This window comes from Poecile atricapillus, chromosome 2, assembly GCF_030490865.1.
Source record: "Poecile atricapillus isolate bPoeAtr1 chromosome 2, bPoeAtr1.hap1, whole genome shotgun sequence".
Lineage (NCBI taxonomy): Eukaryota > Metazoa > Chordata > Aves > Passeriformes > Paridae > Poecile > Poecile atricapillus.
Window position 1 is genome coordinate 114,534,224 of NC_081250.1, and position 72,089 is coordinate 114,606,312.

General features: G+C 40.0%; 2 protein-coding genes across 3 annotated transcripts; one reads left to right on the forward strand and one right to left on the reverse strand.

The window, feature by feature from the left end:
• Window positions 1–1,152: 1,152 nt before the first annotated feature.
• Window positions 1,153–14,440, reverse strand: LYPLA1 (lysophospholipase 1). Of its 2 annotated transcripts, XM_058831640.1 has the most exons (9): window positions 14,298–14,440; window positions 13,856–13,887; window positions 10,763–10,828; window positions 9,227–9,274; window positions 8,314–8,384; window positions 7,660–7,733; window positions 6,832–6,933; window positions 6,054–6,230; window positions 1,153–4,639 (listed from the first exon to the last, which is right to left on the reverse strand). In XM_058831640.1, exons 1-9 carry the CDS (start codon window positions 14,364–14,366, stop codon window positions 4,586–4,588), a joined length of 693 nt encoding a protein of 230 aa, XP_058687623.1. In that variant the 5' UTR covers window positions 14,367–14,440; the 3' UTR covers window positions 1,153–4,585. The 2 variants fall into 2 exon arrangements, with proteins under 2 accessions (XP_058687623.1, XP_058687624.1); XM_058831641.1 differs by lacking the exons at window positions 13,856–13,887; window positions 14,298–14,440 and adding an exon at window positions 13,961–14,104.
• Window positions 14,441–17,196: 2,756 nt separating this feature from the next.
• MRPL15 (mitochondrial ribosomal protein L15) lies at window positions 17,197–25,448 on the forward strand. Its single transcript, XM_058831808.1, has 6 exons — window positions 17,197–17,355; window positions 18,273–18,430; window positions 20,762–20,927; window positions 21,403–21,526; window positions 22,760–23,140; window positions 24,567–25,448. Exons 1-5 carry the CDS (start codon window positions 17,257–17,259, stop codon window positions 23,095–23,097), a joined length of 885 nt encoding a protein of 294 aa, XP_058687791.1. The 5' UTR covers window positions 17,197–17,256; the 3' UTR covers window positions 23,098–23,140; window positions 24,567–25,448.
• Window positions 25,449–72,089: the final 46,641 nt, after the last annotated feature.

Genomic DNA, 72,089 nt, shown 5'->3' on the forward strand with positions numbered 1-72,089 from the left:
ATACTATATTAGCAGATAACTCTGTGTGATATTGCATTTTTACTGTTACTAGTTGTTCTTAGACTCTTGATTTGCCACAACAAATTCACATAGAGTACTGCATCTACCATGCATTCTCATACATTCATGAAGCTCCTCACTGTACTCCACACTGACTTTTGGCCATTGCAGTCTGTGGAGACAAGCAGCCTTTTAGCTGCTTTAAACTGCTTTAAGGGGGAAATCTGCCTTTACCACACATACACCCCATTCCCTCGCTTCCCAGATAATCCCACATTTTCTCTAGAGTGCCCTGCACAGTGTATGGCACTGAGTGCCCTCAAATGTTAAACTAAATAGCACATGTGACCTGAAAGTTGTTGCTTTAACAAATCTGTTAAGTGGTGCATATGCCAAACCTTAATCAACTTCAAAGCCTTTCCAACAACACAAAATACCTAGAGAAAGATGCAAAAATGCAGAGTGAGAAGACTTTGGCTCTTCGGTGTCCTAGAGTAACTCTATTAGAAAAATACCTTCATTTCTTTTATCTTTAAAAATTATTGCTAATTCCAAGAAAACAAGTAAAAATTAAATTAACCCAGAATATGAAAACCACCCTCCAGTCATACTTAGCATTCTTTCAACAAAGTAGCAAAACCTAACTTCGTAAGTTATTTTCAGTAACTACAAAACTTGTTTTTTCTGTATTACAGGAGGCATACATTACCATGCAATACATTTCCAAGGAGGCTCTAGAGTGCCTGTTTCACAGCATGAGTAAAAGCTCAACTTCCTTCAGGTAAGTATGGGAAAAAATCTTAAGTACTTGTCCAAATACTGATTGAAATTTGTTTCATAATGATTAAAAATAGAAAGCTTCTACGTTTTCCCTACTACAGAAATAATTTCTGAAGTTAAGATTTATTATCATAAATAAAATTAGTAAAATAAATTACATTTTAGATGTTTTTAATAAATATAAATTACTTATATTTCTTAACACAAGGAGTGTTCAGTATTTGTTTATAAAATTTAAGAGACACAGGCCTTGTACATATGGGTTCATTAGCAACTTACAGTTTGCCTTCAGTCATCATATGCAACAACCCAAACAGCACCTCTACATACAAGATGCATCCAAACGATTTCAATGAAGTGAAGTATACTCCATTAGAGAGAACATGTTTTAATTAACAGTTCTAATACCAGTTACAGTGTACAGTACTTTTACCAATCTACTGTGTTGTAATTATACAAGATAGGACAAAGAGACCACATCATACAGCCCTCACCACAGTACAGACCCCAGTAAAGTTTTATCTCAAGAAGAGCTGGGAAAATTGGCTTATAATATGCAATTCAACATGTTTATTCAAAAGTGGGCAACATATTCCAACAAGAAGTCAGACCTTTGACAGCACAAAACTGCAGTCCAATTTAAGTACCATTTTGTAATTAAGAACACACTAAGGAGTTAGATACCCATTGAAACAAACTGATCTGCAAGAAAGGTGTTTTCTTATCAATGCTTTCACAGGTTTGATAGACATCATCTCCTTTGGTGGAAAGTCTAACATTACAAAAAAAAAAAAAATAAACATTATTGGACAGTTTAAAATTGTAGTTTTACAAGGATAGTACATTCATATTAAGAACACTGACAGTCCAACTTCTCCATTTTAATAGAATACTATGAAAACTCCTCCATCAGACTGAGCTATTATTCAGCCCCAAGTACAGGCATTATAACAACAATCCCAGCATCAAATCACTGCAGGTAGTGAAGAAGTTCAGCTACAAGATCATACACAAAGCTTTCAAAGCAGGAGCTCAACACACAGTGTAATAAACACGGGAGGCCACATAGACTTGAAGTTTTCTCTAGATTCTGGGCTCTTTAAGAACTGCCGACTACAATATAAACATATGCTCCTGAATAAAAAAAAATTAGGAGAATTCTTCCTAGAATACAGAAATTCAAAGCAAGTCAAAACATTTATTTATATTGACTTTGGTAACACAGGTTTGTAGATAAAGCAAGCAGCAAAATAATAAGAAAAATAATTTTGTTATGATAGCTGAATGTTTGAACAAAGTTAACACATAAAAAGCTTTTGTAGAAAAACATCTGAGAGCATCATAACAGTGACAATTGAAGGTGATATGTATTACAGTGTCTAAGTACTCAAATTTGACCACAAACTGTAAACACAGTTCACCAAGTTGAAGTGTTATGAAGATAATACAGAAGTAAGCTAGGGCAGATCTTAATTTAAACATCTTAGAAATACTTTTCTAAACCAGTTCTTGAAGAAGGAAAAATATGTGAAATGAACACAGTCAATTAGAAGTTAAGACAGATGAACAGAGTTATCAACAAATCTACAAGCAGAACATGAAAATAATGAAAAATTAGAAGCTTGTGCAAGAACTTTGGAAACACACCAATACTCAGGGAATTATTTAGACAACAGGGGAATGAAAATAAATCTAAAAGCTAGGAGAAATAACATATAGTTTGCTTACCAACACTGCAATTCAGTAGAATTGCAAAATCAGCTAATGCAATTTGGGAATGACTCCAAGCTAGGACATAATGTTTTCTCAAGAGAACTTTGGCACAACTACAGTAAGAATATTATGGTTTCTTCTGTGAACTAAATTAACTGAAAGACAAATTGGCAGATCTATAGAAGAGAGTGACTGAAAGAAATTACTAATTAAACTTCAAAGTTAATAAAAATTCCCTCTTAACTACACAGATGGAATATCTAAAACTGTTTCATTACCATTTAGGAAAAAAAAAAAACTCCTTTTCAATTTTACATATAAAGAGATGTTTAATAATCCAGAGAAACTGGATTAGAAAATAAGCAGCTTCCTAAAAATGAAGTGCAACATTAAAAACAAAAGCACTGAAAACTGGTAACTTAGACTAGGTAAACAGGTCAGATCTCTGGCAGCAGCAATGTTAAAGGAGAGATATAAAGGTGCAATTCCTCACATATGTATTTGTACTGGCAGATACCTCATGTAAATCCACATACACTCTAAGAGGACCCCGGGAGAGGAAAAGTACCTTAAATGCAGGTGAGAAGCACAATGCTGACATGACAGATACATTCAAAATAGAAATATTCTTTGACTGAAAGCATATTACAGGATAGAACATCGTTATGCAGCAAATTATGCAGTAAAAAGTGTAGTGCATTGTTTTAAACATTCCTAGTGTGGTGACAGCCTCTGAATGTTACATAACAGCTTTTTCCAACAGTAAATTATGGCTCTTAACTGAAAAAAGCTATTGAGTGTGCATCAACTCCTGTAAACCAGTGCATTCTACAATTTTAAGGTTCTGAAAGAAGAAACATTCTGTATCTTGTAAATTCACTCTTTTTTTTCCAGGGTAGGTCTTCACATTCCTAGGCTATACTGATCTGGGGAAATGCAGAAGGATAGATTCAAAAAGAAAATGCTTTGTTCCTACTCAGAAAACAAAAAATCAAGTATCAACATGTAATAAGAGAAAGTATTATATGGTATCATCTAAAAGTATCACTTTAAAGTTTAGGTAAATTATATCCCAATTGCACTTATATTTCTAGTAAAAAATAATTCAAAGAAGTGTGTCTTACAGATGAGAGTTCAACAATACACAGAACTACGCAGCTCCATTATTTTTAGTTATTTACTCCAAAGCACAGAGAAAAAAAACCAAAACAATATTCTGTAATTGTTCATGTGAAATACTACACAAATGAAAACTACAACAACTAAAGCATCAGATGAATATTCAGTATGAAAACAAGATTTTTTTTTTTAATGAAATTCAAATTAATCCTATGCACTTCTTCAGAATTCTGTTCCAAGTCAACATTTGCAATGAGTTTAAAAGAAAAAAGAATAAGTGACAAACAATTGTCTAATAAGAAACGAGTCCCTTTAGAATTTCCACACTATTTATCTATGTGAACCTTTTAAAACTGAGGTGGTTTAAAGATAAGAAATACCTATGCAGACTTCTAGCCACTATAGAACAACCCTCCTTATCTGTTAAACAATTAACATATAATCCTTAAAACTTTATCCTTGGTAGCATTTATTCTACCATCATATGCCCACTATGTTACATGTTCTGTACTTTACGCCCACTGTGTTTTATGTTGTATTCTTTATGCATTCATTACATAAAATAAATGTCTTATTTTTTCAATGAGTATTAAGAACAAATCATGTCTCAGATAAAACTAAACTGGTCACATCTATGATGCTCACTTAAATTTAGCTTTTTATTACTTGTACAAAGTTTGAAATTCTGCAATCAAGAGAAAAAATAATCAGACATCTTAAAACAGTTACATTCTGTCATTGTTACCTAGTTCCCTCATTCACATCCTTTCCACCACTGGGTGATAAATACTAAAAAGATTATAATTTCTTTTACAGGTGTATTATTTAATCTTCATTGTAAGTATAAATTTGCAACACAGTAGTAACACTGCAGGTATAGAAACAATGTTTCCTATCAGGCATATGAAAAGATTTAACACTCTACCACAGTTGATGCTGGTGTATTTATATAGAAGGCTTCTTACAGATCAGTTCAGTCTATGGGAGGTAGATGTTTGTCTATGAACTGTTTTACATCCATCATCTCCTGTTTAAAGATAAAAATATGTATTAGTTGAAGTCCTTTGCTACTACATAATCAGTTACACTAAATCATGCTTTAACATTTGACTTATAATGAGCACCTGGGACAGAAATATTGAGCAATTAGTTACTTGATTACCACTCTACACACAAGTCAAGGCTGATAACTTCATGGCACAATGCACTCAGAAGAGGCTAAAATACAAGGAAAAAACCAAAGACTACTTTTTCTCTCACTCTTCAGTTAAACAGGCAAGCTACACATTAATCATCAAGTGATCTTGATAGCACCAGCCTGACTATGTATAGAATTTCAGTGTAGTTAAGGCCATCGCCTCCTGTGTACTTTAAACTTTTACAAGTTAACAGCAGCATGAAAAGCCAACAACTCCTCCTCCTAACCATCCAGAATCATTTTCACCATGCTTCCTTCCTTAAGGAAAAGCAATACAGCAAACTAGACTGAGAAACCAATCCATGGTAATCTTTTTTTTTAATTAAGTCAATGTTGAAAGAAAGAACACATTACTAACATATTTGTGTAACAACTCAGCAATATTGCACTCTAAATACAATACTACTTCGTAAATGTTACAAAGAGGTTTTTCAAAGGAACAGTTCCCACAAGATGCAACAATCTAATTTAACAATGTTACTGCTGCTGACAAATGGCAAATCTATTCTTACCTCCACTTTGATTTCTTGCTCCTATCACTTACTTTGTGTGAGTTCTGATGCTCAACCTCCCTATAGCTGCAAACACTGCAGGCTGCAGGTTTTTTGTCATTTTAGCAAATTCAAATGATTCAGGGGAGTTTCTGATCTGCCCCAGAGCCAGTACAAGGAGGAAGTGAGAGCCACAAGGTCACGAGCAGAGGGAGTCCACCCCTTTCTGGCAGCAGGAAGTTATTGCATCAGCTCAGCTGTCTGCTGAGCCAGAACCATAAACACAGATTCTGAGACTGCCTCTTTCATAGCTTCAGCCCTCCCTGCCTATTCCTTCAGTGTCTTCCTCTACAAAACTACCAGGATTCTTCTCTCCAAAATACTATCTTGGATTTATGCTATGAGAATTTTTCTTTTAATGAGTTTTTTAAACAAAGCAAATAATAAAATTTTGGGAAAAAATAGTATTTTATAGATCAAGTTACCTAGAACCCAAAATACAATCTTATGAGGAAATTGTCACTAGTCATAAATTTTTGCTTTGGGTGTTTTTTTAGTTCAGAATTCAGTTACTCATCAAAATAAGTAGCATGAAGCACTTGTTAATAAAAAAAGGAAAAAGAAAAAAAAAAAGAAACAAAACCAACCGAACAAACAAAAACTACCACCCCCCAAAAAAGCCTATAAATATTAGTTTTGAGGGAAAATAATTAACTATACCCAGCTAAAACAGGATGTATTAAGAAAATTACCTCAAGAGATGAACTATGCATCATGCCAGAGTAAGTCTTGAAGGTTACATTGGCTGGATTTATCATAGTCTTTAGTTTCTCAACAGTAAGGGAACCGAACATTATAGGAACCAGTGGGTCACAGTCCCCATGGCACTGAAGAACAGCAATGTCCTTGTTGACACCACTGATAGGGCCCTGGGAGGGGTGGAATTAGACAGGAGAAGAAAGAGACACTAAGTGGAAATAAGGCTAACACCTTTGAAATAAAATATCCCCATGGCACTATAGCCTGTGGCATGACAAGCAAACTGAATTCTGAGGGGAAATAGTACAATGTATAGTCTGCAAGCAGCTCCTTATGAAGTAAGCTCTGTACCTGACAGCATATTAAGCTCAAAGACCTGCAAATAAAATTCTGGCAAAAAGTTTTATAAGAAAGTCATAATTTCTGGCCAAGTAAAAAACCTGAAACTTTGCTCAAACACGTAATCTCTAGTAAGATAGTGCCTTGCAGACAGAACAAATGGCAGACAGAAAAGAAACTGTCAAGGAAAATTTGTTATATCCTTTGAATTTTCTAGTAGTGCCATTTTAAGCAAAAATAGCTAGTGAGTGTTTCTTCACTTTCCTTACTTGACAAAATTTAAAATTTTAGGGCCCTGTTTTAAAAATTTCCAAATAATCAAACAACAGTCATCATCCGGTAATATTGATGACCACTAATTCCTGCACAAGATTCAATCTTCAGATATACTCATTGCCCAAGTGCAAATCATCTTAGGAAAGAAACAAATACCTGAGGAAAAGAGGCCCGTAGAGGAAGCCAACAGCTGAGGGCTACAACACCTGCTAATTTTTGATGTGTTGTAAGAGCTGTATACAATGATAAAGCACCTCCCTAAAATAAAGAGAAGTATTAGAATAATGACAGTAAAGTTCCTTTAATGTTTGCTTCAAAATCTCTGATTTCTCCTTCAAAAGTCTTTTCCTATTGCAATTTATTCTTCTTTAGAGCCAACAACTAAAACCAGTATTTATGTACAACATTTGTTTTGCTATTTCTCCTCTCCTCCAAGTCCATGTGGTCAATTCAGAAGTAAGCCGGTAAATTTACTGTAACTAACAGTTGTCAAAAAAAATACAAAACCAAAGACTATTACTCACAACAGCATTATCACTACTTTAATATTTATTTATTTGCATGTGGACTGAAGGATTTGACATATGGACCAATTAATCTACTAACCTACCAACCACAGATGCCTTACAAGTATGAAGGAAAAGATTTCCCAAATAAATCCAGACCTCCAAATATCTACCAAATTCAATTAAAAATACTACCAAAATTTTCAAGCAAAACTATGTAGGTTATGTGCATAAAGATTTTAAACAGACTATTTATTTTAGCACCTTCTTTACACATGCATGTTCATTTTCCAGTGAACAGTAATTATTTCCATTAAACTGAAAAGCTTCTTTTGTTACAGCAAAATTTTGACACCTCAAAATTTTAGAGGCCTCTAACATCAGCTGACTTCAACTGAAGTGTCTGGGTTTCCCAAGTTAATAAAGCTAAGTTACTTCCCTAGAAAAAAGACAATAGTTCTTTCCAACCATATCTTACCTGAGAAAAACCTCCCAGAATAATTCTATTAGAAGGAATTCCATTTTTTACTTCTTGATCTATCAGTGCTTTAACTGCAACATAAATAAAGGCCAGTTGTTAAAATCCACTCCATTCTCTAGGAAGTCCAGAAGAGGAAAGATGCCTTCTCCCTGGCATCAAGAGAAAGCTAATGAAATGAAATTCTAGGCTGCTATATGTTAAAAGTACCAGAAGATCTAGAGCACAGTCAGAAATTTCAGTGCCACTGTATCATTTCCAAAGAGAAAAGCATGCAAATAGGTCTTGCAATAGCACCAGTGGTGGGAAGATGGTATCTTCTTCCAAGAAAAAGCAACACAACTGGATGCTAATACTGCTCTGACCTGCTGCACTACACAAAAGCTCCCAAAAATTACCAAACTACATTTGTTCTCATATTTCAGAGTATGAAGTGCTTATACTGCTGAATTATTCTACTTACTAATAAAGTTTAAAAAACAAACAAATAATAAACAATTAATCTAGCTAAACTTTGGTCAGTGATAATACCATATATTCATATTATTTTCCCTAAAAAATACTGTCTTTGGAAAATCTGTTTCAGATTGATAGCTCATTTTCAAGAATACCTGGAAGTACTTTTAAGACATAAAAAAATACTCCTAAGTATACCATTCTCCGCCGCCTGCTTGATCCCAGCTTCATCTTCCTGTGAATCTGGAGAAAGTCCAATGATATCAAACCTTACAAAAACATCAACAAGAGCATTACTCATTAGAGCATCCATTCCACTTCCTTAATACACAAATAATGAAATTTGGATATTTTCCAGACAAAAATGTTAGCTGTCATATTGTTTAGTACTAACTACCCACAGATCACAAGAAACAGTGCACAATCTGTGAAAGTGGCTTAAAAGACTAGATCTAGTCAACAAGGCTTTTCTGAGTTTTGACATCTTCTGTAATTTACTGTAGATTAAGCAGCACAGTTTTGATATCTGCTCAAAAAATATTAGCAGGAATTTTGCTGCATGTACAAATTAAAATATGGTTTGAAGAACTACAAGAAAAACAAACACAAGTTACTTTGGCGGGGGGTGGGGGGAAGCCCAAAATCCAATAAAACTGAAGACTGTTTTAAGGTCACTGAAATATACCATATTCTTCTTGTTCTCTATTCGGAATGGATGTTCTAAAGAACAGTTTCTATATATCCTACTGACCCACCAAATATAACTTGCTAGTAGCAATAGTGTTTCCATTCCAAATCTCTACCTCTACTGACTCTGAATTCAGACACAATGCATACTACAGACCATACCGGTAAAATAAATTGGGGTTTTGTTCTAAGACATACAGATTAGTCCTGAGGTATAATCACTACCACAAATACAAAAGATAATAATTAGAGTGTACTCATGACAGCCCTTCTATAAGAAAAGAACTAAAGCAAAAATTTTAATCACACTTGCATGTGATTAAAGCCAGATACTCAGTTATTCATGATTTTAAATTAGGAAAGATGAGTTCATAGCCCTAGATATGATTTGATTTGAATCGTCTGCATTTGAACAAATACTTACCATGATGGCATAGACATGTTCATGTTCAAAGAAACAGGCATAACTGGCCTAGAAATGAAAATGAACACTCCTGACATAAGATATATACTGAAATTCAATAATGCAAATGCAGTAACATAATGAAATATATCCTCTAACTCTGTCTTACTTTTAAGCAGTAATTAACATTAGTTACTTTGCAGCATCTGTTGAAGAAACTCTCTTCAACAAAAAAACCCAGAAACCTGCCAGCCCAAACACATTTAATATTCAGGGTTGAATTACCACTCTCTATGGAGAGCAAGCAAAATGTTAATGGGCTGCTTTAAATGTGTGTGTGTGCGTGAGTGCATATATTTCATATACATATTTTTAATATGCACGTATTATTTACTTATTTGTAATTAGGAGTTATTTATGACAGTTCCATTCACATGTTCAGGGGATTAAGGCACCTCATACAGCAGCATCACCAGGAAGCAGCCAAAAGCAGCACGTGGTGGAGCCTGGCCACACATGCTTCTGTCAACAGCTGAATCTGCTTAGGCAGTGCCTGCCTTCACTGCTGGACTCCTTCCCACTCCTGTGCTGCTGTGTGCCATCTTTTCAGCCACAGCAAGACAGCTTCAATGGATATTGCCATGGATCAAATCTGGCTTCAGTTTTAATCTATAGGAATTGAGCAGCATAAGTTCTGTGGGGAAGGACTGAAAGAAGACAAAGGGCAAGCAAAGAAAACAGCAGATATTGCTAAGCTGCTTTTGAATGGTTCAGCAAAGCTTGGCCATGTGGTAAAACAAATGAATAAACCACAGCTCAGTAATACACCAAAACATGGCTTCCTTGTCTCCCTGCACGTCTGCCAAGACCACTGGAGCAAGAGACAATCTGAATTTTGTCTTAAAAATAATTACGATTATACTTTATTAGTTTTTCTACCAAGTCAATAGTAAACAGATCTTACTGCCTTATTTACTGATGCCTGACATACTTAGAAGTATTTCACTTCACAAATTGCACACAAAGGCAGCTCAAATTGCATTGTTTGCTGAAATTATCAATATCTTGTCAATCTTTAAATTTCTTTGCAATCTACATCAAGTTTCAATCTACTATACACACACCTAAGTTTAAGTACATGAGGCTAATGCAAATTAGTAAGGAAAATACAAAAAAAAAAATTCGTTCTCGGAAAAAACTGGTTTTGACAAAAGGCTGTTGGGAAAAAAAAAACAAAAAACCTAACAAACAACTCAATCCACTGAAAAAAAAAGGTCAAAATAATATAACTTTGTACCTAAAACTTTCCAAATATGCCTTTAGTCTGAATAAGTACCAGAACTTTTGCCTCAAAGTAAATCACACAGAATCTCATCAAAACAAAAAACATTCAATAGCATTAACACTACTTTAGAATGGGTTTTTATATAAAAAAATGGAACACAGAGATAGCCAGACACCATCTCACTTTTGAGATGTCTCTCTGACATCTGTGCAAGTGTCTTAGCAGATGATGTCTCTACAGAAAAAGGTAGAACAAGAAAGTTACAAACTTACGCATGTGGGCAAATGTATTTCACATGGGGGCTTTTGATACCAGCAAGTGCTTCTGACCATCCGTGCCTGTTAACAAAAACATGTTCAATTGCATTTATGTTTTGGCTTAGCTCTTATTTCTGGTGCATCAGCACAGAGCAAGTATGAAACATGATGAATTAGATCAATATAAACACACTTCTGGAAAATGTTTACATCAACCACTGTAAGTTATGAACATAGCACTAGGTTTCTTCAACCCTTGAATGCTTGTGGCATATATAGTCAGGATGATTCGATCTAATTTGGCTGCCATAGTTGTGGCACAGCTACAGAAATACCACTGGCTCCAGGCAAAGCCCACACTATCTTTATTAATTTGTGTGCCACAACAGATGCACACAGGTATCCTGCTTCCAGGCAGCTCAGAGGCTGCTTTGCTGCTCCTGCAGAGTTAAGACAGCTTCTCTGACAGCCAGCTTGGCATTCTGTGAACCACATTTCTTGACTTGGGACAGTAGCAAACTGACACCTAAGCTAACTCCTTAACTAACCTAACCACCACATGGAGCGAACCAAATCAATCAGCCCTATTAACTTTAGCTCAGCTTGAATGCTCTTGGATTCAGGCAATCCTGAACACCACCACAGGTTGCAGTAGCTTTTTAATCTCAAGCAGATAGTGTATATGAATGTCCATAACAAAACAAGATCTGCACAGCAGGTGAGTTAATGAGCTTCCTCCAAACCAGAACACTGGAGAGTGTAAGGTCAAGACTCACTCCAGGCCTCATCTAGAGAGGAACAGACCTTGACCCAAATCTGAACCCATGCACAACCACTGCATGTGCCTGCACTTGGCTTTTGGGAACACTCAATAGCACCTGTATTTCCTGATTTTTTTCATAATTTAGTATTCCTAACTCACCCACGAAATTAGATACTGGAAACTTGGTTCTAAGCAGGAAACACCTCTAACAAATTTGTCACTGATACAGTTGAACTAATCAGACCAACAGCAGACCAGTCATAAAGGCATTTTTGGTTTAGTTTTAATATCATCCTGAGAAGTTAATTAATGTATGCTACCTAAAGTTGAAGGCATTTTGAACACACTGACATCACAGACATATGAAGCACTCACTGTATCTCAGCCTACTTCCAATCAGTACTTTTAGATATATTATTAACAAATTGCAGGAAATATGACTTGCACAATATTTGCAGTATCACAGAAGACCAAATAAGAATCTCAAAGAGAAATACTACTGATAAAAAATGGTTACCTAAAAATTTGGGGACATTTTTTAGCCAATTACAAAGTCTAATTTGACAAATTTGGAAAGCAACCTTGTGTACATATTAATGCAGATTCCTTAGAACAATTCGCTATGTTGCATCTTTTGTTCAGATTTTGACAAGTATGTACCAATCTTTAAGTGCCATTTACATAGGAGCTAAAACAGAAAAAGCATGTAACCTCTATTAGACACTTTCCAGAGTAAGAAAAATACAGCTGGTAAATGGAAGTGATCAACTTAGAAATTTATGGGAAGAGGAACAGGTCAGTTTAAAGTGGGGGAAGTTATAAAATTGCTAGTAGGTTTGCTTCAGACAATTTTTTGGGTCACTACTACAACTTTTACTTGAAATAACCCCAAACAGCAGTATGCCAAAGGCAGTCTATCTAATCTAATCCGCAGCAAACTAGAAGAAATACACCTAAATCACTGTATTTCCACAGACATGTCACGTCTTGTCAAATGAGACATTCCAGTATGCTCATTGCATTGGCAAGATTGAGGCCGTGCATTAGCTCTGACACAGAAATGGAATTGCCACCTTTAGCGAATACAAGTTAGGTTAAACAGAAAGTCTCTGTTTTTTACCCCTTGCCAAAACCAACATCAAGCCGATTTGCAAGGATTCAAATTCCAAAAGCTCAAAAGATTCTGCAATCACTTGCTGAACATTTGGTGCCAAGATGCAGGCAGTACTGCTGCCTCAGCTGCGTCCTACTGGCAGAAAGGAAGAGGGGTAAGGCAAACAAGGTGTTGTGTCAGCACAACAAATCACAGCAAAAACCTCCACTTGTAGAATACTGCCAAGTGCATGGACTCCACTGTTTTTTAACTTACTAAATGCTCAGGTTATGCAAGTTTTAATTCTGACTGCTAACTTACGTTAGTTCTTTGAAAAAAATAACATAGCAGGTTTCAACCTAGAGGCAATATTCAAGTTCCAGGTAACAAAATAAAAGTTCTTAAAAAAATATTACGTAATTTTGGCCACAAGGGAGCACAATAGACAAAGCGTTCATGCTACTTATTTTCTGTATCTAAGTGCCAATTCCTTTAAAGTCTTCCACTAAAAAGGCTTCAACACTCTCTTGTTAGTTCAATGGCTTTAATGAATGCATGCTTATTTCTGGGCACACACAAGCTTCAAACAGAAACATTACACCAGAGCTAGAATGCCTCCCAGAAATTCTCTCCTCTCTCCATTTCTACTCAAACATGGAAATAACAGGAACAAGGCAACAGAGCATCACACATTTTATTTGGGTGGGGGTTTTTTTGAATCTGAAGACCGTATTTCAGAGTAAGCAATCTGTAGACATTAGATGACTACTTTGGAGTTCGCTTATATAGATCAAAGAGGTCTGGATTTTAGTGTAAGTATGACATTGATGAAGAAACCACGGGCTAACTGCAGCCATTGGCAAACCAACAATCCACAAGTCTGGAATAAAAAAGAACTCTAAATTTAGACAAACACAGGAATAACCAGAAACCCACTCTCAGGAAAGCAAATTATCAGAAAAATAGAGACTTCTTTTTCTACAAAGTTTGTCTCAGGAACAAAAGAGAGATTGCATTCAGACCAAATTCAATAAGACAGTAAAGTTTTCGAGGACTTAGTGGAAAATTTTAATTAAATAGTTGTCACCATCATTGCAGGACATGTGAAGTTTTATCTGTTGTTGGCTGCTGCATTCAGTAAAGGGCAAAATGAGAAGCTGAAGTAATTTTTAACTGCTCACGTGTTTAAAATATGCAGATTGTATTTGAAAGTATAATAACTACTGAGTATGCAATAGATCAGAATACACACCCGGTATCTCCTAATCCGTGAAGAAAAATGACCTGAGGGAAATAAAACAACAACAAAAAAGACAACAAAGGTAGAGGTTTAGGATCACTGAACAACCAAACGCACCTCGCCCACGAGCCCCGGGCGCCCACCCAAGGTCAGGCACAGTTCGGAGTACGGCACCACCACTTTCTCCCAAGAAAACTCCGCTTCGCTCACTTCCCCTCCCCGGACCCGCCGCCATCAGCGGCCGCTCCCCGCGGGCACCGCTGACCTTCCAGGTGCCGAGGCGGGCCCGCCTCTGGCAGGGAAGGAACGGGAGAGACCCGCCCGGGCCAGGCCGGGCCGGGCCGTGCCGCCCGCCATCCCCCTCAGCCGGCGGCGCGGCCGCGCCTCGCCCCCCGCCCGCCCGCGGCCGCCGCGCCAACAAAGCGGGGCGGCGGCGCTCCCTGCCCGCACTCACGGCGGCCGTCGCCTTCCTGGCGGCCGGGACGATGGCAGGGAGAGGAGCCGACATGTTGTTGCCGCACATGCACCGGGCTGCGGGGCGGCCGGCGGGACACGGGCCAGCGGCGGGGAGGCGGCGCGGGAGGGCGGCGGGAGCCGGGTGGGAGGGGCGCGGGCGGGCGGGCGCCTTGCGCTGTGGTATAAGGCCCGGGGGGGGAAAGGAAATTACGGTATTCTTAAATAGGTAAAATATAAAAGGCGAAGTCACGGGAAGGCAGGAAAAACAGCACAAATATAGCAAACAGCACGGTTAGACGGAGCTCATGTGCCCTCATCGGGTCAGATGCCTTCACCACCGAATTAAATCTCTTGGCTTACAGCTCACAAGTCACCGATTCTTGCTCATCTTGAAATGTGTTAGGCTATTCGGGCACTCTGGTTGAAGTTACTGGATCATTCCAGTCTATTTCAAATACTTAGACCGACTCTGAATATGTATGGCAAACACATTTCTATCGAAACGGAATTCTTTGTTCTTTGTCCTCTATTCCATACATCTTTGTCAGATATTTACTCCCAGAAAATCAATATGCTCATTGTATTTGTCCGGTGGTAAGTGGCTGGCATGGATGCTTGTTTGGCAGCTCCGACAGCAGCTGAACGCACACTATACTTCTTTCACATGCTTCCCACTGCTGTGTTCCATACCAAACAGGGACAATTTTTCACAAAGCTTTTGCTCATCAACATCACCAGCATTGGCTGCAAAAGATTTATTGGAGGAGCCTTTATACCAGCCGTGTAACATTGAATACACATCCTCTTTTGCCACGATTTTTAGGCTGTTTTGATACATGGTATTGATGCCAGGGCATCCTTGTTATTGCTAAAATTTAGCTATTTTCACAGGTAATTTTTTGTGTTTTGTCTCTAATTTTGCATGTGCTGCTGCCTCAGGTACTGTACCAATTTCAAGTCTGTTAAGAAAATACAGTTTATGCATAAAAAATTCTTCAAAGATTAGGAGCTTCACATTATATCAGGTACTTACTAAGTATGACGAACCTGACTCTTGCTCTAGATCATCTTTTTGGGACATGAACAAATTTTTGCTTTCCTTCTCTACTCTGCTATTTACCATGTAAATGTCACTTCCATAAGGTGAGCTGCTGCTGCTGAACCTCCAGCCTAAGAAGTAATAGTCTGCTAATAAACAGAACAAGATTTTAATATTTTAGTCAATAGAGCTGGAATGATCTTACTTCAATTCCTGTTTGCTGCTAGCATGGCCCCAGGGGCACTGGGGAAAAGTGAGCTCTGCATGGATTGGGCATGGGGCAGCCTGCTGGTTACAGACAAGTGTTCAAGAAACTGACCTGCATGAATCCCAAAGGAATTGCTGAAAACATCTGAGCTGTGAACCTTTCAAAAACTGATACATTGGCTGTCCCTTCAGAGTGAGGTATCTGTCTTAGGTATGATAGTTTTCTACCCGATTCGAAATTTCTGTTTAAAGCAGTGAGAGTTTTACAAGGCAAAGTATGCTCTAAATTATGTAGTTTCCCCTACCCAAGAGGCTAAAATGGGCTTAGATAAGATGGCTTTCCATAACAGCATCTTGTGTATTGTTACAACGTAATTTTTCTTAATTTTTTTGGGGGGGTAAGAAGCTACAGAGATTTCATACTGAAACTCACAGATTTCTGCAGCATGATTTCCATTTTACCTCCATTTATTCTCAGGGCTGGCAGAGCTGCTGCCTGATCCCTTCTCCAGTATAAAGCAGACATTCAACATGGGAGAAAGTACTGTCAAACAGAAGTTTCAGGATGGAAAGCAGGCTATTACACTGAGGAGTATCAGTTTTCACAATGGAATCTGTCCTTTCTGCTCTGTAACTCCACAATGGCAGCTTCTACAATTCAGTTCCTCACTGCACTGAGCCTGAACCCTGAACACCCTTCCCACCAGACCAATACACCCATGGAAGCTGCTGTATGGTTTTCCAGTAGGTACCTATTTAAATTTAAGACTGAAATAATACATGTGATCAATACTGCAGCAGTACTAGGAACATTTGTCTTGGTCTTGACTGTGGCAATTTTCTTCCCAATGGCTGGTGGGGGGTTCTGTTTTGGATTTGTGCTGAAAAAATGAATGGTGATATAGAGATGTTTTTGTTTGCTGAGTAGGGCTTACACAGAACCAAGGCCTTCTCTGCTTTTCAGGTTGCCATGCTCTTGGGAAGACTGGAGGATGGGAGGAGACACAGCCAGGACAGGTGACCTCAACCACCAAAGGGATATTCCAGACCTTATGACATCATGCTCAGTATATAAAGTGGGAGGAAGAAGGAGGAGGAGGAGGAGTGACGTTTTGGGTGATGGCATTTGTCTTCCCAAATAACCATTACACATGATGGGGCCCTGCTTTCCTGGAGATGGCTGAACACCCGCCTAACCGTGGTAAAAAGTGAATTAATTTCCTTCGTCTGCTTTGCCTGGGTGAACAGCTTTTGCTTTCCCTAGTAATGTGTCTTTATCTCAACCCACGAGTTTTCTACCTTTCATCCTTGGGGCTCTCTCCCCGATCCCACTGTGTGAGGCTCGGCTGATGTCTGCGTTACCCCCCGAGCGTCTCCAAGCGCAATGGATATTTCAGTGCCTGCACGGGGTGCGCCTGAGCAAGGACCGCTGCACCAGCCGGGTTTAGATGCAGCCTGATGGTTTTAAAGACTCGGCTCGGAAGGCTGAGGCCTCAGTAATAAAACAGCAGGTGCTGGGAGACGAAATGTTACGAGCGCCCTTTACACAACCATTGCAATCCTGAGCGCCGGCACCGCCAAAGCGCCGGGCCCGCCCCGCCGCCGGCTGCGCGACACCGCTGAGACGGCGCGGCAGCTGCGGTTTACGGCGCTGCCGTAAAGCGCCGCGGCCGGGCGCGATCCCCGCGGGCGCCCTTGGGCAGGAGCGGCCATGAGCGGGAGCGGCGCGAACCGGGCCCTGGAGCTGCTGCGCTCCCTGCCCAGGGTCAGCCTGGCTAACTTAAGGCCCAACCCCGGCTCCAAAAAGCGGGTGAGTGCCTGCAGCCCGCCGGGTGGGCCCTGGCGGCAGGATCCACGCGCCCCGCTCGGTGTGGTTTGCCCCCAGGGGTGTCAGAAGGCCATCATCCTGGCACGGCCAGGAGAGCGGCCGGGCCAGAACAGGCGTGGGAAGGCAGAGGAGGGGATGGCACTGCTGTGTGTGTGTTGCCCTTTGCGTGCCGCGTGGCCGGTGTGTGTGGCCGTCCCCACAGAGAGCTGGCATCATCACTCAGATGAGTGGTGCTGGCTGAACCTCAGCGCCATTCCAGGGGCTGGAAGGGAATAGTAAAAGGTTTTTATCTCCACATGTTTATGGGGTGCAGTAATATGTTTGGAAGTGAAGGTTAGAAGGCGTACAAAGAAAAGGAATGTGATACCAGCTAATATTCTTGTTCCTATTTCTCGAAAACAAACCTGTGATCTGTCTCCTTGTAAAGCGGTAGAGAAATTACGAAAAGAAACCAGGGAGAGACCACTGTGGTATGAAGGGAATATTAGTGAACAGGGAGATGAGGTTCAAAGGCTGAAACCACGGAAACAGAGAAGGGAACAACAAGCAGTACTTCCTAAAAGTCCTGAAGACTGCCTAAAATTACTAAATAGTACAGAATTCAGGTTCAGTTTTGTGCTAGACTCGACCATCCCTGCCACCAAAGGAAGCTGAGTTGTCCCCAGACTGTTTGTGGTGCCAGCCTACAACTGCGCTCTACATAAGTCATGTTAACTGCTTTTCTATTTTTTCACTTAGTAATGGTCTATAACTTAACTTTTCCTCAAGAATCAGCATTTTGCTTAGTTGCTTGTATCTCTGAAATCTAATGTTTTAGATTTATTACTAGTTAATATAATAATTAAGTAATATTATTACTCTGAAGTAGTTGTTTAAATCTATCACTGATTGTTTTGAAGGAGAGAAGACGTGGCCGTGGAAGATACGGAGGTAGGAAGTGTGGCCGAGGTCACAAAGGAGAAAGACAAAGAGGGAATCGCCCCCGATTAGGCTTTGAGGGTGGTCAGACTCCATTTTACTTGGCCATACCAAAATACGGATTTAACGAGGGACATAGGTAAGTTTCTAAGCGTTTGCTTGGAAATAAATCATTGTCTGCTTTTCTTGATCTTTCTCCTGAAGCAAGAATCTTAATATGCTGAAACAGGCCTAACTGAAAAAGCTCGGCTTCCCAGATTCCTCTCAGGTTGTTAGTTACCTTACCAGAAGAATCTCCCATTTCTTGTAGATTACTCTTTTAATTAATTATTGACTGTTTTACATGTCTGCTTATTTACTCTCTTTTCATAATCCTTCCTGTGTAGCAGGCTACCCTTCCTCTTCCAGCTGAGTGAATTTCTCTTTGAATCTATTCCCTCATTCCTGCTTGATTTTCCTTTTTTCTCATAACCCAGTGAACTGACTGGGAACAGTCCCAGTGACCAGAGTGAGGATGTTGGGCATGGAAATGTAATCCAAAGCCTTGCTTTATTGTTTCTCCTCGCTTTATTCACCAGAAACTCTGATCTGCTGCCAGCCCAACAATTCTGCTTCTCTTCGTGGTTCTACCTTTTCAGCCCTCTGACACTGGTGTTTGTCTGTCTGTGCCCTGCCTGTTCCATCTAGAGTCCTAAAAAGCTTTTTAATACCAAATGTGCTGGATGAGGCATTAAATCACCTTTCACAATTGTTCTTCTTGGACATTTTTCCTTGTTTATTTCTTCTGTCCTTATTTCACATTGTACTTGTTTGTGTCATGTCCTTATTCCATCTTTTTAATGTTTAAGGTTATTCTAACATGTAGTTTCTCCAGTCACTGTCCTACCTGGAGAGATGTATGTCAACATCTTCCAAATTTCCTTCACTTATATTGATAATCTAAAAATATGGATTTTTTTTTTTTTTTTGTTTGGGTTTTTTTTAAAGCTGAGTTTGTTTCATCAGGTAGTATTTGTGTTACCTGGGTCAGAAACCATTTTGCTGCTTTCTAATCTTTGCAAACTTCTGTGTCCATAGAATGCTGTTACAGGCAGTAGTAACAAAAGCCTGCTGCACCAAGCAGACAGTTCAGGGATGAAAAGACTAATGTGTATTTGTGATTTGTTAGACTTGATTTCATGTTCCATTTCCTGATACCACTCCATCAAATAGCTGAGCACTTTATATTTCCATTCTTCATGCATGCAGTAGAACTTACAGACTTGTCCCAGTTATTAAAGGGTTTCCTCTGAATCTTAATAGTTTTGAAATGTGACTCAAATTCTATTTTGAGGCACCGTTATTTCCTCCTGTTTGTTAAATTATTGTAAGAGTAAACAAGAAGTGCTTTGAATAGCTGAAGGCAGAGCGTAAATCTTACTACAGTCCTGCAAAGGAAAAGCTGCAGAATGCAGGCAAACAGCTTCTTATGTTAATATTGGTCGTAAGTTCATGAATAACCAACAGCAAAAATCCAGCCTCCCACAGTGACAAGAAATTATTAGGATCTTGCTATTTTTAGCAATATATGACAGCATGTGAAAACAAAAAAAGTACTCTGTAGATTCAATGCTGTTTGCAAAATTTCAGTGTCAGGCTATTGTAAATGTTGCTGTGTTCACCACTGTAAGTGCACTCAAGTGATGCTGTTGGGGCAGGGGGGAGCATGCTGAACAAATCTCTGCCTGTTTATCTTCAACTCACTCTTCCTTCTGCCTCCGCTTCTTGAACTTTCTGTTTATAAGGGGTTGTCTGACAGCACAAATTCTTGTCTTTGTACGTGGCTTGGAGTAAGAGATCAGCTACTTCCCAGTTCTTGAGCTACCACTCAGAGACTTCCGACAGCAGCTGTCAAACGGATTGTAGGAGGAAGTTTTGGGTATCAGCATAAGTGGTGTGCATAGACAGGAATGGACTCTGGCACTGGAAAACTGTGCTAGGGGTTGGTTTGTGCAGTAGAGTTAGAACTTGATTAAAAACAAAAGTAGGTTCTGCTGAAGCCAATGGCTGTTGACAAGAGATTCCAGCTCCTTTTTGGGAATGTAGGTTAATGCATATTTTCTCAATATTTCTCTTCCTTGATGGTGTTTTGAGGGAGACTACTTTCAGTACTTTCTGAGATGTTTGGTACAGTAGTAATGGATCAGAAAATCTTGTTGTATGTAAGCTATGCATGTACAGAATTTTGCTGATGGTCTTTGACTAAGTTTGTATGGGAGGAGATGTTTGATTTTTTGACTGTCTTATCAGTGAAGCACCCAAGGCAGATTCAGTTTGAAAATGGTAGTTATTTACAGTCTTGCCAAGAAATGTTGACACTGTAATGTCTTAGTATTTTTTTTTGTTTAGGAGCAGATAAAAACCAGAATATCTCTCTTTTTTTTTTTTTTTTTTTGGGTTATTTGGGGTTTTTTTGTCTTTCTCTCCCCAGCCTCAGACGTCAGTACCAACCTCTGAGTCTTCAGAGGCTGCAGTACCTGATTGATTTGGGCAGAGTTGACCCCACGCAGCCAATTGACTTAACTCAGCTCACTAACGCCAGAGGTGTGACAGTGCAGCCTCTCAAGCGGGATTACGGTGTCCATCTGGTGGAGGAGGTATGCAGACAACACACTTGGTACTTGAGGCTTTCAGGTTGTCATTCCCATGGTTTGGAAGCATCTTCGAGTCTCCCAATTAGTTTGCTGTGGGACTTTTGTGGATCATAAATCCACTAGAGGGCACTGTGTGTCAGCAAAAAAAGAAACAACTTGGGAGGATGTCTTCATACCCAGGGGACTGGGTATGAAGAAATGAGAGTTAAGGAGTACATAACAAAAGGCTGAAGAAGTATTTTGCAACAGAAAACTAAAATGTACTGAAAAAAATGTATGAATATCTTGGAAATGGAAAGGTTTTCTTTATTCAACACAAGTGCCTTAGAGCAATTTGGTTACCTATCTTGATGCAGGGAACAGACAATTCATAATATTTTGCAGGATTTAATGTTCCTTACAAGTTTTCAGAGAAGAATAAATGTGTGTCCTAAAATACACATTTTAATGTTACTGTAATGTGTGTTGAAATTTACAGGGTGCTGATATTTTTGCAGCAAAAGTAAATATTGAAGTGCAGAGGGCATCGGAATTAGCAATTGCAGCCATAGAAAAAAATGGAGGTGTAGTAACAACATCGTTCTATGACCCAAGGAGCCTGGGTAAGAACTTCTTTTAATTTCTGCCTTTTTTTTTTTGAACATGCAAAGATTAAATGATCCAAATCAAAGTTTCCAACACAGTTCTTTGTAGAAAGTAATCAGCTTCTAAAAACTTCAAAAACAGTTACATGTATATTTATAGAATCGTAGAACACTTTGGGTTGGAAGAGACCTTAAAGATGATTCCAGCCCCCAGTAATGAATGATAATGCATCCTCAGTTTTACCTTTTTTAACCATTCACCTGTTTAATCCTCCAAGTATTAGTAGTTTTATACCAATCAACCAGTTAAGGAAATCTGAATAGCTTTGTAAATAGAGGAACTAAAAATATTGTTTTGCTGAATTTTTGTCTTCTGTTTCCCATGTTTAATAGCACTAAGAAAACTCAGGAAAAAATAGATTTAAAAAACACTTTGGATGTTTATATTTTTAATTTAAAATGCTTTTCCACTTGAAGTGAGGAAGTAAGTTACAGAAGCTCAGAATCACTCCAGTTAAAATGGCTATTGTTTTCAGAACACTTTCACTGAAGAATGAGGCTTTGCTTTGCTTGAGGCTGCATCCTGCCTAACATTCATTCATGTAGTTCTTATTGACAATAAGTCAGCTTTCATGTGTGAATGAAGCTGAAAAGAAGAGGAATAGACATTTTTAGTGTGCAAAATATGTTACCCAGGAGTGATACAACTTCTGGGATTTTTTAATTCCACAAAATAATAAAAATAATAAGGTTAAAAGGTTCTGGAATATAATTTGCTAAAATCAGTAAAATTTGAGGGAGAGAGGATACTCCCACAAAAGACTAAATAGATGCATGTGCCATTGATACTTTATTTAAAATACTTAGAGAAGCACTGAAATTGACATTAGTTGGTACACTTTGTAAATAGCTGTGCAAATGCATTGCTTCAAACCTGGAAATAGTAATTTAAGTAGGCTTAGTTATGGTTATCTTTCCCAAGTATGCATTCTAAATGTATTAGAAGTAGCAACTCCTCCAGACTGACACTATAAAGACCAGTTAAAACAGAGTTGTTTGCATGGTTAAGTGAAACTTGCAAACCACTATCTCGTTCTGAGCAAGAATATTTTTGATGGTTGATTTTTTGCTTGGTACTTTTTAATGTAAACATAGTAATTAATTTAGTACAAAATAAGAAGGTGTCATTTAATGTCTTTAAATCTATGTTATGAAGTGTAGTCACTAATCTTCTCTCATGTTTGCCCTCAGAAATTTTATGCAAGCCGGTAGTATTTTTCCTGCGTGGCAAACCTATCCCAAAGCGAATGCTCCCACCTGAAGACCTCGTCCGTTACTACACAGATCCCAGGAGTCGGGGCTACCTGGCAGACCCATCTAAGGTTGCAGAAGCCAGGCTGGAACTTGCTAAGAAATACGGCTATGTCTTACCAGACATAACTAAGGATGAACTTTTTAAAATGCTAAGTGCACGCAAGGATCCTAGACAGATATTTTTTGGTCTTGCTCCAGGATGGATCGTTAACCTGGCAGACAAGAAAATTCTAAAACCAACTGATGAGAGTCTTTTGAAATACTACAGCTCATGAGTTCAGGACTGGACACAACTGCAGGTGTACAGGAAACATCTGGGTATGAAATAATGGATAGAAGTGGTGTGTGTTTGTTTGTTTTTGAGACTCCTGTTATACTAGAGAAAGCGTTTTTTCTTCATGTAATCTTCTGGTGTACCTCTCAACTTTTTTATTGTCATAATAGAGTGTATCAGAAGTCTTAACATTTGAAAACAATGTCAAATCTGACATAAAGTGTGGGTCTGGGCACTTTATCTTCCAATGGTTTGCCAGTTATTTTTTCAGACAAAATTGTTGCATTTGTTTCATAGGATAATTCCAAAGAGTCATTTGACCTAATAATTAGTTTATATTTCCCCCCTCAATTTAAAATTGGAAACATGACTGTACAAAACTAAAATTAGTTTTACAGTCATATTGCATAAAATTTTAAGTTCTAGAAAATGTATCTTGGATACCTCTAAGTGTTATTTTTGGTTGGGGAAGAATAAAAAGAACTAGAAATGAAAAAGTACTAAAGATTGCAATAACCTCTTCAATTCCATAGCTATGTTTTGGATGTTGCCATTGCCATCAATAGCACTAGAGCTTGAGAGATCTTGATTTTTCTATTTTTTCATATGCAATTGGGGAAGACAGAGTGTGCAGTTTAAAACAACTTTCTATCTAAATTTGAGGCTGGGAGGAGAAGATAGCTGTTTTAATTCAATGGCTTTTATTATTCAAACAGAATTTAAAACTTGTTCTGACACAAATGTAATCTTACTAATAAAAATGCATACCAGAATCCAGAGTCAATGAATGGCAGTGACAGCAGATTATGAAGGATGGGATGTGATGGACAAAGTACACAGTTAGAATTCAATTTTCAGCTTGATCACAGATGGCATGTGTGACAGTGGACAAATGAATTTAAGTGTTTTGGAAAGTTATGAACAAATTGTATTTATGGAAATAGCATTTTAATCACACAAACTTGATTAAATCTTGAAGAATATTTTCATCGAAGGTTTGTTTTATCAGTCTCTCCAGAATACTGCATTATTACTATGCAGGAGTATTGTAGGTTTTGTGTGGAAGCTTAGTACTGGGCATTTGAGACAGTGAACCAGACAGTAAAGAGGGATGAGAGGGGAGACCAAGGTAATGTATCAGAATGTGCTCTGACTGCTCTGAAGTTAATGAGCTGCTTCATAATTATGTGGTTTAATGGAAGCTGAATATGGCTTTAAAATAGTCATGATTTGATTGTGAGAATGCAGGAAACAGTCCAGGAGACCAGAACACAAGAAGTCATCTTGCTTTCCAATTTTCATGTGCCTTTGGAAATGCTACTTAGAGTTTCCTGTAGCTGCCAAGCCATCCCATCTTATAGGGAAAGTCCTCTGTGTGCTAGAATCTCCTCTTTCTCTTGTATGACATCTGTATTTTGCTGCTATACCTCAATGGGGGAAGATTTAAGAAAAACCTTCTTTTTCTTTCAGACAATAAAATGAAGCAGATGAATTTTTGTTGGTGTTTGTCAACCAGCCCAGATTTTTCCTTCACTCAACAACCTGCCTTACTATGACCATCTGTAATCACATAACAAAATAAAAGAAGTCTTCTCATTCCAATTAAATAATCTGAAATCAAGAGATTAAGAATAGAAGTAATTAAATTTTGACAATTTACTCTTCAACTTGTATTGTTCCTTGTTAATGTGTGTTAAATGCTGTCAGTAATGGTCATGCCCCTGACTTGGGTCTTAAGTATAGGTGAAACACAGCAAAACAGCAATATAAAATTGGACTATGAATAGCAGGAATTTTGTTTTCGTGGCATTAACATTAATATTTTATAAGATGCCCAACACTTTTTTGGCACGTTAAGAATAATACTCTGTGCCAAAAAAAGTACAGTTGGTGTTAACTTGAATGTGAAGTAAATAACTTTCTCACTTTAGATGTATCCTGTTCTGCATCCTGATGATTGTTGGTTTGGAACCTTAAATGACAAGCAATACTTTCTGCTTTTTCTTTTTTTTTAAGTTTTTGTTATTACAATAACTTTACAATAACAATATTACTACTGCCTTCATTTGGGAAGGAGTTGGAGAGGGAGGGAAGAGTATTTATTGCCTTCCCTTATTTGTGCCATAATGTTTCTGTTTTTATGAATCAATTCACAATTGTATTTTGTGGAGGTGGTGGTACTCAACAGGAAAGCTACTTAACTGGAAGTGAAGAAGGAAGTTAGTCATATTAGTGAAGACCAGAAGACAAAAGTGTTTATGTATCATTGTGTATTTTGGGGAGGAGAAGAAGGGGGAAGGCAAGTTTGTTTCCATTTCTGCTCTTTGTATTAAAATGAACAAATTGCTCTCAGCAATTTTTTTTCTAAATCAACTTCTTTGATACACACACGCATGCACACGCTGGTTTCTGTAGGTTTCTAAATGGTTTTCAGGTGAAAGGGTAACTTGGATAAAATGATAACAGTGAAAGAAAGAATGAAAACAGGAAACAGATGTCTGGTGACGTCGAGGGATTGGATAGCACTTATTCAGTGAACGATGTCTTAGTCACAAGGCAGCTGTATCCTGGCTCTGATACTACAACACTACAAATACCTTGGAGCCAAAACAGCCACGTTCCACAAAATCCGGTCATTCTACTTCTTAAAGGTGATCTTTTATCATCTTATAGTTAGAGAGGGCAAAAAAGGGCTATATGTTCCTTTATTTAAAATATGCAATGCTTGTCTTTTTTTCTCACTTCTGTTAACAGTATCTAGTATTTTGTATCAGTTGTTTGAATTTTTATTTACTAGTGCAAAAAGTCACAAGGCTATAGAGGATTTCCTGTTCATTTTATCTCATCAGGAACACAAGTCTCCTAGCAACCAAATACACAATTATCAAAAGCACAAGTGAGTTATTGACAAGGTTTCTAATAAATCCATAATAAAGTGTCTGAAAGGACTGTTGTTTACCTGTCAGGCTTACTGGTGCAAGACTTAAGTCAATGCTGTCACCTAAAGCCATTCTCATTACTTAGGTACATGATGTAGGACCATAATTTCATGTTTATAAGATAAAGGATTGTCTTGGATATCCTGTGTTGAGAGTGGTTTTGCATGTGCCATAGCAAGAAGTACCCAATCTGCTGTAGGTGGAAAAGTATTGTAGGGTAACTGAGGAAAAGGGACTTTTATTTGTGTCACAAAATGCTGAAATCCATGTCAATTTTTATCAGCAACATCAAACTTCTGACTTGATAAAACCGATTACAGATGTGAGGCTGCTATCTAAATAAAGGTCTGTAAACAAGTACATACCTTGTTTCATATTGTGATAATTAGAAATCACCTGTTCCTAGGAACAGATTCTACTGACTGCAGCCAGTCAATGCTACTTGCAAGTAGCTGACTGCAGTCGAAGTGGATTAAACTTCTCACGCATACAACGGCGATAACCTGGCTTCATTATACTTTATATAGAATTTGTGTTTAACAGTCAAAAGCTAACTGTACAATCCATTGATTTCCAAAAATGAATAAATTAAATCAGTGGTCCTGATCTGAATCTTCACTGGCAGTGTGCCAGCATTGTTTTGACATAGAAGCATAATTGATGTTAGTCCTCCAGGAAGTCATATAAAAGTGATCAATTACGAAGATAGCTTCTCATTACTATTTTATTATTTTCTGCTATTACTTCTATTTTCTGTTATTTTCTATACTAAAACCTCAAATGCTAGTGCAAGACTAATTTTGCACTAACACAAGTTCTACAGGGAATCAGAAATTGTTGCACAGGTCCCTTATTTTAAATATTTAACTGTTCTATTTATGTATATCTAAAACAAGAAAGATGCTGTGTATATGCAAAATGTTCAGTTTAATATTCTATATGCAGCTTTATGTCTTAAAATTTTCTGAAAATGTGATCAGACAGGTATAGTTTCATGTAACTCACAACCTGCACTTCAGGTTAAGGTTATAGTTTAGTCTATGAAAAAAGGTCTAAAGGGTTCTTGCCCATTAGAGGGAAGTGACGATCTTTTTAAGCTACATCTCCCACTCAGGTGATTTATCTTGGTCTTCTGTAGCAGAAATATATTGTCTAAAGAAGTATGGTTTCTCAGTGAAGCTATCCTCAGATGTATTGTGTCTCCTGTGCTGAATATTCCCTCTGAAGCATCTGCATCTTCCCAAGGTCTCTTCTCACCTTTCCCGTTGTAGTGGTGGGAACTGCAGGACTCAATCATTCTCACAGTGTCATCCTGTCTGGCCCACTCTGGGTTTGAAAATCTGGTTGTTTTATGTGCCTCTGGAGCAGGAAAAGTGTTGATCATTCCTGCATCTGTTTTAGGGGGGGGGTGGGGGTTTGGCTTGAGTTTCCTGGACTGGTGTTGCTTTTGTTGTTAAAAATGTCAACAGCAATGTTGTTTACTTGTTAACCTTGTGGATTCGAAGCCACATGCCAAGCAACTTGGAGGGCCCTTTGAGCAATGGATTTGGTGTTTTTCAGTCAATGAACACTCCTAGAAGAGTGCCTGTGCACTTACCTCAGAATTGCACTCACTAGATACCAGTAAGAAAGGATAGGCAATTTTGCATTCAATGGACCAATGGCCAAATCTGTCCTTACACTTTTCTTCAGACTCTGTAAGATTCATTCTATCTCATGGTAGCATTGTCCTGTCTGGGGTTTAGTCTATAAATATGGACAGATTAGTCCATATTTAGCTTGAAAATCTGCCATTTTTTATTCCTTGGGCAGGTAATGATAGCTAGAAGTTTGTGGAGAGAGAGCGGGCCTATGAAAAGTAAGTTGATGTGTAAATTTATAGTAAACTAGTTCTCTAGGGGTTTTTGTGATGCTGGTGTAGTTTGCTCCCTGTGCAGAGTACCTTAAATTAAGAAAATAAATTTACTTGATATCTTGCAAGGGAGATGCATTTTGAGTTGAATGAAGCTGTGGTTCAGTGCTTCAAAAATTGGAATCCGAGTTCCTTATGAAGTTATTGTAGTGAGGTGTTGTGTTAATTTCAAAATTAATGCAGGTCTAAATTTACATTTCCCCCATGTAAACAGTGCTTCAAACTCCTCTCATAGGAATCTCGGTGCTTTTGTAGTAATGTGATTGATACAGTTGGTATCTAGAGCCTAGAGAAAAGTCATCTTCAGCTTGGAGCAGACATCCAAGCAGTTTAGTGACACTCTAGACTACACTGACTGTGACAGGAATTGTAACATAGCACTCTTGTATGCACCCAAAACTTCATCATCTGGAGCTGAATCCTGCTATTTGTTTTCTGTGACCCAAGGTTGAAATTAATGGTCAGAATTTCTCCACAGGATCAACGTATCCCCGGTGTGTGTTGCTTAGCTTGCCATTGAAAGAACTTGTGTAACCTAATGTATGAATATGTATGTATGTATGTAATGAATACTAGGTTGTATTTGTCTTGGAAAATAAGCATGCTTTTAAAATTATCTATTGAAAAAAGCAGTCTAGGGGGTATATTGGTGCCACAAGAGGTGAGATGCTAGCAATCAGTGTTATTTTAAAACTATTGGAGACAGTAGCTTCTCCAGGATACAGAGATTGGTGACATCCCCAACTGGCAGCCTCTGACTTTCAAGGTGGATGACTCCCAGTTCTCAGCCCTGCACTGATATTTCCACTCAAAATTTGCCTGCCTGCCTTCTTTGACCCTTGTGTAATACATGCTGATGTTTGTTCTAGTTCTAATGTATATGTTTATAAGTGAAGCACAAAAATGAAACTCACCTCCATTTGCAAAATCAAAAATGGGAGATCAGGATGGTGCCTCTCTTGAGGTGTCTGCTTTACAAGTGCTGCTTGTAATGGCTGGAGAAGGTGACTGAGATGCTTAAACACAGATGTCTCACTGCTATCTGAGAAGATTCATCCAGTGTGTCTCATAGGGTACCCCCTACCGTTACTGTGATGGCTTGTGATGTTCATATAAAGCACAGATTTGGTATTTGTCTGCTTGGGTTTTGTGAACAGGCAATCATTTATCCTCTCTTTTTCTTGTTTCATTTTTCCTTTTTTTTTTTTTTTTTTCTTGTCAAGGCCATTGTGCTTTTTGCAGCAGGCAGTCTGAGTATGGGCCATGTACTAGGCTTGAAACTGTTCCAGACAAAATATTATTCTACTGGTTTTATGTTGGACTTGGGTGATGTGATGCTGCTGCTGCCCTGGCTTCTAGGCAAAATGTCTGAGCTAATTGTGACTTTGTTGTTATTGTTGTTTTTGGAAGGCTCCAGCCCTTCCAAGTTCATCATTAAGGACAGCTGTTTACTGTGGGATGATCAGAAGATTAATTACTATAGTGAGGATGTGATTGTGTAGTAAAATTCTACCTGTGTGAGTTTTTCTGCATTCTTTTGTGTGTCTCTGAGAGGATCGAAGCACTGGGGTGCTCTGATTTTGTGTTTAATGTGGGAAAGCTTATCTGTCCATTAAGAGAACCTAAGAAGAAAAAGGGAGGTAAAAAGGTAAAAAGCTGTCAAGTAATTTTTGCTGCATCTTGTGAAAACTGCATGTTGTTCCAATTCCAGTTGTTGTTCTTGACTGGGCTGGATGGCTTTGCTTATGGCATATTGGGAAACTGCAGTGGCAGCAGACCATGGGCACTGGCATGCATCTGTGGTACTGTAGCAGGCTGGGGCCAAATAAAAAAATGTAGAGCCTTGGGAATGTGAAAATCAAGGTATGAAAATCTGCCTGAAGAGATTCCAAAGTCAGAAACATGTATTCTTCAACACCGATGAAACTCTGCTGCATGTTTAATTACTCTTTGTTTTTGCTGACTATACTTTTATGAACTGTCAGTAGTCAAGAAATTATTTAAAGAATATACATTTTAGGTTTTCTTTGTTGTCCTTAAAGTTTTCGGCTCTGCAGGAATCTTATTTCCAAGCATTGTTCCTGTATCCAGCAAGACTAGAGGCAAATTAAAGAAGAGGGAGCCAGCATTTTTATGCGATGGCAATATTCCAGAAACTGGTGCTCTAGGATAAACAGTAAATACTGTAAGGCTTGCAAAGCACTTATTCATTGCTAATACCCTGCTGATATTTTCATTGTTAGCATAATTTCTCTGCTGTCCCTGCAGGTGATATCCAGTCACATCTCCTCAGCATGAAACCTGTCTTTGTTTCCAGCGTCCAAACCTGAGGGTAACAAATATGATCACAAGCACCCCGCACAAACATCCTTCTCCATCTGCTCCTCTCCCCTAATTACGAGTCTGCTGCGGTCATTTTTAGTGCTGAGAGTTGCATTTGCTTAGCGGAGACAGGGGGAAGGTCCGGTGTCCTCCTGGTAGAGGCAAGGCTGACACCTAGTGACCAGACGTATTTATTCCTATGGGAATTCGCTCTGTTCTGGTTCGGTCACTATTCACTCTTTTCTAGGTCTGTAAGGTTTAAACTTCAAAGTGAATAGATAGTTTATTTCATCATCATTTTTGGCCTTTGTTTTCATTGTTTCTAGTCTACTCTTCTGAAGATGGAGTTCAGCTAGCTTGCAGGCTTGTTCACGCCTGATATTGTAGAGGATTTTGTGTGTAGACTGCTGGGAGCTGTTCATATGCTGAGCAAACTGAGGTGGCTGATTGCAATCAACAGTAAGTTCAGAACATCATGCTTTTGGACTTATTAAAATCATGGCTGACTGCAGTATTTGTATTATTTTTGCTCATCTTGTGTTAAAGAATCCAAAATCAAATGTAGAAGGATATTCTCTGAGTTGCAGAATTTTCTTCCTACAGATATCTGACCAGAGGTAGCATCTTACAATTAGGCTGCCACCGGGGAAGCAGTACCTGTTCCATTGTCATTGCAGATCCTGCTGGAAATGCTCTGAGTTCTGGGCCTTAGCAAACTGCATGTTGAAGAGGAAGAGTAAGAGACTTTTACAGAATGCTTTCTTTGGTTATGTAGATTAGCATTTCAAGAGGATATCATCAATGAGAATTGCTTTTAACCTTTACTAAAAGAAGTAGACATATGAATTTAGGAAAACAGCCCCCCAACCTGAACCAAAGGAGTCATCTCCCATGTTGACTCCAAAAGTAGACTGCAGAGGGTCTCAGTGGTTGCCCATGCTAATGGATTTCATACAAATCCCTGTACTGAAGCCCTAAAAAAGCCTTCTTGGAACAGTCCTTGAGATCAGAGAAGTATTGTCTTTTAAATGTCTCCTGTCATTTAACTGAAGTATTGGAAATAAGTTTGATTCATGACTGTTTGCTAGTAGCACTGTGTTTGACTCCACCAAAGAGTCAGAGCTCAGTGTTTTTCTGTGCCTGAAAGGAAACTTTGATTCTTCCTGAATGAAATAACTAGGAACTTGCACAAGCCCTGTGTTGTTGAACGGAAAAGGCAAGCTTTTTTCCTTCAGACAATCTTTTATATCTCACTCAGAGCTTTACATATGGCTCTGATTCTGTATCTGTGGCATGTTTCTAATTAGCCCATGAAAAAATAAAGGTTCTGTATTTTAAAATCTACTGACTTTTCCTCTGCTAACTGTTGTTGATAGGACAAGCCTCAGGAGAGAAGGCTAGCATATTCCCAAGGCAAATTCCCCTTTGCAGTGCTGTGACACTAGAAATGAGAATAGCAAAACTGCTAGAACACACACATACACTGAAGAATTTTTTCCATCTCTGAAAACTGATGGTCCAATTCCATGTCTCAAAACCATCACCCAATACCAGTTTTCCTGACGTGAAAGTTGCATTTTCTCACTTGTGCTTGCAGCCATCTTTGGTGTCTCTCACAAACAAGATTATAGGGTTAATCATTTGCATAGTCACTTTGAATAATTATTTTTAAAATTCACAAAACCTGACTTCTAAACTTAATTAATTAGTCTGAATATGAGCCACGGAACAGGTAAACATGGCTTTGACCAGGGGTAAGTAAGAGACTTAAAATTATTCATGTTGAAAGAGAAATACTGGGGACTCTGAAGACCTTAAGGCCTTAAATGTGATCCTTGAGTTTATAAGGAATTCTTTATATAATAATTACCCTTTCTTTCTTTCTTTTCTTTTTGGTAGGTAATGGAAGTTTCATTAATTGGTCACACTAAACCAATTGTTTTCATTATTTCACACCCCAAGTGCAGGATTCCTGCCTTTGTTCAGAGCAAAGGGGAAAAATAAAGTTCTCTAGTACCAAATAAGTAGGCAGAAAAAAAGCAGGGCATTGGTTAGAGCTCCATCTATGGAGCTCTACGTACTGGTAGACATCACCTCTGGAAAACCTCAGAGCCTCAGACTTTGTCAGTCCTGTGTGCTTGCACTGGTAGCAGTAGTACCAAAGTAGCAGGTGCCCAAGGGTGGATCCAGGTCCATATGTCTGCTCCAAAATAACACTTGGTGTGGAGCTTCAGCAGTGCAGACATGGGAACATGCGCAGCCAGAGCCAAGGTACGCTGGTTTTGGTTGGGATAGAGTTAATTTTCTTCACAGTGGCTGGTATGAGGCTCTGTTTTAGATTTGTGCTGAACACAGTGATGATATTAGAGATGTTTTTGTTACTCCCTTCTCTGTTTTTTGTGCTGCCACGCTGGTGAGGCAACTGGGGGTGCATAGGAGGGTGGGAGGAGACGCAGCCAGGACAGGTGACCCCAACAGACCAAAGGGATATTCCAGACCATGTTCAGTATATAAAGTGGGAGGAAGAAGGAGGAAGTGGCGAGGCATTTGATGTGATGGTGTTTGTCTTCCCAAGTCACAGTTACATGTGATGAGGTCCTGCTCTCCTGGAGATGGCTGAACACCTGCCTCCCCATGGGAAGCACTGAATCAATTCCTTGTTTTGCTTTGCTTCTGTGTTTGGCTTTTGCTTTCCCTATTGATGTCTTTATCTCAACCCACAAGTTCTTTTTCACCCTTCCAAATCTTTCCTCAATCCCAGCGGTTGGAGCAGTGGGTGAATGGCTACGTGGGGCTTGGCTGCTGGCTGAGTTTAATGGCTGCTGTCCCTTCTTATGGCACAAGGGAAATCACACAGAGCAATCCTCTGTGCTCAAAACTCCCCCTGAAACCTGTTTAATGTGGTGACTGAAGTCCTCCAGCATTGTAGCAGCCTGGAGATGGTGGCACACAGAGAGCCCCGTTACCCAGGCAGGTGCTCCCTGGGTAACAGCAATGCATGTTCTCTCCACTGCTGTGACCTTGATGGGGAGGAGCCTGTGTAGTTCCTGCCCCGGATCTCTGAGTTGAAATGCTTTGTGGGTGGATTGGGAGCTGAGGGGCTGGTTGACCTGCCTCCTGGCCTAACAGAGGCTTTTGGAAGAATTCTCCTCTGACAGAATTCACCTGCAAGGCCCCACTGTCAGCTGCCACATGGCAATGGGGGGTTAATTGTCTTTCCTTTCTTTGTGCTGTGTCAAACCCCATCAGGACAGTCACCAGCCTAGTTCTGCATGCTTGTAAGACCAGCTGCCATCATACTAAAGCAGAGAATGATCTTTCAGACTCACATGCCTATGTCAGAGCTCTGCATGCAGTCACGTAGGAACCAACAAGTAAGGCACATAGCTCTGTGGCTCTTCTTATTGTATTGTATCCAAAATTGCCAGAGCTTTAGTAGTACTTCTGACTATCCAAGGAGTCAGGCCACTTATATTTCCCTTTTATATAATAAGCTTTACCACCACTTCACTTGGATTTTGCCTGTATTTTATTGATAATGCTATTGAATTCATCATACACTTGCAAATACAGTGTCATTTTCTAATTTCATTCATGGCTGAAGTTGCAGTTAAATGAAAGTTAAAGCTCAGTGTACCTATTTGATCTTAGTTTTTCTTCTTGTGACTCAGAATATGTCCCCACTGCACATTCCTTTGTATTTTACACAGATGTGCTCTAAGAATACCAATTTATGAAACCGAAGGTAGAAGAATTTACAGTGTTGAGATTATTTGTTGGGTTTTTGTTTAAAAAAAACCCAAAATGCAAGGAAATACATAATTCTACACTGAAGAACTGTTTTGTATCCCTGTCCACTAATACTCTTTATCAGAAGTCAACTTTTGTGATAATTTCTGTCTACAGTGTTATTGACTCCTTTTTGAAACAGGATTTAAAAAAAAAAAATCCTAATTCTACTTACTTATAAAAGTTTATCAGCTAGTCCAAATAAAGACATCATGGTGAAGCACAGGCTTATGCATTAAGCTATACTACACAGTGTTGCTTAAATAGTGATGGAACTTTTGTGGTCATTGGAGAATGAATAAATTTCTTTTTGTATGTCTGAGCAGCTTATTCAAATTATTAACAAGAACAGAAAATGCTCACTAAAATAAATAGGTCACAGGTCTATTATGGAAGAAAAAGTTGTTATGACATGGAGAGAAGTGAGAGAAATGACTGAGTCCCACAGGACATAAGTCATCCCGACTCATGGCACGTTTCTATTCTGATTAACCTATCTGTACTAATTTGTTCAGATCAGTTAGATTACATATCTTTGAGGTTTTTTCGCATCCAATCTGAAAACAAATGTGTCCCTTATTTACTATGAAAATACTGTAGTTTGTTGCCCTTTGACTGGTAATCAAAATCCAATCAGCAAGCTACTCCCTGGCTACTACTTTGTTCTGGTAGAAATTATAGTGTACATAAACCACTGACTTCATCAAACTGCAGCCTGGCAGCTAAAAATCCATCATCCTTGTATATGATCTTAAAGAGTTTTCAAGTAAAACTTTGACCTGGATGCCTGGCAGTCTAAAGAATTTCTGGAAGGCTGATAACTGACTCAAAGTTTGGAAGGCACAGACAGAGCAAGAGCTGCCCATGTTGGCTTTGCCACTACTTCACTGGATAGCAGAGCCCTCAGCTGCAGGCTCACCAGGGAAGGAGGGGAAATATGCTTTGGGAGTTAACAGTAATACCAGCTGGCATTCCTAGAATATGACAGCTTCTTATAATATCCATGTACAGTCAGAAGCTGATTCCCTTAATTGGGTTCAGAGAATGATACAGTCAAGTTTTCCTGTGTTTTAATCTGATTTCCTAAGTAAAAATGTTGTGCAGCAGCACACACTTGCCTGTCTGTGCATGCATTTGGCTCCCTTCACCTTTCTTTTGAAACCTTTTGATCTGTTTCAGCTCTGCTTTATGGAGGAGTAGAAGTATTAAAGAGGGAAAGGTCCCACAAGCCCCATGAAGACAAGTGGAAGACTGGAAGTGGAGGCTCACATGTCCCCCATAGATTGGGGCATAAAATTGAGTTCTTTTTGTCTCACCAGACAGCAAACACAGGCTCCCAGACCTCAGCTGGAGAATCCAGGCTTTAGCAGGGGTGCTGCTCCTGAGCCACAGTTGAGGGCACATGTCTGCTGCCTTTGGTGCTGTTGGAAAGTTACAAACACAAAGGTACTGACTGGAGAGGGGAAGGACAAAATCAGATCCACAAAATATCCTGTCAAAAGTAAAATAGAAGCATTTTCCCCCCAAATATTTTACAGTCACAGAAGTCATAATACTGCTTGTAACAGTAGTAAGAAATACTCCATCAGCTGTGCTGTGATTTATACAAACTTAACATCCTTTAATGTTAGAAAATTTAGAACTGTAACCTTCTGGCTTCATATCAACAGTCCTAAAATTTTTGAAAATTTTATGTGTGTATTTAACACAAATTCAGCTCTGTAAGTTGAATTTTTACATGCTGCCCTGTTCCAGTTTCACCTTCACTTACATGCTGCTATGTTGTTCTTTTTCACTTGCCACTTCTAAACAAGGGAGACATTTTGTTGGTCAGTGTCAGAACAGATAAACATAAAGCACAAATCAATACAGAGACTTAAAGTTCTCACTGGTAGCTGCTATCAGCCTAGAAGGTTCTCCCTAGAAGATAATTTCCTAAATTTCTGTGAAAGGAACATTTACCCTTCTTCCTAACTTAAGCCATGCAAGATTTGGTGGTTACTTTTATTGATCACTCAGACAATCATAAAGAATAATGTTTTGCTTAAACTGATGTTGCAGATGCAGACCAATTTCAAATTGCCTAAAAAATATATTTCTTTTTGATGCTAACACTCTATGAGAGGAACCAGCTTCTTTTCCTCTCTGGCTGGAGCTGGGAGAATGCACCTGCCTGGGTGACTCAATGGGAAGCAAGAAGGGAGCCAACTGAGCTGTGCATGGGGCTACCAGGGCCAACATATTTCACTGCTCGAGAAAGAGACCAGCTGGTAATTCCTGGCATCTGCAAAGAGGATCCAGCCACCAAAATATGTTTATTGCTAAAACACCAGCACCAGTGACGTGGAGCAGCCAGGTGCCCTGTGAGGGTTGGGGCTGAGCTGGATGTCTCCCGCAGGCACAAGGGCCAGGAGTGAGGAAGGCAGCAGCAGCAGCAATCTCTAGTTTGCAGACGTGTTGTTCTTGACTGTAGGGTTTGTGCCATCGGTGGATAAGGCGGTCAAGTGCGTTTCTACCTGACGCTGATTAATTAACAAAATCTTTTGCTCTTGTTTGGAAATGACAAGTGAAACAAATGTCCAGAGTGGAGACAGATATAAAGCAACTTGACAAGGTGCAATTCGCAGGACTGAATGTGAGTTTAATTCACTTGGAATAACTTTGCCAGTCGCGATGGTGATCCGCAGGGCTTTGCGAGCACAGCAGTACGGGCGGCTGTCGGCAGGGAGATGCACGCAGTTATGCCGTGAGAGGTACACCCATCACCTCCACTGCCTTACAGGAAATTATAATTAAGGCTGAAGCGTGTTTGCTTGGGGTTTTTTTCCTGTCCAAAATGAAGACGCAAGCCCTCGGGGGAAGGAGAGCGGCCGCTGGGTGGAGATGTTCCCCCGGGCACCCCGGGCTCCGAGCGCCGGGAGAGCCGCCGGCCCCGCGTCCTGCTCGGGCGCTGGCATCAAAAGCTTCTGATTTGAGACCACACATCTTGGGGGGGGCTCCCAAGCAGGAATACTTCGAAATGTGTTTTGCAGCACAGCAGAGCGAGCTCTTTAAAACGGTGGGAAATGTCCCCCTACAAAGGTCAAAACAGACTTTTTTTTTCTTTGTAATGAATTACCCGTGGAAGCTTTTAACGCTTTCAGTCACGCGTGGAGATTAATGAAGCAACAGCTTTGGAGGGAAGGAAAGGAGAGTTTTGAAAGATAGTGGTTAGTAAATGGGAAAGCTGCCATTATATTACCTTTACATTTCCTGGTGTTAAAAGCTGTAATCCTTGAGGATATCTGTAAGTCAGCAAGGGTAAGATGAATACTCTTATTACACTGAAATAATGAAGTGGTGGTGAACCCTTTAAGATTGCCAGGAAAAGAAGTATTACAATAGAAAAAAGCAAAGGTCTCTTGTAAAGACACCTTTTCTTTCTCTCAATAGATTTAAACGGTGATGGAAAGTATTCATTAAGTGTGATGTGTTTGTACCAGATTTCAAGAGGCTTAGAATTACATTGGGCTACATCACTCTGCAAAGAGCCCCACTGATCTGCTTGTGAAGTTACTGTTTGGTGGGAGTAAATGTATTCCACTTGCTTGCAAGTTAAAGAATTGAGGGTATGCTGAGACTTAATCTTCTGGGTGGAAAAACAGCACCAAGCAGTCAAATATGGGAACAAGTGGCCTTGGAAAATCAGATACAATACAAATACACAACATTTTCGCATTCATTTCCATAACCAAAATGTGGAAAACCTGTTTTGTGATGTGTGGTCCCTGTTTATAACAAGATACTCTAAATATCCTACAGAAAAGGATACTTTTCACACTAAAATCAGATAATGTGCTATTCTGTGGACCCAAGCACAAAATGGCCAATTTGAGGATGACAAAAAGTAGGAGCAGTGTATTTCTGCTTCTGATATATGTCTGATATATGACACCTCTCCAGTCTAATAGACTGGGTAGCCATAGGAAATATGGTGTACTCTGCATATATATGATGAATGATGCCTGAGAGTTTTGCTGTAGAGTTCAGTAAATGCAGATTATTGTTTCAGAAGGCAGAAACGATTCCTGAAATTCCTGACATCATCTCTTTGGCAAGATCAATCAGAATAAAATGCTGAGCAGGCTAATAGAGGGCTTTTCAAGCTCTCCAACTATTTGATTAATTTCTTATGATTTTGAGGTAAAACTATGGATTAGCACATGAAACATGGCCCAGGTTAGAAGAGCAGTTCCTAGGTATCATGAACCTGGTTTATGAACTAAGCTTAGAGAGATCTTACCGTTCAATTACTTTGTTCAGGTGTAGACCAGAAAATAAAATCCTGCTTATTTCAGAACTGCCCTTGGTGTTTCCACAGGTTTTGTGATACTTTCACAATGGATGGAGACTTAGAACAAAAGCACATGGGCAGATTCAACTCCTTATGAATATAAATCTTCCTCTATGCAGAGTCTCTTGTAATATAAAGAAATTCCCTACTAAGACAGTCTTCTACCTATTTATTTTAGGATCACATGAACTGGTAGAGAATGTCCTAAATTTTCTTCCTAATTCCCAGTTTGACAAACCGTCCAGAGTCAGAATAACCTTGTCCTCATACTTCTTCCTACAGTCTCCTGCTGAGTGTAAAATATGGCTGTCTTGTGGTTTGAATAAGGCTTTTAATGTGCCATGGGATGTCACGGTCCACAGAAATGGAATACAGTGTTCTACTTGCTGAGAAACAGAAAAAAAAAGCTAACCAAACTGGTTTCTTCCTCCTGAGTACATAGTGACTGACTGGAAATCCAATCACTGAGACTAAAAATATCAGCCTTGATCACAAAAAAAAAAAAGCACCTGACAGATGGATTTAGTCTTCCTTCAGCACAAACATCTATTTGCCACTAAAACTTTGGTGACTTCACTGGTCTTGTCTCCCAGTGCATCACTGACAAACAGCAGGGTAAGGTGGATGTTATTTCTTCAAATTTATCCCTCCAAGAGGGAATAGTCAGAGCTCTCATGTGAATCATGCTGGTTTATAGTTTGTACATGGCTGGGAGAAAAGGAAAAATTAATCTGATCTGATTAACTGAAGAAACAACTTAAAACCAGGGCTTGGTCCCTCCCCACTGCAATGCTTAAAAGAGCTGAAGCACTGACCCCATCGTCCTCATGCCTCTGCCTACAGGCACAGACTGCTCTGACCAGGCTGGGCAGGGATTTCAGTGCAAATGCCAATGAATATTGAAGCACTTCAGGAGCAGCACACAAGGAGTGCAGCATCAAACATCTCCAGTGTTGCTGAGCATTCCTACAGATTTCTTACTGCCTTTTTCTCCTTCCTTCTTCCTGATGCAAAAGTTGCAGAGCCAAGTGAGATGTGAAATGGGTAAGTTCTATCCAACCCTCTTGAAGACCCACCTGTGAAAATGGCCACCAGCTGATGATGAGATTTCAGAAGCAAAATAAATCAGCATTGCTTTGAGTCAAATTTTGTCCAATGGACTGGAAACCTCAGAAAGTGCATAATGAAGACCATGGTCACAGGTTTTGGTGTCATGCTCTAAGTGCTCAAGCATGTAGAGATGTTGGTGATAAAAGATACCTTCTGGAAATCTTTGCTCTATCTCACTCCTCTACCAAGATGGACCTTTGTACAGACCTGATTCTGAGAATAATACTACTTTTCAGCACTTTCTTATTTCCAAGCCAACGCTGAGATGTATTTTCTTCTAGGCTTTACAGCACACTTTTTTACCGTGTTAAACTCAACCAAGGCTGGTCTGCATTTAATAGATGTATTTTCCACAGGAAATTAATGTATTGTTTCCCCAAAGCTATTTCAGTCTCTAAACTTCACTGCAGTCTGCCCAGTTGCACGATATTTCAGCCAGCCAAACAAATCTAGTGCCCCTGACAGTCCTTTTAGTAGTGCTAGCCAAGGGAGTTGTGTCAGGCTCAGATTTACTACTTGGATCCTTCAAATGACAGTGCCCTGCAAGAGATCTGGTGGATTAATATCCCTGTGATTTTTTTAACCCAGCAACCCTTTCTGGAGGGAGTATAGTGTTTTCCTGAGTGTTGTATTAGTTTTCTGACCATGTGTGTGCCATGGTACCCACAGGTACCAGGATACATGGTAAATATGGACAGTATGTGTATCCTGGTACCTACAGACACCAAGATATATGGTATTTATAGACATTTATATAGATAACAGCATATTCTGTCTTTGACTGTGGATTTTTATATTTGTAGAAGTATTTTAATTTAATATTCTGGGGATTTTTAAAATTAGCATGGGTAGTTTGATTTCTCCCATTTCTCAGGAGGCATTAATAAAATGGGTGCAGCTTCACTTTCACAGTGGCAAATGCTTGCAGCAGTGACGAGCCCTTCCCTGAGCCATTCTCTGTCGGGATGACAAGTCGCTGGCGGCTGTCAGGTCTGTGTAGGAAATCTCCACAGTGGTGCTGAGAATGTTTATTGTAGGGAGAGAACTTTTGCCCTGTGAAGTCACCTCCTACTAGTCACCAGTAGGTTTCTGATATTCTATCACAGGAAATTCCTGGTGGACCACAAAAGCAATCCCCTGAGTCCAGCTGCTGGCGGGGAGCAGTGGTGCACCGCACTGCCCGGCTGAGCCTCAGCCTCCAGCGAGGGGCAGAGCACCTGTGCCCTGCAAAATGCAAACTCTGTGCTCCTCAAACAATGTTAAAATGAACTATACAAAGGGGCAAAGGTCAAGTGAACCATTATTGTGCTGCATTTTATGCAAACAAAAAAAATGTATTAGAGGATGTGCTTTGTATTGTAACAAGGTACTGTAAGATTATATTTAGGCTTCATGTCTTTGAAGCCCTTGGTAACACAACTGTATAATCACAGCTCTTGATGTTAATGAGGAAGTTATATTATAAGGTACCCCTTCTAACTGGGAACAGTGTAGGAAGAATTAATAACCTTCAGGAAAGCGTATAAAACCAGCTTTCAAGACCTATCAGGTGAATATATACACACTTCTACAAAAGGAGAAAAAAAGATAAACAAGCAATTGGCAATTACTTTTGTCACCTTTGAATACAAAGGCACTGCTTGGCAGGTGCCAGTCCTTTTTTTTTGCACAGCTTGGAGGGCACAACCCTCATTAACACTCCATTTTCCTCTGCTCTTTTGCCAGGGTTTCAAGCATTCAGTCACAGCAGCAAGCAAGACTGGATGAACCTTTATCAGTGTGAGATAGTGCACGGCAGGGAAGCAGCCTTGGAAAAGATGAACACCATGTATGTGGCTGGGTACTGTGGGGTAGTTTGTCTTGTAATTAAAAGACATCAAACTCCTCCTTTCTTTATGAAGATAAGGATACTGTGAAAGCAAAATAGTGACCCCTCCTAAAAATGGATGACACACCTCCAGAGAGCTGCCATTAACCTCTAATCAATGCTTAATTTCATCTGTCTGCAACGTCAGGATGTGTAAGCCCTCTGAAAAGGGCCACCTCTGGAGCCTTTAGGATTTTGATGCCACGCTCCTTTTTTGGCTCTTCTGAAGTTCTTCCCTGTTCATTGCCTTTTGCATCACCACACCATGGCTGACCAGCCTCATCAGGGCAGTCTGTGCCAGCGTGTGCAGGTGCAAGCAGCAAGGGGCCAGAACTTCAGGCATTGGCTCCTTTAACCAGAGCAGTGCAGCGGAACAAAATTATGCTTTAAGATGTTGAGTGGTTTGGGTTTAGGTGGCGGTGCATTTTTTTGAGTTAATCAGTATGGCTGCCTCATCTGTTTTTTGCAAAGAACACTTCTGGGAGGGGAAAACTATGTGTGGCTGATAGTAAGCACTGTGGTAACCTGCAACAGCCACACCAGGTCCTTGTAATCCCAGAGCATCATATTTCCAGACCTAGGAGAAAGGCATCATAAAGATGTTATCCAGAGCCCCATGTGATTTAGAAGCACATGCAGCCTTTTTGAAAACTGACTTACTGAGAAGTGATGGGCTGGATAGGGCCTGTAGAGAAGTCAGATGGGCACTTTTGAAAACTGTACCCCTTATTTTAAAAGAAAGGAAAACGTGAGGCAATCGCAGCTGATTCAGCATCCGGCAGTCCCAGCCAAGTCATATTTTACCTCTTCCCTTCCCTCCCCGCACAAAACTTCCAGGAAAACCTGCAAAGAAAAGGCATATGTGGGTAGGAGGAGACCTGCTTTTAATTTCTGTACCTCCTATTCAACACAATGCCACACAATACACAGGATGCGAATATCCCAAGGCACCTTATACAATACAAGTAACAAAAGCACACACACATGCACAAGAAAAGGGGGAGCAGCAAGCATGACATGGTTCCAAAACAAAATGCAGGTAAAGCTGTCTGTAAAATGCTTATGTAAAGGGGATATGTGAAAAAAAATCATCTTGCAAAAGGAGAAGGTAAATGCTGAAGAAATGCTCAGGTGATCACAAGAGTTTGATTTTCATTTCGGAACAAGGTATATCTGTTTTTTCCTATCGTGTTGAAAGTAGTGGTCAGATCTTCATTATCAACAGTGCAACCAGTGCCTCCCCAGTGAAATATCCCCTGATGCTTCTGTGGTCCCATCTACAGAGCAACCTGGAATCAGCACTGAGTCCTATAATGGTTGTAATGATAGCAAGCAGCAAGTGCTGCGGTTGGAAATACATCACGACTGCTCCTCGTTTCCTGGTCTTTTGACTGTGGAGAGAAAGGGTGTGTAGGAGCTTCTCACTCCCACAGACCCAACACCATCTGTTTAAGGGAGATCATTCATGGGAGCACTATGCTGGTCAAGTGATGGAAGGTATCTGGAGAAACACCCAGCATTAAAACTACTGTCAACACTAAGTAAGTGCATCAGAGCCTGAACAAAAAAAAAAATAAAAAATCTAAATTGTCTTCAGCTCTCTTGTTGATGCATTGCTCCACATTTCCACTAGAAAGACAGTGTTGTGGATGAAGCACCAGGAACCTTGCCTGACCCGCTCCTGCTTGCAGGCTTGCAGGAACAAGTTAGTGATGAAGGAGCTCACAAAATCTGCAAACCTACAATCTACAAAAAAACCCTCCATGTAGTCTTGAGATATTTGCAGCAAGAATGTATTCTGTGTTTTTGAACAGGAATAAAAGCAAAACATTTTAAATAAAAAGTGAGAGACAAGATCTTACAGTCTTTCTTTAATAAATGCACCATGTTTTAATATAAAGGGGCTTGTACCTAAATAGAAAACACTAGATGATTTTTGGTCAAAACAGTGTTAACTAGGGCCTCAAAATCAAAATCTGTGAGCATACAGAGAAATAAAGGAGAAACTGCAAGAAATTTAAGTGGTGTGTAGCCATGAATCCCATCTCCCTATCACATGGTGCCTAGAGGAACTTAATATACATTACTCCTGCATTTAAGAAAAAATTGAGTTGGCACTGTTTTTTTCACATTTACATGTTGATGGGCAGTTGCTATAAGTATAATGTCATTTTAGTGGCCAAATAGGATTGTTTGCAACACCTTAGCTGCCTAATTCTGAATCCAAATAAAATGAGCAATAAAAAATTGTTCTTTTATAGAGGTTTGATTACCACATCAAATCCATCCTTGATGTAACATTATTAGGAAATTTACTAGGAAGGAGGGGAAAGAACAGCAAAAATACCAGGGAAGTCTTTTTTCATTACACAATGAGACAAGGCAGAGATTTTATATATTGGTTCTTGAAATCATGACTGGAAAAACCAAATGGCCCAAACCCATCTGCAATCATGGTACAGCAACCATGCCTTCTGTGGGGTGCTCTGTTGCTGTGCTTTTAAAAGCCACATCCAAGTTTTCTGTAAAATATGTGTGTTTACTATATAATATTGTATACCACTACTTCTTACATTGCACTCTAGTCTTTGATTTAGTTTTCCTAAAAGAAGGGGGGCAGAGGAGGGAAAGGCAAAAAATGAACAAAGTAGGTGGGTTTTTTTTTGTTGGTTGTGATTTGGTTTTTTTGTGTTTTTTTTTATATTAAGTAAGTAAATGTTAATTAAAAAATTAGTTTATCTTTGGTGTGTGTTTGTGCATTGTATCCAAAGTTTTCTATTTTGATGAGAGATTAGCTAAAGAGCCTGTCATTTGGCAGGATCCAGTCCCACTTGCCAGTGAGCTCCTCACCTACGGATTGTAGGCTGAGGGCTTCCTGCACAGCTCTGCAGAATCTGGCTTTGTCTGGCATCTCATAGTCCTGACTAGCTCAGGAAAAGGAGTCATTTGTTGCCTGGACATTGGACTGAGGGGTGAAAGTAACCAAAAATGAATCAGTAGGTTCGTTCCAGTAAGTGATTTCATTTTTTCTTGTGTTGAAAAAAATTTACTTGGATGAAAGCCAGTGATTTGCCTAGAAAGACGCTGAACATAAGTGATGTTTGCTCTGTGAAAATTAGCTTGTACTCTGCATCAATACCCTTTTACATATTCTAGTGTCTGTAAGTGTGCACTTATAAACATGTGTTTTTATAGTAAAATAGCTCCCAAAACTTATCCCATGGATACTCTGCAAGTAGTTCCTTGCAGAAGATACAACTCTTATCTCTGCATAACATTTGTTGATATGTTTCCACTCATCCAGAATCCAAATTACTTTGTGGACAAGTGGTTGTAGGCAGAGTCAATTTTTGGAGGATCTTGTCTCTTCTTCAGGAATTGAATGAAATGAATGAAAAATTTAGTGGTCTGATCACTACTAAACTTTACTGCAGTTTCAAATTATTCCTATTTTGCACTGTGGAAAGCAAGACCTTGTGGAGGGACTGAAACTGCTGGATTTGAGTATGCAAAATCAGAAAGACTGAATCAACAAAAAGTAGCTGTGAGATATCAGTCCATGAATTTAAGGAATATCTCAAAAGTGTGATGATCAACAGAGCTCTGTCTGCTCCATAAAGGAGTAGCTCTGTAGAGGAGCCAGAGCCTCTCACTCATGGGCTACAGTATCATTAAATTACTTTAGGAAAAATCCACTTTTTTAAGAAATTAACCCTGTTGTTTTCCATAGGTCTACTTTTGAACGGCAAGATAACCTTTCTCTGTAGAGAGTACAAGCTACATTGGATCTGCTATGCTGTCATTCCAAATTTCCTCCATCAGATTCCAGGACAAATCAAACTTTAAAAAACTGAATAAAATATATAAACCCCACATAATGAAAAGCTGATACTTTTAATTAATCTTGAGAGAAGAAAGAGCTTTCTTTTGGGGCACAGAAAGGAGCAAGCTTCATGTGAGCAAAGGTACAAGGAGAATGTTTCTGAGATCTCCGGAGTGTAATAAAGCATAACCTAATCACGGGTGACACCTTCACACAACTTAACAGGTCTGACACCCCAGTGTTTCTTTGGTGCATGCATAGCTCTGATGCTGTCCCTGGTTAAAAACAGCCTCAGAACCCAGATGGACATTAATCACTGATATCGACAACCTCAGCCTGGCAAGGCAGTGGGAAATTTGTCCAACCCTCAAGCCCTTATTTTGCAGTTAAGACTTCTCTTTCGTTTTGGTTTTCCCTGGAACCACAAACATAAACATCTCCATTTTTGTGGGTTGTTAACACACAGAACCTGAACTGAAGATCAGAGTCATCTCCTTCCTTTACTTGTCTGCACTGGGTTCCACGAGAACCTCACCTAAGTGTGATGACAGTGATAACACTAAAATTTGCTTTTAACTAGCTATAGTAATGTCTTCAGATCAGAAAGAGCACCTTGGCAGTTTGTGACCCATATTCAGTTTTGACTCATACTTGTATTTCCAACTAATAACCTAAAAAAGCCCCCAGCCAACCACAAACCCTTCTGTTTCCACCCCATCCCTGCAGCACAAACATGTCAGACAAAATGACACTTTACTCTAAAGCTGCTGGTAAAGTGTTATGGCTTTATGATAAAGCACCTGGCTAATGCTTAGGTACAATACACACCACTGTAGACTTTAGTGCCTGTGCCAGTTGCTATTAGAGGAAATGAACAGTTGACCATATTACTGGCTCCTGCATCTCCCAGGGGTAAAATTTATTTGAATAGCTATGTGTGAATTTGAATCCCCTTCCCAGTCTTGAATAATTAATCTTGGGAAGTCAGGATAAGAACGCCCTAAGTATGTCACTTAACTGCAGGTGGTGAGCATGGGATGTTCTGTTTTTAATACAGGTTTTGTCCAGGAAGCTTCATATCCAATGGACATTCTCATATTTATATAATTAGAAAAAAAATCACAGTGTCTATCTAGGATTGTTTGGACAAGAATTGTATGTTATTGTCTCAGTGCAGCAGGAATGTCAGCTATGAAGAGAGGAATTCTTCACATCCCACCCATGGGAACAAGGGGGAATCTCTGACACATCCCTGTGTCCAGTCCAGCAGTGAGACAGCTTTCAGTTATTGGACACAGCACAAACTAAAAGTGAACGGCAAAGCAGGGGGGAGGATGGGTGTGTTTTGCTTTGACTGTGCTGCAGTGCACAAAGGACACATTTTCCTCCTGATTTTTTTTTCCCTCTTTGCTTCTGTTTCTTTTGTTTGTTTGTTTTTTAACATCAGGAATTTGGGTTTGTTTGTCCCTGGAAGACTCTGTGACTAAGCTGAACTAATAATAATACTGTAGTGAATGCTGAGAAATCAAATGGAAGGGATTTAGTGGTAGATATGGTAGCATTAGGTAAATGGTTTCACTCAATCTTTAGGGCCTTCCAACCTAAATGATTGTATGACTTCTGCAACTGGGGTAGTGTCAGCAATCCTCACAAGGCACAGCACATTATGAGCCACCTCTACCTTTGCTAACATTGCACTGACAATTGGAATAATAAATTTCTTTCCCATATACCTGTGAGGTGCTGGCTTGGCCAGTTCTGAACTAACAGCGTTAGGATCTCTATGAAGGATCTATAAGCCATTTCTTTATTCAAGCATTCTGATGCTGGCCAAGAAAGTTGAGCTCTTTGTGTAGCTGTATAAGGATCTACTTCCATCTTTAAAATTCTCATAGTCAGGTGTACTTGATTTTTCCCTCTCTGCTGCTTGCCCTGTGCTAGAAGTGCTGGATCACATTTCAGGACACCACAGAGACAACTATACCCAGAGTATTTCTTTTGGATGGAGGCTGCCACCACAGTGCTCAAACCTTCTGTGAGACACATCACTCACATGTGGGGTTAGACACCATCTCCCATTTCCTCTGTATTTATCCAGCTCCAGAAAAAAACATGGCCCCAGGCACAAAGTCTAGCTACAGGTCCTTATTAGAGAAATAAAAGGTGGGACTGTTGGCACCTGTAGTGCCCCTGCTAACACCTGCAGTGATGAGCACAGGGCTATGTGAATGGGTCCAGCACAAGGGAAAGGCTGAAAGGAGCTCACACCCCATAACAGCTGCCCCCAGCCCAGACAGGTCACAGCTACAGAACGCAGTGTGCATCCAGCCACACTCTCTCCTTGCTGGCTCTCTGTGGAGGTGCTGGTGGGTATGTCTGCTCCCTAGAACCCAGGCTGTTTCCATGAGAAGGAGACGTGGAAGGTATGTGTGATCTGATGAGCAGCAGCCACCACCTCCAGTTTTCCAGGGGGAAGAAAGCCTAGATAGGTGACTTTGTAGAGGAAACTCTTCCAGCATTTTCCTTCTTGCAGCTGTGGACTGCTGAGTGGCATCAGATGAGTGATCATGGGCTTCTCCTGCAGGTCAGAGCGTTCCTCCTGCTGAGAGAGTTTTTAAATGTTAGCTGGGTAAAGTGTGTATGGCAGAGCAACAGAAGTGAGGAGTCCTGTTGTGGTGCTGGACACCTTCACACACAGAACAGATTCCTTGGGTAGACCCTGGGGCAGCCAATACAGGCGTGTCACAGTCTGGAGTAAGCACCAGAGTCTGTAGCACCGAGCAGGGCAACAGAGCATCAGCATTGAAGTAGGGACATGGAACTGGCTTATATGTGGGTTTTGGAGCCAGGCTCAGTGCCTGTGTCATGGAGATGTCTTCTGGCATCTTTCAGTTCCTCCTTTAGGGACTTTGTGATTGCTTCACCCCTTGAATTATACACCAAGTGTTCAGGGCAGCAGTCTTTGCAATATTTCCTGGCAAGGACATGGAAGATGAGAGCAGCAACATACAAACGTAGATTCAGAACTTCTTAGGTCTATGTTTCAGGCCCCTGGTTTCCCTGGTATTGGTGCTGTAAAACCCCTTTCCAGCTGAAGTCAGTTTCCTTGAAGCCATACAAAAATAGTGTCATTTTTTCCATTTGATACACTGTACACCAAAAGAGAATAGACAAATAGGTGATGCAAGCTCACTTCAAGTAAAAAAAAACCAAACAAACCAAGAGGGCTAATCAAGTTATGTAGCTTTAGAAGTGATTATTAGGCATAATAATTTATTTTCTGGTTCTGTAAATGTGTCATTAATTGTAGGTTACAGCAGTACCTGTAAGGATAAATTTGTCCAAGGAATCCTGGAAAGCAACTCACAGGCAGGATGGCAGGCATAGGAATCCATGGGTGAACAGTGGCTAAGCTGGCTCAGCAATTTAATGAGCTAAGGTTGATTAATACTTCTTTCTAATGCTACCTGAATGAAACATATAGGACTTTGACATTTAATTTGATATCCATTCATTTGCCATTAGTTTAGCAGCAAATTTAAGCTTTTCCATGCCCAAGTACTGCCTTTAAATTATGTTATTTGTCTGCCTATTACTTTTATCTACTTTTAAGTATAATGCCTCCTATATGAATTATATTTTCTTAAAGAGTGTTTTGAGGAAACTCACTGATTACTGGAATGGGAGGTCTATCGTAGAATCCTCCAGCTTGCAAGCTTCCAGTACCTAAAGGAAACCTACAAGAAAGATATAAATAGAAAGGCTTTTTTACAAGAGCATGTAGTGACAGGACACAGAAAAATGTTTTCAAACTCAAAAAGCATTTGTTTTAATTATATTGGAAAGAAATTCTTTACTGTGAGTGTAGCGAGGCACTGGAACAGGTAGCCCAGAGAAGTTGTGGGTGCCCTATTCCCAGAAGAGTTCAAGGCCAGGTTGGATGGAGCTCTGAGTGGTCTGGTCTAGTGGAAGCTGCTCCTGTCTGTGGCAGAGGGGCTGGAAAGAGGTGATCTTTAGGGTCCCTTCCAGCCATTCTGTGGTTCTGTGATTTCATAATCCTTGTATTTAACCTATGTTTGAGCTTTCTATGAGCTTGTTTCAGTTTTAACCATGATACTCTTCAGAATTTAGAATGCAGAAATTCAGTAGCTCTTTCTGAATCTGCTTGTTAGTCTCACCCACCTGGAATGAGCTGATTTGGGATCTTGATTACTCTGTACATCTCCCTTACCCTGATTTTTCCTTTGTTAATTTAATGCCTTAAGTAATTTAAGGTTCTGAATACCAATGGCATCTCATTAAGAGATTTTTTTTTTCTTTCTTATATGTTGTTTTGACCTTAGATCTGGTAACTGTGGGTCACTACCTATAATGAATAAATTGAAAGTCCAGAGTGCTGGCTGGAAGATTCAACTAAAACGCTAGGGCTAGAGATATGAAGTAAAGGACACACTTCCCAGTGTCATCTTGTTTTTCAGTGCTTAAAGTTTTCAATAGGTGTACCAAATTATTTCTTTCAGGTACAGCATTATGCAGTTGAATAAATAACTTATGGGAGTACTAATTTAATAATAAAAAAATTTATTAGCAGCACCCAAAAAGAAGTTATTCAATGGATGGGTGTCTGTTCTGCATGGTCCCTGAATTAAAATTATCTTTATCTATTGAAACCCAAAATATGTCACTCTGCCATACCACTTTAAATTCAACTTAATGGTTTCTGTCTTTATTTAGTTTGCAGCCATATTACCTCATCCCAAGCTGGTGAGGCTGGGCCACCTGGGATCTCGTGGGTGCTGTGGGAAGTGTTGGCGATTCAGGATAGCGGTTGGCATGCTTCCCTCTGAGTCTCCATGGATAAATCCTTCACCACTGCACCTGGGCACCATCTGTTGAAGGAGGTGACATCTGTCAGATGGGGTGTAAAACCAACCCTTGGAAATTCCAGGGTGTTTTCTCAAATTTCTTAGGTTGTTGCAAGGACAGTGTTCTACCTAAGTAATATTTTTATGAATATTTCGCTTAAATGGCCAAAATATAGACCAGCATGCATATCAATAACTTCAGTACCTTCTGTGTTCAGGAGATTCATAAATTAGTAACAGTCCCATGGGTGCATTAGCTTGAAACACATTTGAGGGTTTAGCATTATTCCAGTAAGTATTGTTTAAATTGGGAGGATATAGAAGCAAAAAAATCTTTCTTTTCCTGTACAACAAAAAGTGACTGAGCTGGGTTTAATTAATATGCTAGTAAACCCCAGCCAAAATTCTTCCTGTTTAACCAAGACAATATCCAGGGACTCAGATTTTAAAATGTGACTCCTAAGTGGGCTGCTGTGAACAAATGACATTAACAGGCCAAGGGGCTTTGTTTTGGCTGTGTTTAGTAGTGAGTGTATGTTAAAAATGTGAATAGCCACATATCCCCAGTGACTGTCACATCTTGCTCTTCAGTTTAGCTTCTGCAAATGATGGGGGTTTTAGGAAGCACATTTTTGATTGTTTTGCTAGCAAAGATTTTGGTTTCTTGATGTGTTCTGTCAAGGACAGAAGGACATTACTGGTTTATCTTCAGCCCCATGGACCTGCTGCTGCACTCCTGTGTCTTCCTTTCCCCATGGGCTAGCTGGTGTGGAGCACAGTGGTTGCAGGGTAGAGGTAGGCAGGGGGTCACTGGCAGTGCAGAGGAGAGCCACCCAGATCTTTCCCCTCTCTGGGAAGTGCTGCTGTGAGGAGCTGAGGAAACAAGAAGGGCAGAAGTGAGCTAGGGGAGTGGCTGAAGTTTGTTTGGGCTCCCTGGCTCTGCTCCTTCTCCACTGGTGACTCCAAACAAGAGCTTGGAAAAGCTTTGCACAGTGATAGGCACAGAACCACAGAGTGGGCAGCTACAGTGGCAGCCTCTCTGGAAGGGAGGAGTATTCTCTGCATAAGCCAACAGAGAAAAGAAGAAAGGTTCTGTCTCCTCCATAGTGTGCACATTTTTCAGTAGGTTTCTGGAGTCCACACATCCAAGAAGTGGCATATTTTAGCTTAAGAGCTACAATAGAGGCATGAAGATAGGCAAGTGATATAAAATCAAATTTAACACATGGCAAAAGTGTTTCTGGTTTTAATTAAATTTTTTTAAAGGATTGTCAGTTCTGCTGCACAAATATAGTGAGCTGAGAGATTTGAAGAAACTAAATGGGCAAAATCTGTGTGATCATGTATTTGAGGCAGATTCATCTCACTTTCTCCCGCTTATCTGAGCCTGATGGCTCTGGTGGAAATAATCTCTGGACATCAATCCAAAGTTTCTCCTGATGTCTCTGTGACATTGATAGGTTCTTGCACAGCTTCCAAACTGTAGTCTGATAGTAATATTGTGGATAATACACCTTTAACCCTACCTCTGTAGAGGGGGTTTGCATTATTCATTATTACTTGTCTCTATCCAGTCCGAGTTCACGGTGATAAATCTAGCTTATAAGGCACTTACAAAGATGGGTGTGGTGTGCTGATAGCATTCATGATTAAGTGCTTTCCTGTGTCAAATATAGCCTGTAATATACTACAAACAGGCAGTCGATTTTTTATACAAACTGATCTGGCTGCTATCAGACTCTGACATTTTATACTAATACTTAAAATAAATCTAGAAACAGGAAAGAAAGTACAGAATTATTGTTTTAAGCTAACTGTGAGGGCTTATCTTCAAAGTGACAGAGTTTCTATTGTATTTAAAGAAACTGGTCAGTATACTGGCATAAAGGTTAGAAGTACGCATGAAGCTGGAGTTAAGTTCCAGCCTTAGTTTTCACTTTTGATATAGACCCTCTAAGATGCTTTTTTTGTTCTTACATGAGGATTTAAAAATACTTTTGCTTTATTTTTTTCCAAGCTTGCCAACTTTGCGTTAAAACCTACTCCTATTGAAATCACTGGGAGTTTTGCCATGCATTGTAAAAGGTCTGGGACGTGGCAGCATGTACTAAAATCTTTGTGATTTGTTGGACTACTTGGACAAGAGCTAGGGATATGTGAGCTACCATCATCAGTCGTTTCTTTCCACATCTTATCTCAGGTAACTTTTGCATGCCTTTTGAGATCCATGGTTTAATAGTTTTAAAAATGCCAAAAGTTGGGTCCCCTTGAAAATGAAGGAGAAAATTTTCTATCTGAAAGTGCTTACCTTAGTGTATTTTAAAGAGTTGGTACTTCACTCTATGTATGGGCTAGTTAGACACATGACCCAAAATTGAGCTGAAAACAAAACTGATTGAGTATAAAATATTTTAATGAAAGTTGTAAAGTGGTCATCTGCTAAACAGAGGGCACATTTCACAATCATGTGTGAAATTTGGACCATCTTGAGGCTACAGTCCCTGCCAGGCTCTTTCCAAGAGCCTGAGACTGAACTTGTCAGTGCAACACACACCCATGGTCACACTAGGCTTGGCTCCAGATGTGGAGCTCAGGGAAAGGTGGATCACACACTGATGTGATCTGAGCTTCCTTTCCCACAGATCAGGGTGGACAGATCAGGTGTGATATTACAGACCCTGGGAGATTTCTTGAGTCTGGCTTATCATAAGCACAACATGGGGATTTGGAGTTTGAGCTCCAGCTGGGCAAAAAGGTGATGGTATGGAATTCTGAATGAGGACCAGGAGAATGGAGTTTCCCATCATAAGCCCGTTCTCAGGCCTGATGATAACTTCATAGCACAGATGTTTCTTTTGTCTTTTTGCCTAGAAGTGAAAATTACTAAGTGCAACATGTCAATGTCAAATTCTGAACATAAGGAAATGTGACACTAACACAAAACAAGCCACAAAATTAGGAACCTCTTTGAAATGTGAAAATTTGGGGTCTTGAAAGAATGGAATGACACACTTCTCGTGAAACATGCAGGCTCCTAAAAAGTCTATTGAATTTGTGCGTTATGACTTTTGTTTTTACTGTTACCATATGTTGCAACTCTTCTTATAGGCCCTAAACCTATGAAATGTCAGCAGGGAGTAAGTCAAACACAAGAGAGATCACATTATTAGAATTGCTTGCATTTGCATTTGCTGACTGGTTTACATGTCCTTGCTTACAACAAGAAAATCCAATCTCCAACACTTTTTTTGGCAGCTTGATTAGTGTTTTGGGTGGGTATTATCAAAAGAAAATGATTTCTGTCTCCAATTGACTAGTCTGAAAATCAAACTCAATTTTCTTTTTAATTAGTATAAAACTTTTTGAGTCAATAGGCATACGTGGGATTGTATGTATGGGGTGAGTGGCTGATGAAGGAATAAAGCTTTTCTAAGGCATGTGAGAACATTTTTTTGATTAGAAATTAGAGAATACATTCCACCGTTTTAATTACCCAACACATAAAATACTGTTACTACAGCCTTTGACATTCTAAAGTCATCTGAATAATTAAAATATTTTTTTAGCTAATAGAAAATAAGAAAATACTTTTAGTTCGAGTGTATTTGTTTCTTCTTGCTGACCCGTGTTCTAATTGAAGTTAGAACTGGGATTTGTGTGTCACTGGTCATTTTACTAGAGCAAAACTTCTTTCCTCAAAGGTAGAAATTATCTCCCAAGAAATTATATTAAACAATATTAAAATGATGGCAAAAATCACATTCCTGTTCCTGGAGTGTGGAAGTTTGGTGAGTCGTTTTAACAAGCTCCCTTTAACACCCTGTGATGGCAAGGGGTGAGGCAAAATTGTAGGAAAAAATGCCTGACTGACAGCACCCCACCCAGATAAGGCCCCTGCTTAGAGAAACTCGGGAATGTCTCAATGCAAGTGCTGTGCCAGGAACACACGCTCCACTGCATCCAGGAGTGATTTTCAATCATCCAGCTCTTAAAGAGGTCAGCAGCAGCAACAGCCTGCAGGCTTGTTCTCTCCTCTTAACACAGGAAAGACTCTTGCCCCTCCTCAATCTGATTTAGCTCCTTTTTCTTGCAACCTCTACCTTATTTATAGAATCACAGAATAATTTAGATTGGAAAGGACCCCTGAAGGTCATCCAGTCCCACCCTTTGCTCCTGACAAGGCTGATTTAAAAGCCAGATGAGGTTATTCATGGCCTTGCCTCATCAGGTTTTGAAAGTATCTGAGGGTGGAGATTCTCCCACCTCTCTAGCACTCTTACCACAATTTTTTTTCTCCTTATCCATGCTGAAAATTTCCCTGGATGCAAGTCGTGGGCATTGCCTATTGCAATTGAGACAAGTCTGGCTCCCTCTTGTCCTTTAAGCAGCTGAAGATCAGAGTCATATTCCTCTCCACCCCCAGCCTTTCCTTCTCCAGACCGGCAGCCTCGGTTTCCTCAGCCCTCCTCGCACATCCTGCCTCACAGCCTTGGTGCTCCTCCACTGGACTTGGTCTGACACATTAATGCCTTTTACTGGGAAACCCAAGAGTGGACACAGCAGAACACTCCAAACGTGGCCTCACGGGAAGGGAAGAGCAGTTGGCAGCTCTCTGCTGAGGCAGCCTGGCATGTTTTAGCTTTCCTTGCCTCAAGGGCGCACTGCTGACTCAGCTTCAGCAAATTCCCCACCTCAGGTCCTGCTCTGCGGAGCTGCTTGCCCTCCCAGGCAATCTCCAATTTGCATTGCTGCAGGGGCTTCTTCTGTCCTGTGTCAGGGACATTGCATCTGTTCTGATGAACTTTATGAAGTTTCTGCCAGCCAGAAAGGATATGTGGTGTATATTGGCAAATCCATCATCCTTTCTTTCACAAGATCTTTCCTATCTGTCCATCTTTGAGTTTAAACCTTCTGGCTTTTGTCAGAAGCCCATGGACAAGTAAATTTCCTGCACTGCTTAAATTTGGCTCTGCACCACAGAATCTCTGTGCTTTATAACACTTTTTACTGCCTATATATAGGCTCAGACAGGATTTATTAGGTCCCTCACAGATGAGGGTAGGTCTGCTCTCTTAGATGAACACACTACCCTGTGTTAAGCTAAAAAGCAGCAGAGAGGACTGCAAGTGATTGTATCACTGGCCAAAATGAAGCAATAACAGTGAACAGAAATGACACAAACCTAATTTTCAAGCATCTGGAGAAAGTATTCAATAGCTAGGGAAAATTTACAAAGGAAATATGAAAAAAAAGAAAAAAGACCTAACCAAAACCTGAGGAATATCATATAAGAATTGGCATATAAGAAATTAGGGTCACCCTGACCTTTCTTCTATGGAAATGTCAGTGTCCCATCCCTGGAAGTGTTCAAGGCCAGGTTGGATGGGGCTTTGAATAAGCTGGTCTAGGGAAGGGTATCCCTGCCCACGGTAGGGGGGATTGGAACTAGGAGATATTGAAGGTGCCTTTGAATCCAAACCATTCTATGATTCTGTGTTGCTATGAAATGTACCATAAGGAGGACCCTATTTCAGCTCTTGAAAGTGAGAAAGAGTGTAATACCAGATTTTTTTTTCTAATGGAAAACAAGAGAAATTTCTGGACACATGTGCATGAGAAATTAAGAAACATTCATTATCTGAGAGTATGTTCTTTTTATCACAGGTGGCAGAAAAAGAACCTCAGAGGACTGAATTTTATATTGAATTCCATGTCTCCTATTCTGGTGATAGTATTCAGGAGAATTCTAAAGGAGTCTATTGAGAAGGCAGGACTTTGAGGAAAACCAGGACATTTGCACACCTGATGGAAATTCTGCCAGGCTTGTCCCTGGCCAATAGATAATAGTTAGCCACAGAATGTGTATCAAACAGCTGGATATATAGTCCACAATCTCTTAAAAACTTTAGGTCCTAAACTTTTAAGCAAATAATTTGCTTAAAATTTTAAAATTTGCTTTATTTATGAAAATAAATTTATAATTTGTATTAAACGCAGAGATTTTCTCTTGAAATCCCAAGGTGGTCTCTTGCTGCCTCTTCACATGTGGTTATGTATATTTTCTATGCCGTATTCTCAAATATTGAGATTTTTTTTAAGATTTAAAAAAAGCTAGATTGTCATCTCTTGTGTCAGCAATACATGATCACTATCCTAATTAGAAAAAGACTGATAATCACACTAATATCTGTGAGAGCTTCTTCTGTAGAATTCACCTGGAGCAGATTCAGTGTCTAAATTATAACTAAATTTTTGTATGGTCAAATAAGAGGGGAGAGCAAAGATGCAATAGTTCCCTCCATCATAATTATTTGAATGGCTGTGTGTTTGTCCTGCAGAACAGAGATGCCTTGGAACAGGAGATCAGCGTGGGAAGGGCACAAAATCCAGATGTCCTCAAGGTATCCTTGTGAGGAGGAAACCGGAGAAAGCCTCAGTGCCTGACTTATGGCAGATCAACATGGCATCAGCTTTGGAGTGAAATTGAAAATGTTGGTTCTGACAACAGCAAAGATGGCCAAAGGCATTGACAAGGCTCAGGGGTCAGACTCAGAGGTGACAGACTGATCTAATTTCTGGGATTTGACAAAAGCAACACATCTTATTTAAAAAACAAAACAAAACAAAAACTTATGTGAGGAAAAAAAGATGGCTTGGAGTGTCTGAAAGGCCTTTGCCAGACGTTCTCACTCAGCAGTGCAGTTCTCACTGTTCTGGATCACTTCTTTAGAGTTTATCTTGAGTAAAGCTCTTTGTAATTAAGTCAATACTGATTTAATCATGACAATCATAGCTGGTAGATATCCAAGGAAATAATAACAAAAATTAAGCAGTGTGCAGATTGCATCTATGACAAGAGATTGAAGAATAAAAGAATATTGCAGGGGCCAGCCATACTGCAGTTTTCCTTTTGAAACTGCTGTTGAAAACAAAACCAAACAACCAGAAAGCTAGGGCTGCTTCTTCAAGATTACACATGATTTGTGTAATATACTTGGACTAGTTTGTTAACACAATCCCATGAAATGGTGAGGGTTTGACAGCCACGTTAATACATCGAAACTTGGCTGAGAGGTTGTGGGAGACGAACTCATTGTGTTTTAGGTCATTTGTGTTCATTAGCAAGTGCAAAGTCATCAAAGTCATGTTTGCCTTCTGCTAAGTGGAGCTGCAGCTCTCTCACCTGGACTCAGCATCATTCAGATATGCAGCAAGGTTGTCCCATCTAACACCTCATCTTTTAAAGAAAATGAGTTGGGATCATGAGGCATTAGGCACAGCTCCCTTGTTTCCTCAGGTTTTCTAATTACCTGGCGAGCTGTCTGCCCAACAGTAGCAGTGGATTGGAGGAGTCTTGGGTGCAGATGGTGGAGCCACTGCCTGCAGTGCCAGTACAATACTTCATCAGGCTTAGGTCTCCATCCTTAGACTGGAGCTTGCTTAGATAAGGTAGCCAGTGCTAGCAGAGGAAAACCCTTTAGCGTGATTCATGTGTTACCTGAAACAATGTCACAGCACAGTTTCAGATTAGAAAATGTAATTACCCTGATCAGTTGTTTACAAAGAAATTGTTTGAAGCTTTCCAAAGACATTGTTTGCCATCAGGGCAGTATCACTTCCATTGTGTGTTTTGTGTACTGGCCTGATAGATAATGATGGGAGCTCCCAGAAAATGACTCTCCCTCAGACCATCAAAGTTTTTGCAGTATTTGTAACCCAGCTACAGAATCTCATGCAAGATGCAGCTGTCTTTAAATCCATGACTATTGAGCTCATTATGTTTTAATTTGAAAATTGGACACTCGGTTTTCAAAGACTTATGGCCTTATCCTGAACACAGTAAAATCAATGGAAGTTTTGTCTTTGGCTCCATTTGGAACAGAATAGAGTTCTTGTGATGTAATGTTTGATCTCCAAGTATGGGATTCAAGAAATAACTAGATCTGAGTAGTTATTGAGATCACTTGCAGCTAATCAGATAAAAACTCTACAATTTTGAGGGAAAGAATGAGACTGCCAGAAATTCAGGTCCACTGAATGCCACAGGAAAACATTGTGGAGAGCATTTCTGTGCTGACAAAATTTCAATCACAGTCAGAACCATTCTAAGCTGGCTCAAGGTGGAAAACCCATGGCTGACTTGCAGAGCTGAGAGCTCTGAAGGACTGCCATTTAATTTTAAATTGCAGTTCAAAACTGGTGCTGAGCTTTAATGTTACTTCACCCTGGGGTCAATATAAGAGTCAAATCTCTCACCAGTTATAATCTGGAAGTAAAATTGGTTTGGAAATATTTGGATAATGGGGATTGGTACATTTGAACACAGACAGGTTCAAACTTTTTTCTTTTTTTCCTTCTTCATATTAATGTAAGGCTGCTGGGCATGGGGATAGGGGAGTTGATAGTAACTCTGCTACACTGATTTTCTAGAGTGGGAAAGTTTTCTAAATGGGAAGAGCTTTGTAAATTAATTAAACAAAAACAGTGACAAGAGCAGTAGAAAACAAAGATGAAGAAAACATCCTTAATCTTAATTGTGCTTTAACATGGCTTATTTCACAGCTATGTGGCAACATTCTGCACTGACTTATAGTGCTTTACATATGTGCCTTTTGAACTTCAGCCTATCCTTGTTAGACCAGACTCTGGCTGCCCTTAGTCTTTGAAGATGCTTGAAAACAGCAAGATTTTGCTGTTAGCACATACAAGATTTTGTGATATTTAATTCACTAGTTTTCAGCTATTATAGAGGAGTGTCAGATGTGTCTAAAATTTATAGGTTTTGATTGAAAGGATAATTTTATTGTGAAAGGTATACTGAAGGCAGCATGCACTACTTAGAAACCCAGCTGAGCTGAGTAAGCTCAGACTGCCAGCAAGCTGGTTTGCTATCCAGTGACAGAATTGGATTGCCTTGTTTGCTCTTGCTATGGTGTTGGTGGCTACTTTCATGCCCTGCATCAGTATGATGTGACGTGAAGATGGAGCAGGGATTCATATTTGTAAAATCTGGGATTCAAACCTGAAAACAGCTAGGAGACAAGTCCATCAAAATCTGTCTGTATGACATTTATTAACTATTACTTTTCAAGGGTAAGTGAGAGAGATTTATAGTAATCTTTCATATTTGCCAGCAAAAGAAGTAGTTTCAGTTATCTTTGAAACCCAGCAGACTCCCTGTTCCAGAGGTGCAGAGGTGCAGAGGTCTAAAGAGCTGCCAGAGCCACAAAGACATCCTCCTGACAACTGTAAGCAGTGGTTTCAAAGAACTCCTCCCTTTTCACACACCCTTTACCCCCCCTTCACTTTGCCTTCTTCCCCCTCCTCCTCCTCCAGCCTGCCCCAGTGGGTTCCTTGATGCAGCCTATGCCAGAAATAAAATGCAGATCCTTATTTTAATCACCCTTAATGGCTGGGAGAGCTACCCATACCCCACCACTACCACTTGTGTCAGAGAACACATGCCCCATGAACACAGCTCCTGTTGGAATTAATGACAATCAAATGTTGGCTGCAATTCATGACATTGGTTTTACAAAGCCAGAGCAAGGTCTCACCTTCTCCGCAGCTGGGGTGTGCAGATCTCTCAGCCGGCACTCCTGCACCGTGATGCCACTCCGATGTTGATTCTGTCATGAGCCTTCCACTCATTTTTGGTAATCAGATCACAGCATTTTCACATGCTTAGGTTATCAGTAGGGATGCATTTCTTGTCTCCCTGTGCTCGTGACAGCATTGCATAAAGCCACTTCCTACACACAGCATAATGAACCGGAATTTCTCCTCCTACAGAAGGCCATATCCTCCCTCCAGCTGCACACATTGAGTCAGAACTTGTAAATGCATGCTAACCCATGGCCTTACACAGTGCTATTACTCCTGGCCTCTGTTGGAAATAGCCATCCAGATGGAACCATTTGTGAAATCCAGATTTTGTTTTTCATGTGTGCAGTAGCTTTCCAGTATCCAAAAAGAAGATTTCTCTGGAAGGGGGCAGGATAAAATTCTTGAATAATTGAACCCATTGATCTGAGCCATTTCTCCCATTCCCAGAACAGCATAAAGACAGCCAATAGACCACATACAGGTATGAGTGATGCAGGAATATCCAAGTGGTTGCAGCACTGGAAGACACCGAAAATGTGAAGGGGTCTGAAAAACTGGTATTTAATGCACTGATCTTTGGAGCCTTCACAATGAGCATTGTTAGATATAGGATCTGCTAAACAATGAGTCCTTGATAGGACATAATACCTATTCAGAAGCTCAGCTTTGCACACTTGCTCTTAAAACATCCTTAGCTCAACTTAAATTTACCTTTGTTACACACAATGCACATGTGACAGACGGTTGCATTCATTCATCTACTTTATTTAGATCTTTGACAGGCTTACCTACTCTCTGCTGTAAAGCTGGGATTCTTATGGGTTCCTGAATCAATATTATTGCTAATTAGTACCTCTTGAAATTGTCACTGTCAGATGCTTCAGGTGACACTAAAATAACATTGAGGTAAAGTTAGAAACCTGGAGATCTGTGCGTGAAACTTGATTCTGCCTAATTGCCTTTTGTGCTTACCTTATATTCCCTGCTTGGACAGTTTCTCCTTTTGAATAAGAAATGCCATTTCCAGCACATACCGTACTTCATCTACCAGCCAGTAAAGACCCAAAGGCACTACTTGTTGTTAGCAATCACTTGAGCACCTCCTATTACCTCAGGCTGGCAGCCAAGCTGGCAGCTCTGGGAAAGGTATGACTATCCAGGATGCAGCATCCTGACTGTACATAACGTACTCTGCCAGCCAAAGCAGAGGCTTTCTATAGTGAGAGGCATTCCTCTAGTATGACAGTAAATGACAGAGACAAAAAATGACAAAGGTTTTCCCTGGAAATACTGTGTTCTGCTTTAGTCTCTTAACCGAGAACTGACTCGTAAGCAGTTGCTTTTATAAGCTTGCCTGCTCTTTCAAATTTTGCCAGTGGCTCCTACAAACACCTGAACAAAAGTGACCATTTGAAAATATGCAAACGTTTAAAACATCATGAATGGGAAAAAGGAAATTTCAGAGCCTTCAAAACCTATAAAAATATGTTTATTCGTCTGTTCAGCTGATTTTAGAAGAGTTGTTAACTATTTCCAAGATCTAAAGAAAAAATTGAAAATAGTGGTGATGTTTGTATAAATGTGTGCTTAAATTATAGCTGTTTATGGCAATTTCTGAAGACTCTCAACCAGAAAAAATATTTTTCTGGAGGAAGTGCTGACATGCTGCAGTTACAAAGAGCAAATCCATAGTGTGGCCATACAGTCTCTTGTAGTAGTTAAAGTTTTAATTAGAGGTAAACACTACTTAGCTCATCTGATACAAACCCTTCCCAGGAGCTAAGCAGTTCACGATTCAGATTTCTGTCTGCCACTGTAAAGTGCAGTGTTAATGGGGGAAAGAAGGAGGAGAAGAAAGGAAGGACTGCTAAACATACAAGGTCACCCTTGTCCTTTGGACAAGCCTGTTCTTGCTCCCCTAAGAAGACAGTTTGCGTATTAGTTGAAGCAGGAGTGCCAAGCTAAACTTTCAAGGAGGGGAACTTATGATATAGAAGTAATTGCTGGTGTCATTGGCCAAGTGACCATCAGAATGATCTGAAAAGCTCTTCAGGGTGATTGTGATTTTGATTAAGTACAAGGGTGAGGAGGAAGTAATGCATTTGCCTATGTTCCTTGTTTAACAGTTAAAAGAATAGATGGAAATTAAAAGCAGAAACTGTGGAATCTCTTGGAAGCTAATTTGTTACCTTTAAGACATATGGAAACGAGAATCTTAGCTCAAAATTTGAGCAGAAGAGATTTCACTGGTGGCTTTTGGCAGCCCATTCATTGTTCACGTTCACTGCTAATTTAGGTACTGTGGTAGAAAGACCGACTAGCCCAAATTTTACAGCTATTGCTAGTCCTTTCATAACTCCCGCTTATCTCTCCCCTTCTGCAGTGCTTTAAAATGACATTGGATATTTACGGTATTGATAGCAAAAAATATAGGCCTGCCTTTTAAATGGCCATCACTTTCTGTTACCGGGCAGCCTTATTATCTGTGATTGAAGAGGGTGAAAAGCATTGGCATGTAAATAAGGTGCTTGGCGAGGTGGCAGACGAAAGGGCTGTGGATTGACATGCACAGCCACCAAGGGGGAGCCAGCGTCAGACACCCTGGCTTGTCGGCTTTGCTTGGAAGGCTCAAAATCAACGACTCATAGAATTATGGAATCATGTAGGTTCTCTTGTAAACTCGCAGGCAAGTCCAGAGCTAAACCCTGTCCCTAAGAGCCACATTTACACATCTCTTAAGCGCGTCTAGGGATGGTGCCTCAACCACTTCCCTGGGCAGGCTGTTGCAATGTTTGGCAATCTGTTCTGTTGGGAAATGTTTCCAAATATCCAACATAAACCTCCCCTGGTGCAGCCTGAGGTATTTCCTCTTGTCCTGTCTCTTGCTACTTGGGAAAATAAACTTAGACCCTCTTCTCTACAACCTCCTTTCAGGTAGCTGTAGACAGTAATAAGGTCATTATATGTTTCCCCCCCACAACATCCCCTCAGCCTCCTTTTCTCCAGGCTAAACGACCCCAGCTCCTTCAGGCTCTCCCTATCAGACATTTTTCTCCAGACCTACTATGAGCTTCATTACAAAGGACTTGTTTCTCTTTGGACTCTGGCCACTTCTTTGTCCAAATCTAGGAGATTATTCTAGAAAATTAGAACATCTTTTCTGCCAAATACTCATGTATCTTAAATGTCATTCTTACCTATTTGTAGGAAGAATACTATTTAATCTCAGGATGAGATTAAATTAAGGATGAGGCTAAGTGCTAATATCCATTTATTTTTAGAGACTGTTAGCTGCATTAGAATTTGTCTTTTGTTTGCTTTGTTTACACAGTGTTTTCAGACCTGGCTTTCTAAAGATTGAGGAGAGTTACTGAGGCTTTGAGCATAAATCTCAGCTGCTCTCTGTGCTGGGCTTTACCAGCTCTGTAGCACCTACTCACAAGGATGCCTTTATTATCACTTCACCCATTTTTACCTTCCAGTTTCCTGGTGCAAACTGGAAAAGAGGGAGCCAGAACTCACTGTGCCTGGATTTCACAATGCTTTCACCCTGCTCTGGATATTAAAGGCAACTGGAAAAAAGTCTGTTTGGGTTATCAGAGAACAAGTCCACATAAACAACAACTTATCAGATATCTGTATTGTAAAAGAAACACTTGGTGGTACTGAGGAATATCACTAGAGACATATTTCATGTGCTTTATGACTCATTGTTTTTCAGCTGTCATATTTGAAACAAAACCTTAGGTATTTTGAATCATTTCTTCACCAAAACTGCAAAAGCTTTGGGGAATTCTTTGGTGGAAAATTCTGATGCATGGGTACATTATTTTTTAGGGATAGCTAAATAATATTCTCATACACTGAGGTAACTAGGGCTGGCTGGATTATGGCTACAGAGTCCCCTGCAAATCAATCTGAGTACCTTGCAGTGTTCTGTTAATTATCTCACCACTCATTAGAAAATCAAGGTTGTTCTCCTGTATCACTTAAGGTTGCTGCTGTGTGGCATAGGGAAACCTGTCCAAGGTTGCTCAAGACATCTGGATCAGGAACTCCAGTGTCAGTCACTTATGTTCCTGTTTATCCCCCTAATCAAATTTTCCCAACAGGGAAATACAGACTTTCCAGACTAAGTCCTCTCACTTCTGTTCTGTGGTTTGACACACCCCCTGCCTTATCCAACTGTCATCCTTACATATCTGTGTGTGACTCCTTGTGGATCCTGCTCCTGCACTTCCAGCCTCTCTTGTACCCAGCACTGCCTTCCACTGCCAAAAAATTCTTGTGCTTTCAGCAGCTTTGCACCCTCTTCCCAAAGATCCCTGGTGCAGCATGGTGGGGACATGCAGACTTAGATAACCAGTTCTATGATTTCCTGGGGGCCAGATTAGCTTAGAGTACCCAGTCAGTGCAGCACGGGGGCTGCCAGAGTTGGCTCCAAGTTTTCCTGGTCACTGAGCCTCTTGCTTATGCCAAAAATTTTACAAGGAGTCATCATTCCCACAGAAATGTTAGCTCTGAGGGTGTGTTTTGATGTTCTGACTGTCCTGACCAGCCTGAGCATCCCCTGGGCAAATTGCTGCTCCCATGTGGCTGGGGCTGCTGCTGCTCTGTGGTTTACCAACACTTAGAAAGGAGAAGTGGGGAAAGGGAAGAAAGAAGTGAAGGGAGGAGCAAATCAGCTGCTGCCAAACCCGTGTGGTGAAGCATCCTGTGGCCTAACTCACTCCACCATGCGCACTGCAGCAACATTGTGTGATGAGAATGCTGCAGAGCTGGAGAAAACGAGAGCACTGGTGGGCCAGAGGGGAGGGGAAGAGAAACAGGAAACTAGAAATGGAAATCAAGGGAGGGGAAAAATCAAGGTGGAAATGTTTCACTGCTATGAGCCACGATCTTATTCAATCTTCCTCATAAAAAAACACTATCCCATTTTGAGAACTATTTCTGCATTGGGGAATGAGAAGCAGGACTGGCACCATGAGGATAAGGGCCAGGGCAGGCAGAGGCAACTGGGTTCTTGTTAGTGAGTCACTGTTGTATGGGAAAGGCCAGCATTTTGTCTGGGGAAAGAGTTTTCCTTCAGAGTAGGGGGCAAAAAAGAGCTGGATTTATTGCTGGATCTGGCAAAACATGCAGAGCCAAGAAGAGAGTTAGAGCAGCATTAATTACTCCACTTTTGGTTCTATTACTGCTAGAAATCTCTATGGCACAATTAAAACTGAAGTATTAGAGTGAGGGGTAGGGCCCAGAATGTTGTGGCTAATAATAAGCCCTTTGTTAATTGTTTGTTTCTGGCTTTGTTTCTGGCTTTGTTTCTGGTTTTGGGGGCTTATTTACTGGATCCTATAAAAGCCGTACAGTTTGTAATTAAAACATAATTTAAATGGTAAATTGTGAAAATGTGTGTGGGTCAATAGACAGACTGCTGTCTCTGTCCTAAGAGTAAATATATTCTGGGTAGTTTTATATTTGTATCTAAGGTGATCGTAGCCTGTCTCTGTAAGATCCTTTAACCTCTTTATATTTTTAATTCCTACTCTCCCAGATTTAGAGTTTCCTCTTCAATGCTATGCTTAACTTAAGCTTGTGACATTATTGTCACCATCCACATTAAGAAATTCAGAGCCTTTTGCTACTGCTTTCAGCCTTTGCTGGGCTTTGCATACCACCTTCTGCTTCAGTCAGTTCTAGTCCCACTTTTATAGCTCATTAAGCCCAACCCTGTCAGTGCTGGTTGTTTCAACACCAGTCTGCATCTTATCCATTTCAGGCATCTCTCTGGGTGCCTGCCCTCATCATAGACCTCCAGGTATTGTAAAATTCAGTGATAAAGCAATCTTTCAATCTCTTGTGCCCAACTCTAACTGTATGGTAAGGTACAGAGCAGCAAACTTGTTTCTGCCAGATCTCATTCACCTTTTTTTGGCTTAGTCCTCATCCTACAGGAACTCTGCACATTTGGTACTAAAATCAGGTGTGTCCTTAGCACAAACTCTAACCTCAAGGTGCTACTGTAGCCTGATTATGTTTATAAGGATGATGGCAGAGTTAGCAGAGCTATATGTTTTGAAGTATGCTGCAGGCTACACAGAGTCACTCTTCTACGATTGTACCTTAACCCCATGCCACAAAGGCGAAGACTGCTCACTGCTGGATCCCACAAGCCCTGCAGTGCTAGGATGAAAGTTCAGTCTGACAAGTGAGAATAACTTAATGCATATTTTAAAATATAAAATTTTAAAATCTTGGGTTCGAGATGGGGCTTGGTAAAGTTTCTCACGGTGTGGAAGATGTGTGTTTGTGCTAGGTCTTGTTAGAGTCACAGCTCCTCTAGGTACTGACAGGGGAAGTTTTCTTGTTGTGGATAGATGCTGTAGGGCCATCATTAAATTATGGTTATTTTATACTGTCTGTAAAAGAAGCCTGAAAAATTGAGATTATTATTGGATGCTGTGTCACTGTTCTTGTGGGAAGAATTGGAGTAGACAATTAATTGAAGAATTTTGTGACAGCCATGAGTTACATGGTCTTTGGGTTGGGTCTGGGCTTAGGTTTAGGATGACTAACAGTGCAGCTTTATAGTTAGATAGATAAAGCTCTTAGAGATAAATTGAAGACCAGAACCATTAACACATTTAAAGAACAAATCTGTGCTGTTTTTATTTCTGCTGTGGAATGGATTTCTGAGATGCAAGGAGGCTATACTGGGGATTAGGACAAGGATTTTGGATAGCCAGAACTAGATGTATTTCTGAATCTTTCAAATTAATGCAAGGATGTGGGCTTTTGCTACTCATGAGAAAGGTCTTCTGATTAGTGCTGGGGCAGGTATAAGTCACTGGGATAAGGTTCAAGGTTAGTGTATGCCTAAACACAGCTTTATTCTTCCTTCATTTGCCTGTGGACAACAGCACATGCACTTCCTGTTTGTGACTTTTCTAAAAATGAGTCTGAGCGGGAACAGTTCAGGTTTGAAGGGTCTTCAGGTTCTGAGGAAACTGGGGTGTCTCTTTGAACTATGTGGTTCTGCTCTTTTTCATCTAGAATTTGAAAATATTAATTATGGAATGGGAAAATATCTAGAATGCAGTGCCCTGCTTAAATGTTTAGTTTTGACTTTTAAAGGGTAAGTGTTACAGCAGAGCTGTATCTGTCTTTCCTGGCCCCTGTTTAAGCTGTGCTTATTTTGTTAGAAAACAGCTTAATTGCTCAGGGTGAAGAGTTAAAGTTTATTTTTATGCTGCTCTGTTTTTAGCTGCAGATTGACATAACTGGCTAGTAGTGGAAGCCCCTTTGTATGAAACATCCCTTATCGTATTTGTCCCTCGAGCATATTCTGTGCCAAGTTATCACTCCTAATAGGCTACTTGACTTTCTGGACAGAGGAAACATCTTGATAAGTTTGCTAAATATGTTATGTCAGAGAAAGTGCATCGCAGATATTTTATCATCTGCATAAGAACACGCTTGGTTCAGCTCTGAAGAGCCTAATTCCCTAAGCTCACCTGTTGAGCTGCCTGTTATTCACAGCATCTGATTATCCAACTGTGTGCACTTGGCTGCCATTTTTTTCAGAGACACTTACGCAGTGGCGTTTTGCAATGACGTAAATTCCTTTCCTGTCTGACCTAGAAGACTTTGGTGACTCAATGTTGGCTAAGCAGCCTTAAAGATTAAATCGAGGACACTAGCTTAATTACTTTAACAGTTCCTTTAAAGGATTTCCCAAGAATGAGAATCATGACAAATTGTAGCTTAGGGGATTTTAGTAATTCCTGAAACTGAGCTAATGATGCAACCGAAGATATGCTCTGCGTTCCTGTTGATATGTTGAGGATTTTTAAAAGAATAAACAACATTGGGAAGACTTTTGTGATACAAATCCTAAGTGCATGATTTTGAGATATAAATCATACTAGCCCAGACCTAACCTAAGCAAGATTGCAGGATTTGACCATAGTGGAGTGTTTGCAAAATATATATGCAACTCTCTTATGTCTAGTTATAGCAATTTGTGAAAAATTAAAAATAATTGTCACTGTTAAATGGTCACACTTGTAATTTAAAATTATCTTCAGATCTTATTTTCATTTGCAGAACTTGGCCATGCAGTTCAGAGAGGCTGTATTTGCAGTGGTTACTAAAATTAATGCCTCTGCTTCTCCCCTTGCTAATAAGCACAACAAGCCAGATAGTGATTTCTGCTACTCCTGCTTAAATGAGAACTAAAGCCTATGACTTTCACCTTAATTCTCAAGTATTTTACTGCTTTTTAAAAATACTTGGCATTTATTATACCTGAGCAGAGCTACTATGGGGTTTTTAAATTCTCACACTAACACATTCTTTATTACATCCTCAAGAAATAGAGTCAAAACTTTGCCTCATTTACAGTGAAGTATTTCCAAAATAACTTTACTACAGTTTGTGAATTTACTCGATATTTATAATGGATCAAATTTGAGAGATTGTTAGCACCTTATTTATCATTATGATTGGAAACTGTGATGTACCACAAGTTTGAGATTTGCTAATTCTGCATAGTTTCTCACTATTTGCAACTTGCTCCAGCTTGCAGCATTGGAACTGAAGGAGGGAAAGGATCTACTTTTGAAGACCTAGAGAGAAGGGATGTGGACTAAGTATGAAGGAATTTTAGGGACTTCTATGCAATGCTTAAGACTTGCTTATCACCTCAGAAAAACCTTCTCCTTCCATAGTGAAGTTCTCCTAACTGCAACTGAATTGTTCTTTCCATGGAAGAGCTTGAGGGAAAAAGCTAAGGTAATTTCCTGAAAACACTTTTCCAAAGGTAAATTAGGATTGAGACTAATTAATGGTGATTAAAACATAGTATTCCTGAAGGTAGTAGGTCCTCAAATCCAGGGAACTCAGAGTAAGATAAACTGGAAAAGGATACCACATCCTTAAAGCTGAAGTAGCAACATCCTCATTCACAAGTTGCAGGTAGAGGAGATATCTTGAAAGATTTTTAGATTTCTGTGGTCACTTTTAAAGTAAAACTTTGAAGGTGTTTGGCCTTTTATTATTTATAGGTATTAGGTGTGCTATTTAAAGTGTAGTTTTTTAAGATGTAGAGTGACAAACTAAAGTAGGACACTGGGTGGGAATGCCTGACCACTAGCTGCATGGCAAGTCCATAAAAAGACAAAGGAAAACCAGTAGCTTTGGCCACTTTTGCTAAATTTAGTAATTTGAAAGTATTCAGTATTGAATTTATGATAACAAATCAGATACCCAAATTATTTACAATGGTTATAAAACCTAGATAGGTAGGTTTCAGCTTGGTATCACCCTACCTCTCAAAGCTGTCTGAAGAAAAGATACCTTTCACAATACGTTAGTTTGAAAAGTAGCCCCCCAAACCTATAAAGGGAATGGCCTCTCCTCCCTTAGATGGGGTCCTCTGGCTTGACCAGGTATTTTAAGAATATCCTCAGAAAACCCTAGAGTACTACAAAATACCCAGCCTATTTGCCTTTGATAAGAGCAACAAGAAATGCAAAGAGAATTGTTTGCTCTAGGGGAGAAGCAATGCTGGATGATCTGAAGAGTTTTATAGCCAGCTGTGTGTACAGAGCCTCCTGAATTCCACAGTAGCCCCATTTGACAAGGATAGAGATTTCTTCTTCCCCAGCACTGAACACTTCTGCTGCCTGTAGCTTCTTTCATCCACAGCAACCACATTTTTAGGGAGCATATTTAAAGAGTGTGGTGATCCCATTAATTCCGTTCTCTCCAGGCATCTTGGATTTTTTATTGTTCGGGGTTTTTTTGGTAGTTAAATTACTTACTTTGAAAAAAATAAGTATGTTAGGGTATAAAATGAGTGCTAAGCTTGGGTTTAACCTGCTCATGTTCAAAGCAATGGCAGGGGCGGAATTTCAAAGATACTGTCCTGAGACTCAAAGGAGTTGCCTTGGACTTCTGTGGGAACAGACGCAGAGGAAAAGAGCACTTTTGAATGGTTTGGTATCCCGGGAGCACACTAAAGTATAAAAACGAGCTCTGAGGAAATTGCTGTGTCCTGAAACGCAGTCGTTATTTCAAAGCAAGTAACATGAAAGAGTCACAAGGAGATGGCTGAGTGCTAAGTCATGAAGGTAACATGCACATGTCATCTTGGGGCAAAACAGATTCTGTCAGAAAAGGTCTTTGCCTTTCTTTCTGACTTGTCATACAGATGTGAGGTATAAACAAAGAGTAATCAAAAAGGACTTAAAATCAGGAATAAACTGATATATGACTCTTCATGAAATATTCCTATCTTCACAGCTATTGTGCTCTTTATCTAATTCCCCTGGCTATCTGATCAGAGCTGTTTATTTCACTGTTGAATTATTGCTGAAGTCTGAGAGGGCGCTGCTTTAAACAATGGAGCTGGTCAACAGTGTTAGCAATTCATTTCCATAATATCTAGTCCTGTTTGGGGCTGAAAAGGCTGGGCTTGCCCTTGGAGTTTTCTCTCATCCCAGAAAACTTTTGTAGGCATGACCAGAAGAGCATCAGAGTTTAATGAAGACAAGACATACATTAGGGGGTTTTGTGTGATGAGTGCACTTGATATTGCTTTAGAATATGTATTTGCTGCTGGTGACTGTTAAATTTGAATTATAAGGCTACTTGGGTCCTGATCTAGTTGAAGTGTCCCTGCCTATGACAAGGGGATTTGGCAAGTTGGCCTCCAAAGGTCCCTTCTACCCCAAACTGCTCTGTGATTCTGTGAATAAAAAGCAAAAACTTCCAACATCAAAGTGCATTATATGATATTCTAGACATTTTATTTAATTATTTTCTCCTGGTTTTAGCAGTAAGGAGTTGGCAATAGGGAGTTCTTGTCTGAAGCATCCTTTGTTACCAAGTTGGCTTCTCAAACTCTATCTCCAAAGCCTGTATTTACTTAAATTTCTAAAGCAGTATTGCCACAGTGACTGGGGAAGGGAGCTACAGATAGAACTCCCCCTTCCTGACTTTGTAGAGATATGAATAAGCAATGTCACTCTAGCATCATTTAAATTCTGGGCTGTCTGAGGGTTAGGAAATTATTTAAAACATAGCTGTATTTTCACTTGCCATATGTCACCAGTGTATGTTTGATGTTAAGGTACCTGCCTGCAAAAAGATATGACAGGACTGAGGCTGCATCTCCTTTTTTTGCCTGGTTGCAGTTATTACATGGCATGAGACTGAGGCTATTTTTTAAAAACCTGGCAGTTCTGGACAGTATTTCTAGTAATAACTCATTGGTTCCCCATCATTACCACTCTGAAACAATACAAGTACTACTAGTACATGGTCTGAGAATTTAACCTGCTGCAGATGAGGCACACAGCAGACAGCACCAGGAATTGTAGAATAATAGAATGGTTTAGGGAAGGGACCTCCAGGTTCCAACGCACCTGCCATGGGCAGGAACACCTTGCACTGGGCCAGGACATAGTACAGGTTGTTCTCAGTACTGATCAGCCAAGCTAGGAGATATTGACGGCAGTTTTCCAGTTTTGTGTAAGTTTGAAACAGGCTATAACAGAGTAGCAGACCCTTGAAAGTGTCTCTGTGTATGTAGTACTATATGGTACTGCTATTTTTATACTTTATTTTATCAAAGGCAAGCCCACTATGGTTTTCATGAGAACTTTAAGTGCAGATGGGCCAAGACAGTCGCTAAACACACGGTCATTGCATACAGTGGAGCAAGAGTCAGCTGCTCAGGCCTGTGGAAGCACATTATGGGAACGCTGTTTTGCTGTTTGCCTTAGCTTGCATTCCTGGACAGCAGAGCAGGCTCTTAATCTTCTGTCCCTGCTGAGGGGATGTATGCCACCAGCAGGGAGGTTTCCTCCAAAGGGAGCAGCAAACAAACTCCCAGAGAGAGAGGCCGAGCCCTGCCGGCAAGCTCAGCTCCCTGCCTGCCGTGCCTGGGGAGACCCACTGGGACCTCGTTTGTTGTTTTATCTCTGTTGATCTGACACCAGAGGCGGGCTGGGAGGTCCTGTTTCTCAGTTATTCTTAGGGATTTTGACACCTGCTATAATTATCCCAGTGGTCATTTGCAGGGGGTCTAAATTCAGCATCCTTGTGCATTGTTCTAGAAGGCAGTTTCGGCTGCGTCCCTGGACACATCCAGATCTAGTGAAAATAGAGGGAAATTTCCATTAATGCTATGAGGCTGCATCCTGGTTAAGCTTGGGCTGGTTTTCACACCAATTCTTTCTGGAGGAAACTATCAGTGATAACCAGTGCTGATCTGTAATCAACCTCACATGCTACCTACCTTGTGCTGTGCTCCACCTTTTCTAGTTTTGGACAAAAATAAGGTTTTAAATACTAACAATAAAGGAGGTTTAACTGGGTTTTCTTTGCAGATGGAGAGCTCTAAATTGGTTTATAATAGTTTAAT

Bases quoted from the DNA above. Each gene is read 5' to 3' on its own strand.
- LYPLA1 (XM_058831640.1), bottom strand. From the start codon at position 14,366: ATGTGCGGCAACAACATGTCGGCTCCTCTCCCTGCCATCGTCCCGGCC. The intron at 9,275-10,762 runs GTAAGTTTGTAA...TTTCATTTCTAG, and splicing joins AAATACATTTGCCCACATGC to GCCAGTTATGCCTGTTTCTT. The intron at 6,231-6,831 runs GTATTTGTTTCT...CACCCCTCCCAG, and splicing joins TACGGGCCTCTTTTCCTCAG to GGCCCTATCAGTGGTGTCAA.
- MRPL15 (XM_058831808.1), top strand. From the start codon at position 17,257: ATGAGCGGGAGCGGCGCGAACCGGGCCCTGGAGCTGCTGCGCTCCCTG. The intron at 18,431-20,761 runs GTAAGTTTCTAA...TTCTCTCCCCAG, and splicing joins GGATTTAACGAGGGACATAG to CCTCAGACGTCAGTACCAAC. The intron at 21,527-22,759 runs GTAAGAACTTCT...GTTTGCCCTCAG, and splicing joins CTATGACCCAAGGAGCCTGG to AAATTTTATGCAAGCCGGTA.